The sequence below is a fragment of the Chenopodium album genome, chromosome 14 (genome assembly GCF_948465745.1).
Source record: "Chenopodium album chromosome 14, dcCheAlbu1.1, whole genome shotgun sequence".
NCBI lineage: Eukaryota > Viridiplantae > Streptophyta > Magnoliopsida > Caryophyllales > Amaranthaceae > Chenopodium > Chenopodium album.
This window is the reverse complement of record NC_137847.1, coordinates 14,925,334-14,997,422: the sequence shown is the minus strand read 5'-3', so window position 1 is coordinate 14,997,422 and position 72,089 is coordinate 14,925,334. Positions and strand designations below refer to the sequence as shown.

General features: G+C 35.6%; 1 protein-coding gene and 1 pseudogene across 2 annotated transcripts; both read left to right on the top strand.

Annotated features, from left to right (window-relative positions):
* Positions 1 to 35,236: 35,236 nt before the first annotated feature.
* LOC145580092 (dynamin-like protein ARC5) lies at positions 35,237 to 59,592 on the top strand (annotated as a pseudogene). Its single transcript, XR_014099280.1, has 18 exons — positions 35,237 to 35,681; positions 36,906 to 37,070; positions 37,145 to 37,267; positions 37,487 to 37,708; positions 38,706 to 38,839; positions 38,923 to 39,015; positions 45,560 to 45,623; positions 47,211 to 47,259; positions 47,369 to 47,451; positions 47,792 to 47,949; positions 51,596 to 51,656; positions 54,649 to 54,711; positions 54,847 to 54,947; positions 56,514 to 56,570; positions 57,430 to 57,499; positions 57,612 to 57,853; positions 59,003 to 59,164; positions 59,254 to 59,592. The product of XR_014099280.1 is annotated as a dynamin-like protein ARC5 (transcript).
* A 9,581-nt stretch (positions 59,593 to 69,173) lies between these two features.
* LOC145578990 (NAC domain-containing protein 104-like) lies at positions 69,174 to 71,787 on the top strand. The gene is made up of 3 exons (XM_081636281.1): positions 69,174 to 69,592; positions 70,898 to 71,175; positions 71,427 to 71,787. The coding sequence occupies exons 1-3, from the start codon at positions 69,424 to 69,426 to the stop codon at positions 71,565 to 71,567; spliced, it is 588 nt and encodes a 195-aa protein (XP_081492407.1). The 5' UTR covers positions 69,174 to 69,423; the 3' UTR covers positions 71,568 to 71,787.
* Positions 71,788 to 72,089: the final 302 nt, after the last annotated feature.

Here is a 72,089-nt window from a genome sequence, read left to right as displayed (position 1 = left end):
CATATTCTGCGGCGTTGTTGGTAACGTCAAAATCTAACTTTATGGAGATTGATACATGTTCCTCTTTAGGTGACACTAATAATACTTATACACCACAACCCTTTTGGTTTGATGCTCCGTCGAAGTATAATGTCCAAGTATCATCTTCTGTAAGCATTAAGTCTTTGTCTGGAAACTCGTTTTAATGTATAGGCGTCGAATTTTCTATTGGGTAATCCGCTAAGAAATTCAAGACCACTGATCCTTTGATAGCCTTTTGAGGCATAAATCTTACATCAAATTGGGCTAGATTGACTATCCATCTTGATATTCACCCATTAAGTGTAGATTTCTCGAAGAGATATTTTAGTGGATCCATCCGAGATACCACATAAATTGTATGAACGAGTATGTAGTGTCTTAACTTGGTTGTGGCCCACACTAATGCGAGGCACAATTTCTCAAGTGGTGTGTAGCATACTTCATACTCAAGCATCTTTTTACTTAAGTAGTAGATGGCGTTTTCTTTTCCTTCTACTTCTTGTGCGAGCATGGCCCCCATTGTCTCTTTAGTGACTGTTAAATACAACCTAAGAGGGATTCCCGGGAGCGCTGGTGCTAATACGGGAGGATTAGCGAGATAGGATTTGATCTTTTCAAAGGCTTTTTGACACTCATCGTCCCATATTACTGGCACATTCTTTTTTAGTTTTTTGAATATTGGTTCACATATTGTGGTTAACTTGGATATGAACCTACTTATGTATTGCAATCAGCCAATAAATCCTCGAATCTGTTTCTCGGTTTTGGGCGGCGGCATTGACATGATTGCTTTAATCTTGGTTGGGTCTATCTCTATTCCTCTAGTGCTAATGACATATCCCAAGAGTTTTCCTGAGGTGACTCCAAAAGCACACTTAGATGGATTTAACCTCATGTTGTATTTCCTCAGCCTTTCAAAGAACTTTCTTAAGGCTACTAGATGTCCTGGATGATCTTTTGATTTTACGATCATATCATCCACGTAGACTTCAACTTCTTTGTGCATCATGTCATGTAGTAAGGTAGTCGCTTCTCTTTGGTAAGTGGCACCTGCGTTTTTCAACCCCAATGGCATTACTGTGTAACAGTAAGTGCCCCATGGCGTTATGAATGTAGTATTTTCCATGTCTTCCTCGGTCATGAGAATTTGGTTGTACCCTGCGTACCCATCCATGAATGAGAGAAGCGCATGATTCGCTGTATTATCTACCAAAATGTCGATGTGTGGTAAAGGGAAGTCGTCCTTTGGACTTGCCTTATTTAGATCTCTATAGTCGACATACATTCTTACCCTTCCATCTTTCTTTGGTACTGGCACCACATTTGCAACCCATTCGGGGTATTTAGATACCTTGATAGAACCTGCAGTTATTTGTTTTTGAACTTCCTCTTTTATTTTAAGAGCTAGGTCAGGTTTCATTCGACGTAACTTTTGTTTTATAGGTTTCACTCCTGGAATTAGTGGTATTGTGTGTTGAGCTATTTCTCTATTTATTCCTGGCATATCTTCATATGACCAAGCGAATACATTGATGAATTCTTTTAGTAGATTAATTAAACCGGTTCTTTCTTCTTTATTAAGAGTTAGCCCGATCTTAACTTCTCTTTTAATGTTTGGATCTTTTGAAATATCCATTGTTTTAGTATCTTCAATTACTGGTGTTTTATTCTTAAGTGTTTCCATTGCTTTAATTATTTCTTTGTCACTTTCATTGTTAGTTAAGCAATGTTCGTTATCTTGGGTTAAAGAATGACACGAGGAGTAAGGGAAAGAAGACATATTATTGAATTCAGAAACCATTACATCAAATAAGGAAATGTCCGTCGGGACTTGACTACTAACTATCCTAGGAGTAGGTGCTAAAGTAGAAGAGCTAGGGAGAGGTACTATAGTTAAAGACTTTGAAGACTCGATAGGGGAAGACTCAGATTCAGACTCTGACTCGGACGACTCTTCAAACATGGGTCCTTGTCTTATTGTTATGGAGATCTTCCTTCCACTTGGTGTAGTCACCTTCACAGTCTTTCGCCATCCTTGGACTAATCCCTCTGCTGGAGTGATAAGCTTTGAGGGGTCAAAACTTTCACTTTGTAGTGCTGTTTGAATGAGCTCGGAGTTATCTCCAACATATTTTGGCTCATTCTTCTCGTGCACGAAAAGGAGTCCCATGACATTAAAGTCAAAGCATGGAGGTACTTTCTCCTTATGGATAGGAATTGGGATGTCATCTAAGAAGTTGCAATCCAGAAAGATTTCGAACCCAGGTTGTCTTATCCGATTTTTGACAAAGGGCTCGGGAAATTCATAACATGGATAATCTTCACCCTCTCTTATGAATTGTCCATTAGAGTGAGAGGATATTGATCCATTGGGATTGCTTTCTTTTGGGTACGAGCGTTTCTCCGCGCATTAGCCTTTTCCCGAGCTTGCTCATAGTCTTTCGGAGTCGGTTCAAAACCAAGCCCAAAAGTATCTAATTTAGGAAGGCCAGGCGATTTATTTTGCATTGCGACTCCTTTCTTCTTTCCTAGAGTCATTCTAAGAAAGTGCCCCTGTTTTCGGAGTATACCATTTACTATCATATTTGAATGGAGGTCGTAGCAAAGAGGAGTCCTTTCATCTTCCTCGATTAAGGAGACATCTTCTACGTTAAAGCCCGATAAGTCTTCATCGTTGTCATCATGCTCCACTATAGGTGTCGTTTGAAGTGCGCCTACGTTAAGCATATCGTGAATATGCTTGGCACTCATAGGAAGTGGGAATTGACATTACGATTAGGGACAAAGCAAAGTAGGGAGCCGCCAACAAGTTTTTAAGGAACTTGTAAACCGTTCACGGATCATAAAAGGCAACCACCATAAAGGGACAACGAAAGGCAACAACGATTGACCCGTGAAGGTTACACCCCATTCATAATCCATGAGATTACTAACTCCATATGGTGTGGAACCACGAAAGGAGGATCGTGGATGATGGTACGAAGTGAGTCATGGAGTCACATTCGCCCGTATTGGCCTCTACTCGATTCTTATAGCGAAAAGTAATCCTGCGATCTCAAAGGCATACAAACAAATATTTAATTCGCTCCAAGCTATTATTAAGCTAAATTGATTGAATTAATGCAACACACATAATTCTAAAATATCGTGATCACTTGATTAAACAATAAGATTAAAAAGGAACCTAAACCGGTCGTCCAAATTATCTTATTAGGCGTGATTTTCAATTACATATTCCCTTTAAACATGCAATATGGTGATCAATAAATATATAATAGAATAAACATTAATATTGGAAGCAATTTAACAATAGTAGCGTTAGTCAAATCGAAAAATAAATTAACCTAATCATGATACTAGCAATATTAAAATAAAATAAGTAATTAAATTAATTAATTACTCACATTACGCGCGTTCCTTAAAATTGCTACATCATGAATAAATTGTTAATAACTTCAATAAAAGTATTAATCAAATAAGGATTGTCAGTTGGTTTAAACCTAGGGATGTCATTGGCATTGAACTTCTGCGGAAGAAGCTCCTTGTCCACTGAGACCCCTTGTGAGCTAATGCCCTGGAACTTATAGTCATTGGAGAGCTTGCTCAAGCTTTCCTCCATTCGCTCCATCTGTTGCTGTTTCACAGGGTCATTAACTTGAAGGGCCATAGCCTTCATCATTTCAGTTAAATTGGCCAGGTTTTGCCTAAGTTCATTGACTTCTTCTTGAGTTGCCATTATCTTCTTAGCTTTTCTCTTTTGACAAATTGGTTTATCAAAAAATAAGACTTGAACGAAAGCGTTGTCCTTGATTAGCCGCCCTTCTCTTCTTAACCAAGTACTATAAATTAAACCATTTATTTTTAATGACTTGACTCGAATTGACTTTGACTTTAAGCAAAAATAAGGTGCATATTTTTGGGAATCAAGTATAGGGTTCAAATAAGTAAAGTTTAATTGGAGGATTAATATCCGACTTACCCCCTTAAAAAATGATGGAAAACACGCGCACACAAGACTCTCTAGACATGGTCGAGGTGAAACATACATATAAAGTGTGTGCTTAATAGTGAGTGAAGTGACATGCTTTGACACTTATGTAAGACCATGAGACTATGTGCTTAGACTCAATTAAGGACTGAATGTAGCTTCTACCGTTAATAAACTGATTAATTACACTCAACATGAGGACTCGAGCAAAAAAACTAGACCGTCGCTTAAGCAACGGAACTGTCGCCAAACGCCAGGACCAGCGCGATGCGACAATGCTGTCACATAACGCTGGACACTAGCGAGTCACGCCACAGGCCAAACTCTTGCGCCATTACTGAAACATTAGTCTGGGTCTGTTTCCAGTGTTTTACTCTAAGAGGACAAGCCTATAGTCGTACTAAGTCAAGTTTAGTCAAATTATTCAGACTTTAATTACTCGTATTAATTTATTAATTAATTAAGCAAAGTCCTATAGTCATTAATTAGTTTATTTAGACTCATTCACAAGTCAAACAAACAGTTAGTGTAAACACACATAAGTTATGCACAAACAAAGAATGCACAAGTAGTCAAGTAAGCACAATATAATGCAATAAGTTTGCAACCTAACCATGGCTCTAGTTCTCTAAAGTTCAAGGATAAGGGTTAGTCAAAGAGGGTCCATGGTTATGAGTCTAGATGCACCATGCGGAAGCCTTACCTTTGGAAGGGTTGGCGCGTGTGGATGGGACCCCGCGAGTTAAACTCGCTTCCACGGTTTGGTGAATTCACAAACTCGGATGTACCCTTCCTTGCCATGAGCGTTCGATTGGGTAGATGGAGCGTGAATTCTCAGAGGGTTATGACCATAACACATATGGGTTTAAAAAAGTGAGAAAAACTCAATCAGGAAGTAGAATCGAGCAAACAGTACTAGAACTGGTCGAAACAAAGAAGGTAGATTTCTGGCTCGGTATTGGAAGAACATGGCGCGAGACAATAGGGCCTGTCGCCAGACGATTACCCTGTCGCCAAACGACAATTCTGTCGCACGGTGATAGAGCCATCGCATGGCGCTGGCACTGTTTTCTCGGCGCCGGTTCCTACATGCCTCAACAGCTTTCTGTTCTTTGAATTTTCTAGTTTTTCACAGCGTTTTTTTCAATTCTAGTTGTGAAAGATATTTCCCAAATTTCCTACGTGTAAAAAATCCTATGTTTTGACGCATTACGGATGGTCTATCCGATGCGGACCTTTTTATGCATTTGTCAATAATGTCAATCAAGATTATTAATTGACATTATTGACATTATTATTGTACCCTTGTCATGGATCAAACTAAATTGGACTGGCTATTTTCATAAAATAGAGTACATTTTCAAAAACAGAAAGAATTATTTTTATTAAAACAACCGCATCACTAGACTTTCACACTTTTACTTCGTTCGATATTTAAATGACGTGAAAGGTACTCATCACTAGGTTTGGTTTTTAGGGAGACACAATTGGGCATCTACAAGAACTTTGCCTGGTTTTATGGTTTGGAGTTGATGAGGAATTGCGGGACCTCTCCATGTTGAAAACGATCGTTGTTGACATGGAGGAAATTAAGACGCTCAGATTTAGCTCTTCAACTAGCCTGACTTGCCTTCCTTGGCTTTGTACTAGTAATTTTGTGCTAGATCTGGATAAATATGAGGTAGAATTTAGTGATATACTTTCGACCACCACCTTGGTTGGCGACGGGTTAAGCTTATCCTTTGTTCTCTCACTTGCTTGTCCATAACGGGCCTCATCCCTCTAGGTGGCCGGCCATATAGAGGATTATGGAAGGCTTTGGGCTTCGTAACCTAGTCTAATTATAATAGGATTATAAGTAGACTAGTTGCTTAGGGTTGAACATAACATTCAGTGATTAGGAAGATCAAACTTAAGTTAGCAATCACAAAACCAAGCCCCTCAAATCTCTCTCTCACGCGGCTCTCTCTCTTCTCCCTTGCGTTGGTTGTGTGTTCGTGGTGGTGGTGGTTCATGCGGTGGTCGGTTGTCCATTAAAGGTGGTGATCGTGGTTTTCCCCTTCTCTCGACCAATCTAGTATTGGTGGACGGGGGTCGTGCGGTGGTCGGTTGTCCATTAAAGGTGGTGATCGTGGTTTTCCCCTTCTCTCGACCAATCTAGTATTGGTGGACGGCTCGTTCGAATCTCATGGACTAAGTAGAGGAGCAACACTTGGGGCTATATTCTCTCCCTGATTTTCCAATTAAATAGCTTCGTGGAGATCACGCTTCAAAAGTATGATTATGTGTCTTGTGTGTTATGCATGCGGTCTTAGTTTAGGTGCTTATGAATATGATTCATGAATTTGCGCTTATAGTACCTATAAACTCCTATAGAACCCTTTTAATCTACCTCGGTGTCAAAGATACCTTAAACGCATCATGCGCCACAAATCCTATCCCTCGGTGTTGAAAACACCTTAAGTGCACTTAGGCACCAAAATGTAATTTAATCCTCGTGTCCTTAACACTTAAATAGTTTTTTCCTCATGCTTATAGCATCAATAAAAATTATATGAGCCACAATAAAATTCTCTTTTAATATTCCAAATCAAATTAAACATTTAGTTTATTAAAACACGCTCTCAATCATGTCAATAATAAAAGTGTGGTTCACATCCAACATGCCAACATAATTAATTCCAATCATCAATTCACCACAAATAATCCATACTTTGCAATTCAATCACCAATATTAAACCAATCAACAATTCCAATTAATACCTATCATGATACTACTTGGAATTAATAAATCAAAGCTTAGCATGCTTCTACATATTCAAATAATTGCTAAGTACGCGAACATACCTTGAATATGATCTCAAAATCGCCACGACTATACAAAATCACTCACTTGGAAATCTCCTACAATCCAAAATTATAAAGAAGCATTAATATCTATTCCACACAAATTTCCAGCAATATATACACTTCTTAAATCACTCATAAATCCTTTAAAATAAGTAGAAATTTTATTTAAAACCCTCACTTTTATTCCCAATTAATGGATAGTTAAAAATCATTTCAAGAAAGTTAATTATGGCTTAAATACAAAAATTCCAGCATTATTAAATCATCTAAAATTGCTGAAATTATGTTTTAAAACACCTATTTCAATAATTTAAATTACCCATAATCAATTTCCATCAATATTCATAAACTTAGAAATCTAGGGTTTGTAATTTGGGGCTTTTTAATTGAAAACAAAATCTAAAAATTTACATACATCATACTTATAATCAAACATCTTAAAATCATCACAACCCAAAAATAATAATTAGATTAAGGATTAAAAACAAAAAGAATAATTTTTTTTTCTTTTTTCGAACACCACCGACGCACAACCACCAAGGTCGGCTGCTGTTGCGCCTGCCTGGTGGCTGCTGCTGCCGGCAAGTGTTGGTGGTGGTGGCCACCGGCCGATGGGCTACCATGGTGGTGGCCGGCGATGGTGGTGTGTGTTGTGGTGGAATAAAAATCAAAATAAAATAAAGGGGAATGGGAAAAATAAGAGAGAGAAAGAGAAAATAAGATGAGAGAGAGAGAGTTACCTTTGGGTATTCTCCACTTTGGGAATAGTTTGATTTTGCTCATATGATGGGTATTTATACCCTCTCTCAACAACCCTCCTATTTAAAATTCCTTTCCTACCCGTAATGATCCATTTCCTACTCCAACTACGTAACTATTTTGCCTTTCCTTTAAATACCATTGACTTTAAAATTACCTTGTTTTAAAATTATATGCCCCAACATTTTTAAATTATAAAATAAAGTATTTTCAAAATTATTCAATAAATAAATTGGATCTTTAATAAAACTCTTTAAATTAATACTTTTTCATAAATAATTAATTTCAACCTATTTAAATACTTCAAGAATACTTATTTGAATTAAAATATATATGTATAAAAATACAGGGTATTACATACTGTCTAACCCGTAAAATACCTATCAACTTCCCTTCAATCATGATCCAACACCTTAATCACTGTGTTCCAAAAGGATGGAAGGTTGGATATGCAAACCAACTCACCTATGTGTTTGAAAGCTTCTACATTTCCTTCACTAAATCTGAGCCTTTACCTCTAAAAACATCGAATACATACAACCCATATTCCTTGAAAACCATAAACTGAAGGTTGTGGATGGATGTTTTGAAGTTGTGCAAGAAGAAAAAGAAAAAAGGCCAAAAGAAGTGAGTGCTTTAACTGAGGAGGAAGTAAAGGAAGGAAAGGCCGTAGGGCTGATTGACAGGGCCATAGCAAGGCCAGGGCAGTTGGGGCGACCGCCCTGGGCCCCTAGACCCAAAGCCCAACTTTAGTATAATATTAGGCCCCAAATTATACATTTTTTTAAAAAAAAAAAAGAAAAAAAAAGAAGCGTATACAGTACAACAGGTCAACAATACAGTTGAATGCTAAAATATCAAACGCCATTTTCAACCTCTTTCCTCCCTAAATTTTCTCCGAAAATTCACTTTCCAAAGTAAATTTGTTTAACCCAAAAAAAGTTGTCATTAATTATACGTAGTATAAACCTCTTTGCATATTACTTTAGTTTATCAACATATCTTCTTTCTATTACTTTTTCCTTGATCTGTATAATTACTTTCAGTCAAGACAATCAAGAATTATTAGATTGGGGAAAAAAATCTAATTGATTGGTTGGCTACTTGGCTTGAATCGGTCATTTGATGTAATATTCTAGTTGCTCCAGTTACGAGAATTGCTTGTTTGCTACTTTTCATCAAAATGCTACTGCCTACTTTCATTCAAGACTTACAATAAAATTTATTTTTTACTTTTCATTCATAATTCATAATGTAATTATGCAATTTTATTTTTATATGGTTAATTTTACTAAAAAAATTTGTTTCAACTATTTCGTATTTTTTCAGATTTGATTATTTTAAGTGTAATAAAATACTCTATACGTTTTTTTTTCGTATATTCAATTTTTATCGTATGGTTTTATTTTGGTATATTCAATTTTTATTTTATTTTATTTTATAATCCGTGATACTATATGTGAATTAGGATTTTAGGGCCCCAATTTATGTCTTCGCTAAAGGTGGGCACGGGCCGTGCCGGCACGCGGGCGGCACGGGCTCGGCACGGCGACCCACCAGTGGGCCGTGAGCCGTGTCGTGAACACAAATTTCGGATTTGGCACGGGCACGGCACGGGGCACGGCGGGCGGCACGTGGGCCGGCACGCCGGCACGGAACGGCACGGCACGAGGGCCCAGCATGGCACGGCACGGCCCGTGCCAACTAGCCGTTGGAAGTAGCCGTTTTCCAACAGCTCTAAAACGGCTATAAAACGACCATTTTTCCCACCCAAAATCCCTATAAATACCTCATTTCTTCCTCCAAAATTTTCACAATTCATCAACTCATCTCTTCTCTCTTATTCTCTAATTTTCTTATTCTCTAATTCCTACAATTTTACTCTCTTTCTCTTTTGTGCAAAGAAAAAAAAAATTCCTACTCTCTTATAAATTTTACATTTTTACTTTTATTAGTCTACTACCAAAATTAAAAATAAAAAAAAATAAAAAAAAAAAAATCTTATATTTACACTCGAAAAATTATAAATTCGGGAAATTGTAAGTTCGGGAAATTATAAATTTGGGAAAGCAATTGAAGCGTCATTGTAAGATCTAACTCAACTTTATTTTAATTTGTTATTGTTATTGTTATTGTTATTGTTATTACTCATTATTATTATTATTATTGTTGTTGTTGTTGTTGTTGTTGTTGTTATTATTGTTGTTATTGTTTTCTTGGAAGTTGGAACAACTTAATTATATAAAAACTACTTTCTATTTTTATTGTGGATAATTTAGATTGTTAGTGAAATCTGTCTAAGGCGGGACTTGGCTCAGGACAACGTCGTTCCTAACCTCTCCTACCTTGGATCTCATTGACCTAAGTAATCTACTATTATTATAATTATTTTTGAAAACTTGATTTATATAAAAACTACTTACTAATTCTTATTGATATCGTTATTATTATTGTTGTCAATTGTTATTATTATTGTTATTGTTAATTTGTTATTTGTATTATTATTGTTGTTGTTATTATTATTAAATATCATGGCATCAAACCCGAACACTTCCTCCTCCTCTAGAAAAACCAAGTCCAAACGTAGGGAATCACCAAACCCAAACACTTCAATGCCCCCCCTAACACCTTTCCCTCCCTTAACATGCCCTTTTCACTCCCCTAACATGCCCTTACCAAACACTTCCTCCCCTTTCTTTCATCCCCAAACCACGGGAGGGCACGAACAAATGGATAATATGGCTCCTTGGACTATGCCTAGTTCGGGATTTCAACAAACCCAATTCTCACCTCATTTATACGGATCACAACATGAATTTTGTATTCCTAGTAACCACGGTAGCCAAACACAAGCCTCCGGGTCTAGTGAACAATCCACCCAAATGCCTAACACCCAAAATCTTAACATATTAGAGTGGTGTACCGAAGAGGAATTTGCTCAAACCAACCGAAAGAGTGAAGTTTGGGCACATTATCAATTGAGTAAAAATGGAACCAAAGCCCGGTGTTGGACTTGTAGTAAAATTTTCTCGGCTGATACCAAAGGAGGGACGGGGCACCTTAGTAGACATTCAAAAAGATGTGGTGGACCATCTAATGATCCAACCCAACCTAAAATTTCTCAATTCCATCCACAAGGCTTCATTTACAGTTATGAGAGAGATAGGGATGAACTTGGGAATTTGATTGTACATGCCGAACAACCTTTTCTTTTCGCCGAAAATGATGCCTTTAACAACTACATTAACCGAGCACTACAACCCAAACACAAAAAAAATCTCCCGAAAAATCGTTCTATCTGCTGCCATGAAGAATTATCAAGAGTATAAATTGAAATTAGTAAATGAATTGGCTAATCTTCTTAGTAGAGTTTCTTTAACCGCCGATGCATGGGATAGTGGATACGGACTTCACTATTTATGTGTTACTTGTCATTGGTTGGATAATGATTGGTTGTTACAAAAACGCATCATTCATTTTAAAATGCTTGAATACCCTCATACCGGTCTTAACATTTCTCATCATTTAATGGAATCCATTGATGCATATAGTCTTAGGAATAAAATCACGTCTATGACTTTCGATAATGCAACTTCTATGACATATAGTGCGAATTTGGTTAAACCCCAATTGACCGATTTAGTATTAGATGGAGAAGCACTTCATATTAGATGCATTTTTCATGTTCTTAACTTGTGTGTGAAGGATGGAACACAAGCAATTGGTCCATTTTATCACAAAATAAGGAATGCTATTATGTCTATTAATAGCTCTAACTTGAGATATCAAGAATGAAAAGGTTTTTGCAGGCAACAAAGGATAAAGACTATAAAAATAGCACCGAATTGTCCAACTAGGTGGGACTCCACCTATGAAATGTTGAGTCGGGCAATCGAGTACAAGGTTCATTTAACACTTTTTTATAATATGAAATTTCCACAATGTGCTTTACTAGAAGATGATTGGGCTAATTGTGAAAAATATATGCAGTTTTTACAATTACTATATAGTATGACACATTGTTTTTCTTCTGTATATAATCCTTGTTCCCATTCTTTTCTTAGCAGTGCATGTTTACTTGCACAACTTTTTGCCAAACACCGATCACAACATGATTATCATGGATATCTTCCAGCTATGGAGGAAAAATGGCGTAAATATTAAACTAATATTTCTATTATTTATATTTTAGCTTCTATTTTAGATCCTAGGCAAAAATATGATGGCACTTTTTTATTAATTGATATTTATTATAGTAACATGAATTTTGAAGATGATGTTGAAACTTTTAAAAATAAGGTGACTAATGAGTTTTTCTCTTTATATAGAGTTTATGAAAGTAAATATGGAACCGTGTCTCGATTTTCCCCTTCTCAAACATCCAAAAACGTAAGTATACGGGCCAAAGGTTTATTTGCACAAGCTGCTAACATGATGTCCAAGTTTTCAGGTACGGAATCATCATCAACTAGGAGAACACAAAGCGATGTTTCGGAGTTGCAAATGTACCTAAGTTACGACTTCATGAAAGGCATGGACGATGAAGAGAAGTTTGGCCTCGACATCCTTGATTGGTGGAAATCACAAACCATGAAACATCCAATTTTGTCGGCAATGGCTCGTGATATTTTTGCTATCCAAGTCTCCTTCGTTGTCTCCGAAAGAGCTTTTAGTGCATCGGGACGGGTTTTAGACGATACAAGAACAAGACTAAAACCCGAAACACTTGAAATGTGTGTTTGCTTCAAGGATTGGTTGGATGCCGAAACTCGTTCTCAAGATCGTACTTATGCACAAAACGACGACGATGAAGAAACGTCGACTTCTTTTAGATCTCATACTTCTCAATCAACTCAATTGACCAATGAACTTGAACCACAAGAAGACGAAGACGAAGACGAAAACGAAGACGGAGACGAACAATAATAATTACATTATTACATATTTACATTATACACTATTGTACAATTTTTGTATTATCGAACTTCGTATTCCGTATAATAAATGAAGTTATTCACCAAATATTGTACGATTTTTAATTATCATTAATTATTTGTATTATCGATTTATCGTATCGGCTACCGGTATATAATAAAATAAGTTATTCTTCAAGTTTTTGTGTTTTCGGATTATCGCACTCATAATTTTTTTTATTATTCTATGCATTGTTGTTTTTTGCTAAATTAATAAGATTGTTTTTATTTGTTTATATAAACTTAAAGATAATTAGATAAATAATTTATATAACCTTAATTAAAATAAAGTTGTTCAAAACAAAATATATTAACATTAACATAAACATAAATTAATCACATTATTTATATAAAATTAAGTTGTACTAAAAAATATATATATCGTTTTTTATTTACATTTATTATTAAAAAAAATATGTGGCACGGTTTGGCCCGCGGCCCGGCACAGCACGGCCCGCCAGGCACGTGGGCCGTGCCGTGCCGTGGGCTGGGGTGTGCCAAAATTAGGCACGGCACGCCCCCCACGGCCCGGGGCGGCACGGCACGGCCCGTTGCCCATGTTTAGTCTTCGCCCTAGGCCACCGAAATCTCATAAACGGGGCTGCTGATTGAGAGTGTGGTACAGGATATACAGGATACTATTAAGGGAGATTAGGGAAAAGGATAAATAGGGGGTAGAGGAAGTGATTGAAACAGGGGGAAAAAAAAAGAGAAAAGCTTGAGGCTGTTGAAAAAGAAGGAGAACCCAACGCAAATCTGCATTGATCTTTCTGGTGCCCAAGAGGAACTACAAAAAATCCCTAGTTTTCCTACTTCTAGCAAGATTACATCTGCAGGTACAGGAGTCACAGCTGAGGAGAGTATGAAGGAGATAAAGGAATTTCTCCAGAAGGTTTTCAAGAAGCAGGAGAAGTCCCAAATGAAGATGGAGGAACTGAAGAAGAGTGTTATCACTCTGGGTGGGGACTTGAAGAAGTTGGTCACAAGCACTAAGAAGGGGAGATTGTCCACTGTCAAGGACATTGTGTCCCAAACCAGCAAGAAGCTAGAGGATCTTGCTGTTGATGAGGACCAGAGCACTGCTTCTTAGTCTTATCTTAATTTGCTGCCTCTTTATTCTGATAAAACTTTATTTATATTTTCTTTTTGGGAACAATTTATTTTGGATTGAAACTATTGGGTACTTTTGTCTCTTTTGCTAAACTTGTGAATTAGGTACATTTGGCCGATGTTTTATATCGATTTTGGATGATTAGTATTTATCTTTAATCTACCTATATGTTTTGTGAATATTTGTTCTCTATGCATGCTTCCTAGTTTAACACCAAACTACTTAGATTGGTGTTGTGTTATGGTATACTATTACTTGTGTGTTAGTTTTTGATAATGCCAAAAGGGGAAAAGGTGCAAACTATCTAGGAAACTTAATCATTCAATGGTCTATGTTCGAAGTCTTCATAGCCTGCCTATTTCTCTACAAGCAGGTATATGCAAATACAAGTTTTCAAGTTTTTTTTGTTAGTTATGTTTTTCTTTCTTAATATTAGTTCCCTCTCTGCATTTTGTTCTTGCATTTTTTTTTCTTTTTTCTAGTTTAAGTTGGATTATCTTTGTTTCCTTGTAAATAAGTTTGGTTTGTTTGTCATCATAAAAAGAGGGAATATTGTTGACCTTATGATCTTGATTAGGGGAGAGCATAGCAGGGTACCTAGTAAAAATCTCAAGACCCAGAACCGGAACCTATTGCAAGAGGTTCCTAAAAATAGGATCCGGAACCTGTTCAACAGGATTCCAAAAAAATTGGGAACCGGAACCTGTAGACACCTGATAGTGTCTCCCCAAAAACCAAACCCAGTGATGAGTATCTTTCACGCCATTGAATATCGAACAAAGTGAAATGTTCAAGAGTCTCGTGAATTCTTCTGTTTTCTAAAATGTTTTAATAAAAATAATTCAATTTTGTTTTCTAAAAATCATTCATTTCGTATCCTATTTATGAAAAACTTCCAATATAGTTTAGTTTGGTCCATGTTATTGGTCCAATAATTGTATAGTTGGATGGGGTTTGAAAAGACCTTTCCAAAGATATATTATAAGCCCAATTCTGAGTTATAACGAGGAAGTTATGCCCAAAATACTAAACTGGATCCTAAATGAGTTTTATGTGCGACCTAATGATTATGTGGAGGGTCCATTAATATTAATTGTATTCCTAAAGTCATTAGGATTTATCTTAGTCTTCTAAAATCTTATAAAAGGTTATTTTGAGTTCTAATGGGATTAGGATTATTAATTATAATTATATTTGATTTTGAAAAGATAAAGAATTCTAATTGGAATAAAACAAGTGTTTTAAAAATAAAATCCGGTTTAATTAAAGATACGGACTTCAAGTAACCTAATTTCATTAGGAGAAGGATTCGTACGGAAATCTTATCATGCAGCAATCATCGCGACGCGATGGCGCTATCACGTCGCGATATTCTTGTCACGTCGCGATGGAGCCAGTTTTACTCCGAGTCTCATTCTAACTCTTTTCTATCGCTTACGGTCGATTTTTCTCTGTAAATAGGGTCGTTTTCCTCCATTTTCAATCATCAACAATCATCTATTCTTTCTCTCTCTAAGCTAGAAGCTTATTCTTTCTCTCTCTCTTTCTAAGCCTTTCTACACCCTTTTTCAAAATACACCATTCCTCATTCACTAGATTCGAATACACCTAGCCAAGCTCGAAATTTCCTTAAACCTAGACGTAAAAGGTTGAAAGTTCTAAGGGTTTGGTCCCAAATCTAATATCAATTTTTATTATTGTTGTTTAATTTAATATTTTCCTTGAAGTTACTAACGTGTGTATTGTTTTGATAGAAAAAGGTACAAGGCTACTATAACACCCTAGAAATTCCTTTCTTTTAAAATACCTGTTTTGCCCTGTTTAAAACTTTAAATAGGAATATCTAAGATATTACCGCCACCGTGAAGACGGCTGAGGCAACTATCAAAGACACACAGCGGAAGACTAATTTCAAAACCATTCAAAACAAGTCAACTTGAAAAGTCAATCAACGAAAGTAAAGTCAGACCAAAGTCAAACAAAGTAAAATAAAATCAACCTACAACTTGGAACCATTATAGGCCCTTATTAAAACCAAACCCAATTCAAAACCTTTACGTTAGTCATGCATAAAAATAATATCATAAATAATCAAACTAATAAACACATCATATACTTATAGAAACTAGCATGATTCGCTCTTCACTCCTGCCCATTCATGAATATGCTTCATCACCTGAAAAGCTTCTCTCTACTTGTTTCCACTACTCTTCATTAAAAATGGGTCATCATAAAGACAAGGCCAACAAACACACAAAACACACAATCACAAAGCTGAGTACATAAGCATAATTAACACACTAACATACAATTCCCTATCAACACACAACTTACCTCGTTGTACCTGTTTTTCAAGCATACAACAATCAATGAAAGTTCTCACTAGACACTACATAATTTATTTAATGTTTACTACGCATCAAACGGGTTTCCCCAATAACCTCCCCCAATAAATTGAGGTTACTGACACGGGAGCTAACCGTGCCAGCATCAATAACCACTCGTAAGTGACGGAATTCCTGCGCATAATAATAATAAAAGGAATGTACATCGTCCTGTACTCCATTAGAAGTTATGGTTAAATATGAAACCCTATAACTCCCCCCATATGTTCATACTCAAGGTATATACGTTCCAAGAGTTTTGGTGCGTAATCTCTTTCACTTTACGTTATTTACAGATTATTAAACCTGGTGATGACTCTCAAACCATAATCATTCAGTCAACAATAATTATTCAAACAATCAAACATACCAATTTAATTCTTGAATAATTAGTGACCACATAATATTTAATGTTGAACCCTTTTTTATTCTACCTCGATGCCAATGACACCTTAAACGCATAAAGCGCCACAAATCCTATCCTTCGGTGTTAAAAACACCTTAAGTGCACTAAGGCACCAACATACAATTTATTCCTCGTGTACATAGATACTTATATAGCTCATTCCTCATGGTTATAGCATCAATAAAAATTATATGAACCGTAATAAAATTCCTTTCCAATATTCCAAACCAAGTTAAACATTTAGTTTAATTAAACATGCTTTCTAACATGCCACAAATAAATATGTGGTTCATAAACAATACTCCAAACTATAATTTTCCAACAAATAATCCATCACAAATAAATCATGCCTTATTATTCAATCACCAACAACAACCAATTCATAAGTTCCATTCCAAATCTAGCATGTTACTACTTGTAATCAATCAAACACATTTAGCATGCTATTACATCAACATAATTATGCTAAGTACGCGAACGTACCTTGTATACGATCTTAAAATCGCCACGACTAATAGAAATCACTCACTTCGAAGTCTCCTACAATTTAAAATCATAGAAGAGTATTAAAATCCTCTCTACACAAATTTCCAGCAATATATACTATTATAAAACCCCTCATAATTTAATTAAAATAAGCTGAAATTATATTTAAAACATCATACATTAATCCCAACTAATGGGTAATTAAAATTCCTTAAAGAAACTTGATTTTCAATGCACTACCAAAATTTCCAGCATTATATTTTAATGAAAACTCGCTGTAATTAAGCCTTAAAACATTTTAATCAAAGGTTTAGACCATTATACATCATAACCCTTCAATAATTCATAATTCAAGAACCTATGGTTTCAAAAATTGGGGCTTTTCAATTAAAAATATAATCTGAAAATTAATTAACATAATACTCATAATCAAACATCAAAAATCAAAAATCGAATCACAAAACTCTTAATTAATAATTAGATCTAGGATTAAATTGATTTTTAAAAGAAAGTTTTAAATTTTTTTTTTCGAAAGAAGAGGTGGCAGCGGCAGCCACCACGACAGCTGCCTGCTGCCGACGGCTGACGCTGCTGGCGGCCGGCGGCCACATGCTGCTGGTTGTCGGTGGTGAGGGAGGGTGGTGCCGAGAAGGGGAAGGGGAAAAGGAGAAAGAAAAAGAAAAATAAAGAGAAAAAGGAGAGAAATTTACCTTGGATTTTCTCCACTCTGGACAAAGTTTGATTTGCCTTAAGTGTTGAATATTTATACCCCTTCTCTAGAAACCCTTCTCCCTAAACTTTCCTCTTTTAATTTTCCTAATCCCTTCCATAATAAAACTTTACTAAAATTAAACTTTCCTAAAATTAAACCCAACTTAAATAAAATAATTAATTAAATAAACTTTCCTTTTATAAAATATTCCCAAACTTATTTAAAATAAATAATTAAAATACTTTAAATAAAACAATTCAATTTAATTAAATACTTCTCAAAATACTTATTTCAATTAAAATACGTATAAAAATATGAGGTATTACAGCTACAAAGTGGGTAATTTAATTACTTAATTGTTAAATTTCCTTAGAAATCATGCTTGAATTATTTTATTGATTCCTAGTATCATGTTAGGATGTTTTTATTGCTTTCTAGTATCATGTTAGGGATAAAGCTTTGATCTTTATTGTTTAGTGACATGTTAGGATTTGTCATTAATCTTGTTAGTATCATGTCTAGGATCTTGCTAATATTGTTATTATTCTTTGAGATTATGATGATGATGATTTGTTGTATCAATATTATTATGTTGCTTGATATTATTGCTATTGCTTGATCACGCCCTCTCTTGCAGGTTTAAAGGGAATTTGTACTTGAAATCACGCTTAATAAGATAATTAATAATTTTATTTAGGCTAATATGATTTTAATTCAAGTGATCGCCAATAATAGATTTGTTTGTGCATTAATAATCAACCAACATAGATTAAACAGGTTTAGGATTAATATATTGATTGTATGTTAATTGAAGCATACATGAATATGAAAAGAACAAAGTAAAGGCCTATTTAGGGCAGGTTCAATCTCTTTTAGGTTGGATTTGTACCTTCATCCCCGAATATCCAGCCATGTTTCAGGACCACTTTGGAGTTAGCGATCTCTGTGATCGTGAATGGTTTACAAGTTCCTAAAACTTATTGGCGACTCTTTTGCTCTAGCTTCCTTCCCTTTGGACGCCACCATAATTAAGTGTATGATCACAGTGGGGCTCAAGTGCGGGATGTTTGAAATATTGCCTATAGTTTTTGGCGACTCCATTGGGGAGATTTCTATTTTAATTCCTAAAATTTATTTTGGCAATAATTTAGAATGAGTGGATGAGACTTGAAACGTTCTATATATTCATGTGCGTAATTTTGATTAACATTAATTGGATAAGCATGAAAAGGTACACATTGAAAAGACCATCCGTAATGCGTTAAAAACATAGGATTTTACATGTAGGAAATTTGGGAAATATCTTTCACAACTAGAATCGAAAAAACGCTACAAAAAATCGAAAATCCCGAGAACATAGAAAGCTGCCGAGGCATGTAGGAATTTTCGCGAGATGACGGCATCCATCGTAGTGCGATGACCTTATCGCGACGCCATACTCTTATCGCAGCGCGATAAGACCATCTCCTCGCGATGGATCCTGTTTTCTTGCGCCGAGTTCCTCCAATATTGAGCCAGTAATCTGCCTTGTTTTACCGATTTGAGTACTGTTTGATCGATTTTACTTCCTGATTGAATTTTTCCTTCTTTTCCGAAAACCATATGTGTTCTACATGTGGCTTTAGCCCTCGAAAATTCATGCTCCATCTACCCAATTGAACGCTCTGTGCAACGAAGGATACATCACCAAAACCATGGAAACAAGTTTAACTTGTTGGGTCCTATCCATACGCGCCAACCCTTCCAAAGGTAAGGCTTCCGCGCGATGCATCCGGACTCATAACCATGGACACTCTTTGACTACCATAATTCTTGAACTTTAGAGAACTAGAGCCATGGTTAGGTTGCAAACTCATTGGATCATATTGTGACTACTTGAGTATTTGTGCATTTCTTACTCATGCATAGCCTATGTGTGATTAAGTTAACCGTTTGTTTGACTTGTGTTTAATAATAAGTTTAAATAAACTGATTAATGGCTAAAAGGACTTTTCTTAATTAGTTAATTAATTTGGATTATTAAAGTCTAAAAATACTTGACTTGGCTAAAAGGACTTTAGGTTCACCCTTTTCCAGCAGAATATCGGAAACAAGTTCAAACTGACATTTTGACGCTGAAGTTTGGGTTGTGGCGCGAACCGTCAGGGTTCATCGCAACGCGGAGCAATATCGCGCCGCGATGGCTTTGTCACGACGCGACAGTTCCATAAGTTACGCGATGGTCCAACGTTTTTCTCAGATCTTCGCGTCAAGTCTAATTGATTAATTAATCACATAATTGAGTCATAATTTGGTCTTTAATCGAGTCTAAGCACATAGTCTCATGGTCTTGCACAAGTGTCAAGCATATCACTTTTACTCACTAATTAATATCATACACTTTGTATATGAGTTTCACCATGACCATGTCTAAGAGTCTTGTGTGCGCGTTTTCCGTCGTTTTTAGGGGGGTAAGTTGGATATTATATCCTCCCAATAAAACTATGTTGTTTTAAACCATAGCTTAATTTGTAACTTGATTTCCAAAATATGCACCCATTTTTTGCTTTTTTTTTGTCTTTTAACCCATAAAAGTCAAAGTCAATTTGAGTCAAGTCATTAAGTCAATGGTTTAATATTACAGCGCTTGGTCAAGAAGAAAAGGGCGATCAATCAAGGATAACACTTTCGTCCAAGTTCTACTCTTCGATAAACCCATCAGATACAGAAAAAGTTCATAATAATGGCCTCCCAACAAGAAGTTGATGAATTGGAGCAAAACATGAATAGCTTGACTGAGATGATGAAGACTCTTGCTCTTCAAGTCAACGATCCCGTCAAGCAAAAACAACTTGAGCGCATGGAAGAAAGCCTTAGCAAAATTTCCAACGACTACAAGTTTCAGGGAATTAGCTCACAAGGGGTCTTAATGGACAAAGAACTTCTTCCGCAGAAGTTCAATGCTAATGACATCCCTAAGTTCAAACCAACTAACAACCCTTATTTTCATTTAAGATATTTTGAGACTATAATGAATATTAAGGAAATCGACAAAAAGGTCTTCCCCTCATTGTTCTCACTATTTCTTGAAACCGTTTGTCAACAATGTTTTTTCTCTCTAGACAAGGAGAAGGTTTCTTCTTGGGAAACTATTACAAACGCTTTCATTGATAGGTACAAGTGCAATATTCAAGTTGAAACCGACCATAGAAGACTTGAGATGTTGAAATAAAAGGAAAACGAAGGATTCACTTCTTTCTTCAACAAGTGGAGAGAAACTTCTGCTAAGATGGTAGAGGTTCCTACCGAAAAAGAGTCTGTGAGGATGTTCATCAAGAATCTCCAAGAGAAGTATTCAAAACACTTGAAATACCAAAGCAATTTGAATACTTTTAAGGCTGTCTATGACACAGATATCTATATTGAGGACGGTCTAACAAAGAAAAAAGCTGCTAATAACAACAACAGTGGTTGGAAAGGAAAGAAGAACGACAATCCTTCTTCTTCCAAAACCACCCACTCAAACAACATTAGCACCTTTAACTTGAATGAGGTCCTCGCCTTGAATAATCAAGGACAAAAGAAGCCAATTAGGAAAAATTTCACACCTATTGGCATGAGTAATGACACGGCATTCGATCGCCTTCACGCTAAAGGACTCATAACTCCTATTGGACCATTTGAAGATCCACCAGTCGAAAGGAGAAAGGCTGTAATACCCCGTATTTTAATACGTATTTTAAGTATTTTGTGAAGTATTTAAATAATTTGAAATGTTTTATTTATAGTATTTTAATTATTTATTTTAATAAGTTTGGAAATATTTTATAAAAGGAAAGTTTGTTTAATTAATTATTTTATTTAAGTTGGGGATTAATTTAAGAAAGTTTTATTTTAGTAAAATTTTATTAGGAAAGGGATTAGGAAAAATTAAAAAGGGTAAGTTTAGGAAGAAGGGTTTCTAGAGAAGGGGTATAAATATTCAACACTTGCGGCAAATCAAACTTTGCCCAGAGTGGAGAAAACCCAAGGTAAATTTTCTCTCCCTTCTCCTTTATTTTTCTTTTCTTTTTCTTTCTTTTTCCTCTTCCCCTTTTTTGGCCTCACCACCGCCGGCCGCCGGCCACGAGCAGTACCAGTCGGCAACAGCGACAGCCATCGGCGCTGGCAGTGGTGCCGACCTGCTATCTGGCTGCCCTTCTTCATTCGAAAAAAAAAATTTAATCTTTGTTTTAAATTTTGATTTAGTCCTAAATCTAATTATTAAATATGAGTTTTGTGATTAATGTTATGATGATTGATTATAAGTAGTATGTAATTTAATTTTCAGATTTTAATTCTAATTAAAAAGCCCCAATTTTGAAACCCTAGATTCATAAATTATTAATTATTGAAGGATTATGATATAGGATGGTTTAAACCTTTGATTTAAGTACTTTAAAGCCTAATTACAGCAAGTTTTCATTAAAATATAATGATGGAATTTTTGGTAGTGCATTAAAAATCAAGTTTCTTTAAGGAATTTTAATTACCCATTAATTGGAATTAAAGTATGATGTTTTAAATATAATTTCAGCTTATTTTATTTAAATTATGAGGAGTTTAGTAATGGTATATATTGCTGGAAATTTGTGTAGAGAGGATTTTAATACTCTTCTATGATTTTAAATTGTAGGAGACTTCGAAGTGAGTGATTTCTATTAGTCGTGGCGATATTAAGATCGTATTCAAGGTACGTTCGCGTACTTAGCATAATTTTATTGATGTAGTAGCATGCTAAATATGTTTAATTGATTACAAGTAATATCATGCTAGATTTGGAACGGAAATTATGATTTGGTTGTTATTGGTGATTGAATTAAGAAGCATGATTTATTTATGATGGATTAATGGTTGGAAAATAATAGTTTGGAATGTTGAATATGAACCACACTCTTATTTATGGCATGATAGAAAGCATGTTTAATTAAACTAAATGTTTAATTTGGTTTGGAATATTAAAAGAGAATTTTATTATGGTTCATGTAATTTCTATTGATGCTATACGCATAAGAAACGAGCTATGTAAGTGTCTATGTACACGAAAAATAAATTGTATGTTGGTGCCTTAGTGCACTTAAGGTGTTTTTAACACCGAGGGATAGGATTTTTGGCACAATAGGCGTTTAAGGTGTCTTTGACATCGAGGTAGATTTAAAAAGGGTTCAACATTAAATATTATGTGGTCACTAATTATTCAAGAATTAAATTGGTATGTTTGATTGTTTGAATAATTATTGTTGACTGAATGATTATGGTTTGAGAGTCATCACCAAGTTTAATTATCTATAAATAACGTAAAGTGAAAGAGATTACACACCAAAACTCTTGGAACGTATATACCTTGAGTATGAACATATGGGGGGAGTTATGCGACTTTATATTTGACCATAACTTCTACTGGATTACAGGACTCTGTACATTCCTTTTATCATTATGCGTAGGAATTCGGCCACTTACGAGTGGTTCTTTTATACTGGCACAGTTAGATCCCGTGTTAGTACCCCTTTATTGGGGCAGGTTAGGGGGGAAACCCGTTCGATGCGTAATCAAAACTAAATAAATTATTTAGTTACTTAGTTGAGAAGTTTTGTTGAATGTTGTATGCTTGAAAAAGAGGTGCAACAAGGTAAGTTGTGTGTTGATAGGTAAAAGCATGTTAGCGTGTTTAATTACTCTTATGTGCTCAGCTTTGCTGATTGTGTGTTTGTTGGCATTGTCTTTACCTTGGCCCTATGATGACCCATTTTTAATGGAGAGTAGTGGAAACAAGTAGAGAGAAGCTTTTCAGGTGATGAACATATTCATGATGGACATGAGTGAAGAGCGAATCATGCTAGTTTCCACAAGTAATCGATGTGTTATTGCTTTTATTTATTTTATGATATTTCTATTGCGAGACTAACGTGAAGGTTCTTAAATTGGATTGTTTTGTTAAGGGCCTACAATGGTTCCAAGTTGTAGGTTTGACTTTGTTTTACTTTGGTTTGACTTTATTTTCGCGAGTTGACTTTTAAGTTGATTTGTTTTAAAATATTTTAAAAGAGAGTCTTCCGCTGTATGTCTTTGATAGTTGCCTTAGCCGTTTTCACGGAGGCGGTAATATCTTAGATGTTCCTATTTAAAGTTTTAAACAGGGCAAAACAGGTATTTTAAAAGAAATGAATTTCTAGGGTGTTACAAAGTGGTATTTGTGAGCTTTGGTTGAGATTTTATTACCATTAAAGCCAAAAACGTGTTTTAAAGTGTGTTAATTTTAAAATTGGCCAAGTACTTATTTATTGGTGAAAATTTTTAAGAGAATTATTTTATTTTATTTTATTTTGAGAAGATCAAATATTTTATTTGATTAAATTAAAACCCGAAAAAAAATTTAAAAGGGGAATCCGAAATTTTTTTTTTTTAATGTCCGAAATTTTTTTTTTTATTTTAATAAAGGTTCGAATTAGCTAATTTCCTCACTAGTGATCTTCCTAGTCCCATCAACTTGATCACCTTTTCTGACAAGGACTACCTCCTGAAGGTGACACGCATAACAAGGCCTTGAACCTCACAGTTATTTGCAAAAGAATGAACGTTCCAATGACTGTAGATAATGTGTCAGCGATTAATGTTTGCCCACTCTGAACTGCAAGAATGTTGGGAATAAAAGATGAGGACTTGTCTCCATCAACACAAGGCATAAGAGCTTACTATAACACTAGTTGTCAAGCTCTTGGGACTATCACTATGAATGTCACGGCAGGAGTTATTATATTGAACACGCTACTACTTTTCAAGTGGTAGATATTAAAGCTTCATTCAACCTATTATTGGGACGCCGTTGGCTTCATGACCTTAAGGCCGTCCCTTCATCCCTCCATCAACAAGTCAAGGCTATAGTTAAAGGAATTCATGTCACAATCGATGCTTCCCCCATGAGAATCAAAGCGGTAGATAAACCGATTATAAATGTGGAGTACGATGAAAACGATGAAGACTTATGGGGCTTTAATGCTGAAGAGGTCGCTTCAATCGAGGAAGATGAAAAGACCCCTCTTCGCTACGAGCCTACGACCTCCATTAGAACATAACAGGCAATGCTATTCTTAGGAAATAAGGACACTTTCGTAGAATGACTCTGGGAAATAAGAAGGGAATAGCAAAATAAATGGGACTACCTGGCCTCCCAAAATTAGACACTTTTGGACTTGGTTTCGAACCAACTCTAGAGGATCTTAAGCGAGCCCTGGAAAAGTTCAACGCACGGAGAACAGCTCGTACCAAGAAAAGGGTAATCCCAATGGATCACTATCCTCTCACCCTAAATGGACAATTTATAAAAGAGGGTGAAGATTATCCATGCCACGAATTCCATGAACCTTTTGTCAAAGATGGGATAAGACAACCAGGGTTCAAAATATTCTTGGATTGTAATTTCTTAGATGAGATCCCAACTCTCATCCACAAGGAGCAAGCACCCCCTTGCTTCGACTTCAATGTTATGGGACTCCTCTTTGGATACGAGAAAAATGAGCCTAAGTGTGTCGATGACAACTCCGTGCTTATCCAAACGGTGTTGCAAAGTGAAATTTTTGACCCCTCAAAGCTCATTACTCCGACAGAAGGATTAGTTCAAGGATGGCGAAAGATCGTGAAGGTGACTACACTAAGTGGAAGAAGAATCTCCATCCCCACAGGATAAGGACCAATGTTCGATGAGTCTGAGTCATCTGAGTCCGAATCCGAGTCTGAATTTGAGTCTTCTGTTATCAAGTCTTCTAAATCTCCCATAGTTGCATCCCCTTCTATTCCTCCTAATTTAGAACCTACTCCTAGGATAGTCAGTAGTCAAGTCTCAACGGACGTGTCTCTTTTTGATGTAATGGTTTCATAATTCAATAATTTGTCTTCTTTAGCTTACTCCTCGTGTCATTCTCTTACCCAATATGACGAGCATTGCTTTGCTAACAACGAAAATGACAAAGAAATAATTATAGCAGTGGAAACACTTGAAAATAAAACACCGATAATTGAGGATAACGAAACGGTTAATATCTCAAAAGATTTAACTGTTAAAAGAGAAGTTAAAATTAGTTTAACTCTTAATAAAGAAGAAAGAACCGATTTAATTGATCTGCTAAAAGAATATATCGATGTTTTTGCCTGGTCATATGAAGATATGCCAAGAATAAATAGAGAAATTGCTCAACACACTATACCATTAATCCCAGGAATGAAACCTGTAAAACAAAAGTTACGTCGAATGAAACCCGACGTAACTCTTAAAATAAAAGAAGAAGTTCAAAAACAAATTACTGCAGGTTTTATCAAGGTATCCAAATACCCCGAATGGGTTGCTAAAGTGGTACCGGTTCCTAAGAAAGATGGTAGGGTAAGAATGTGTGTCGACTATAGAGATCTAAATAAGGCAAGTCCAAAGGACGATTTCCCTTTACCACACATTGATATTCTGGTAGATAATACGGCTAATCACGTGCTTCTCTCATTTATAGATGGGTACGCAGGTTATAACCAGATCCTCATGGCTGAAGAAGATATGAAAAAAAACACTTTTATAACACCTTAGGGCACTTACTGTTACATGATGATGACATTCGGGTTGAAAAACGCGGGTGCCACTTACCAAAGAGCAGCGATTGCTTTACTCCATGACATGATGCATAAAGAGGTTAAAGTATATGTGGACGATATGATTGTAAAATCAAAAGATCGTCCAGGACACCAAGTAGCCTTGAGAAAATTCTTCGAAAGGTTAAGAAAATACAACATGAGGCTAAACCCAGCCAAGTATGCTTTCGGAGTCACCTCAGGAAAACTCTTAAACTATGTCATTAGCTATAGAGGAATAGAAATAGACCCAACCAAGATCAAGGCAATCATGTCAATGCCACCACTCAAAACCGAGAAACAGATTCGAGGATTTATTGGCCGATTGCAATACATAAGTAGGCTCATATCCAAACTCACCACGATATGTGAACCAATATTCAAGAAGCTCAAAAAGAACTTTCTAGTAATATGGGATGAAGAATGTCAAAAAGCCTTTGATAAGATTAAAGCCCACCTCGCTAATCCTCCTGTATTAGCACCTGCACTCCCAAGAATCCTTCTTCGCCTATACCTCACAGTTACCAAAGAAACAATGGGAGCCATGCTCGCATAAGAAGTCGAAGGCAAGGAGAACGCCATCTACTACCTGAGTAAGAAGATGCTCGAGTATGAAGTACGCTACACACCTCTCGAAAAGTTGTGCCTCACACTTGTGTGGGCCACGACCAAGCTAAGGCACTACATGCTTGTCCATACGGTGTATGTAATATCACGAATGGATCCCCTTAAGTACCTTTTTGAGAAATCCACACTCAACGGGCGAATATCTAGATGGATAATCAACCTAGCCCACTTTGATGTAAGGATTATGCCTCAAAAAGCCATTAAAGGATCGGTGGTTTCAGATTTCTCAGCAGATTTTCCGATCGAAGACTCAACACCAATGCATGAAAAGAACTTCCCGGATGAAGACTTAATGCTCACAGAAGATGATACTTGGACATTATACTTCGATGGGGCATCTAACCAGAAAGGATGTGGTGTAGGTGTCTTATTATTATCACCCAAAGAGGACACATGTCCCAATCTTAATCAAGTTAGACTTCGACGTTACCAATAATGTTGCGGAATTTGAAGCATGTGTGGTAGGCCACGAAACTGCTTTGGCATTGGGAGTAAAGAAACTTCGAATATTTTGGAGATTCTTCCTTTATCATTAACCAAATCTCCAAAAGATGGAAAGTAAGAAGTGAAAGCTTGGCTCCTTACCAAATATATCTAGAAACTTTTATTGATCAACTCGAGAAAGTAGAGTACACCTACTTACCGAGAGAAGAGAATCAGTTCGCTGATGCCTTGGCAAGACTAGCCTCAATGGTTAGAATTCCTAAGGAAATTGAACAAATGCCTTTGACAATAGAGAAAAGGCATAAACCAGCTCATATTCAAGCTATCAAAGATGAGGAAGTAGTCCAAGAAGAGGAAGAGGAAGAACCTTGGTATACCGACATCCTCAATTATGTCACAAAAGGGGAATACCCACCTCATGCTGGAAAAAGAGCTAAACGCGCTCTAAGGCTTTTGGCTTCCCAATTAGTGCTCATAAATGACAAGTTGCATAAAAGGGTACCTAAAGGCAAAGCTCTCCTATGCGTAGGGAAGAAAGAAGCCCAAAGGGAAATGAGGATAATCCATGAAGGAGTATGTGGAACTCATATGAATGGCAAAATGTTAGTCCAAAAGATAATGCGACAAGGATATTATTGGACTACCATGAATAGGGACTGTCACCAATATGTGAAAAGGTGTCCCAAATGCCAAATATACGCTAACTTACAACATGTTCCACCATCCTTACTTTACACCTACACATCTCCATGGCCATTCTCAATATGGGGAATAGATATCATTGGAAAAATAACCCCTCATGGAACAGGAGGCCATGAGTACATCCTTGTTGCAATAGACTACTTTACAAAATGGGTCGAAGCAGCCTCATATGCGAAACTTACTGCCTAACATGTAGCACTCTTTATCGAAAGAAACATCATATGTCGATATGGAGTCCCACATGAGATGATAAGTGACCATGGAACTCACTTTCAAGCTAAATGCGAGGAATTGCTTCAAAAGTATGGCATTCAACACCATCACTCTTCCCCATAAAGACCTCAAGCAAATGGTGCAGTAGAAGCAGCTAATAAAAACTTAAAAGTTATCATTGAAAAGATGACTGAAAACTACAAGGTGGCCTGACAAACTCCACTTTGCTCTTTGGGGTTATCGCACGTCAATCCGATCATCCACAAGAAATACGCCATTTTCCTTGGTTTATGGAATGGATGTCGTACAACCTGTAGAATTGGAAATACCTTCCTTATGCATTGAATTGGAAAGTAAACTCGATGAGGTTGAATGGACAAGGGCATGATATGAAGAGTTAATTCTACTCGATGAAAAACGACTGGAAGCTCTACATCATACTCATGCTACCAAACCCGCATGGCTAGACACTTTAATAAGAAGGTCAAGACAAGAAACATTAAAGTAGGAGACTTGGTGTTAAAAGCATTAAGGAAAAATGTTCTAGACCCAAGAGGCAAATTTAGGCCTAATTGGTCTGGACCATACATTGTAAAAATTATCCTACCAGGAGGTGCCACAAAACAAACTGATATGGATGGTAATGAATTCTCAAATATGAAAAATCTTGACCAACTTAAGAAATTCTACCCATGATTACTTGAGTTCTATACTCAAAAGAGCTACGTTCGGCCTGAAACCTTAACAAGGATACGTAGGCAACCCTTTACGGGGCACGACCGCTTAAAATTTTGTAAACATCGCACTCCCGCATCAACACGCTGAGTTAGCGTCAACGTCGCATCAAAAACGAGACCAACCGCCGCGTTAGTCCTATCGCGCCGCGTTGAGATCAAATTTTCAGTGACGAATTACTGCTATTAATCTGGGCAAATTTCGGTCAATTTTGGGATATTTCGACTTTTGTACTCGAATCGTTTTTTGAAATTGTTCAAATTGTTTTCATTGCTTTAATAAAACAAAGAACTTAAAATAAAGTTGATTTAATTAAAAAGCTTAAAATTGCATTAATAAATAAAAATTACATTATTGATGGAAATAAATAAAGCTTAAAAATAAAATTGACTTAAAATTAAAATTACAATTGTCTAATAAGTGTAAAGCAATGCAATGCTCTACTCTGCCTTCTCCTTTCTAGCCCTTTTCCAATTCTTCTCTGCTTCTTCCTTACCATCTAAATCTTTCATCAACAGGGACCCTTTAGAGGATCTAACTGCTACTTTGGTAGAAATAGTCTCCCCTGGCACAAACACCCCAACTTTCTTTTCAATCCACACCTTTTTGTTGGTAAAGTCAGTCTTTCTTTTCTCCTTGCCCTTAGCAATACTCTTTTTCTTAGGCATAACAGGAGTCTTGAATTCAACTTTTAAACCCAGACGGTCTTTGGCAGGGATTATCTTGTCACCTAGATGGTCTTTAATATGTGTCTTCTCTGCACTTGCACTTTGAGCTTTACCTTTGTCCTTCTGGGATCTGCCAAGCAACCATTGTTTCATTTCTCTAGACAAAGGAGGAATCACTCGATTAAAGACAACTTCCCAAAAGGGACGAGCATACCAATAATCATAAAAACGCTCAATGTCATGCGACACAGGATGCTCGTAGGGTCTACGAAGATCCCCAGAAGGGATAGTTTGTGCAAGACCATATTGTCTTTTTACCCTGCAAGGGAAATAAAAGGTCATCTTTGACAAGCTCGGGATACGGCAGGCAGGTTGAGCATTGGTCCCAACCATCTTCTCAATTTTCCACCAAGGGATGACCCACTTGACAGAGAAGTCGCGAGCCTCAAAGATTTTACTCCACTCCCGGCGACCTATCTTACAAGGCAATTAGGAGTGTATTTTTCAATATTGTTAGGAGGACTTATTAACCCAAGTCTCTCCATTAGCCAAACTTGCATAAATAATATAGAATTATTATTATTGCTACAAAATTGTATTTTTAATTTATATAATTAAAAGTATTAATTTTCTACCTGTAATAAAATTGGAGATCCTCGAAGCGTAGCTTTGGGGTCTTTTTTCAATTCATCCAAGCTAAGCATTGTTTCACCAACAATTAATGGCATGGGATTCCTCCCGGCATCTATTTGCTCCATGACACATGCTAAGATAGCTTGACCCATATGCGTACTACCATTGGTGAGCAAATATTGGCTAATCATACAGAAAAGGAAGGCTCTTCTCTTATAAACATGGAAAGACTCCGACTTTGGTCTTTTAAAATAAAAAGATGCAAAAATTTTAAGATCAACCTCGGTGCCATCAACTATGACTTTTAAATCATTGCCTTTAAGGTTGAAAAATCGCTCAAAATCCTTATAGTAGTACTCACATATTGTGGGAATCACTGCTAAATCTAAAGAAGGGAAACCAAGAATCGCACCAAATTCCTCCAGCACAGGGCTAATCTCATCATTGACAAATCTAAAAGAATGGGTATTGGAAATCCCAATGTTCTATGGCAGCATGGATAAAGTCAATATCAAGATCTACCCCTTTTATGCCAAATAAACACCCCCATGTGGAAAAAGTCAAGCTCTTTTCTCTCCTTAGTTGTTAAAGACCGACACCACTCATGGGTTGTTTCACAAAAATTCCTAGTCATTACCACTTGATTGGGAACTCAAAAATCTAAATTGCTATTTGCTCGAAATTATGTTGGAACCGGCGTATTTGGGGGCTTTTTATAGATAGATCGACGCAAAACCGAATTCTACACGAATTCGAAGAAATCAAGACCATCGCGCCGCGACAGGCGTATCGTGCTGCGATAAAATTCTAGGGCCAATGCTGCAACGCGTTATTTGGAGCATGTTAATTCAACTTTGACTCGGATTTGTACTTTGATTTTTCGGGGAAAATTTAAATTTTGAAAATTTATCCAACTCTATTTTGTAAATACAAATCCTCAAACAATTATGATTTGGAAAAAAAAATTTATATTAAGTTTAAATTATTTTAAGCTTATTTTAATTAACTCCATTTTATTTTTTTCATTTTTTCTTTTTGGAGGAGAAAGTCGGATACCCTCCAATGATAATAAAAATGACGGAAATTTTGCGCAAATTTGTCACAAATTTCACACACTAACATGCACATAATAAAATGTAAAAATAAAATTTACATAGTAAGTCTAGTGTATATATATACATCACGTCTAACTAAGCAAAGTCCTATATAGCCAAAAATACATAAATAAAAATGCACAGGTACAAAGTTATGGCGCCGGAGGATAGATACTGTAGACACCTAAAAATGTCTCCCCAAAACCAAACCCGATGATGAACAACCATTCACCGCCATTATTGGTGAGGTCAAGTATTTAATCTTTGGAGTGCTTAAATCTATATTCAATCCCAATAAATTTCATAAACCAACTCAATTCTTAGCCCATTTTACTAAACCATAACTTACTTTCCACTTTTCGTGTCCACATCACAAAACCGAGAGAAACTGATTTTATGGCCCTATAATTTTGATCCAATTATTATTTAGTTGGATAGGCCTTAAAATAAGCTTTTCAACGGCATAATATAAGCCCAATTTCGATTTAAAACGAAGAAGATATGAGCAAAACACTAAACTCGGCCCAAAACCGACACCCTTTCACTAAAACGGCCATATATTAAAATATACAAATGATTTTGACCTGATTACAATTGGGTTGGAAAGTAGACTTAATAATCTTTCCATCTATATATTGTACGCCTTATTTCGAGTTACGGATCAAAAGTTATCATAGTTTTCAAAACGCGTAAAAAATTGGAATTACCACGCAACAGCTTAAGCACCGCGTCACGGTACAAGATGACGTGTCACGGTGCCTTGTACCATGACACGATACTCTTCACCGTGTCATGGTGCTTTCCCGTGTCTATTCTGCGTTTTTTCTCACGCGTTAAAATGAATTTGGACGCATTTTTGGCAGAAATGTACACCGCGACATGGTGTGCTATACCGTGCCACAGTGGACAACATCGTGTCGCGGTGCCCAATTAGGGTTTTTCTGCCGCTCTTATTTCTTCTAGGGTTTCGTGGAATCCCCTGTTCATTTCCTGTATAAATACCCTCCTCATTTCTGCAGTTTGGGGCACCAAATCATTCTCTCTTCCTCTCTTATACATCAAAACCTTCTCTCTTCTAGCCTTCCTTTTTCTTCCACCATACATCCCTTAAGCACTTCAAGGAGTTCATACTTGACCCGAGGTTTCGTCCTTAAACCAAGGCGTGAAAGGTATAATTAACTGAGTGTTTGAACCAAATCAACTCTACTTTTAATTTAATTTAATTTCAATTTTATTTATATTTTTATTGAAGTTACTAACAATTTATTCATGATATAGCAATTTAAAGGAGCGCGCAAAATATAAGTAATTAAAATTTAATTACTTATTTTATTTTAATATTGCTAATATCATGATTAGGTTTATTATCATTTGATTTGACTAATGATATTATGGTTAAGTTGCTTCCAATATTAATGTTTATTCTATTGTTATTATGATCACCATATTGCATGTTAAAGGGAATATGTAATTGAAAATCACGCCTAATAAGAAAATTTGGACAACCGGTTTAGGTTTTTTTTTTAGTCTTGTTGTTTAATCAAGTGATCACAAATATTTTAGAATTAGGTGTTGCATTAATATTCAACCAATTTAGCCTAATAATAGTTTGGAACGGATTGAATATTTTGTTTGTATGCCTTTGAGATCGCAGGAATACTTTTCACAATAAGAATCGAGTATAGGCCAATACGGGCGAAAATGACTCCATGACTCACTTCGTATCATCATCCCCAATCCTCCTTTTGTGGTTCTGAACCATATGGAGTTAGTAATCTCATGGATTATGAATGGGGTGTAACCTTCACGGGTCAATCGTTGTTGCCTTTCGTTATCCGATCCCTTTATCGTGGAGAAAGAGAAGTGAGAAAGAGAAGAGTAACAAGTTGGGTGACTTGTTGCTTGGGGCTTTGGGTTTGTTGAGGAACTCAAAGTTAGAGCCTTTAGTTTGTAATAGGCCTTTTGGCCCTATTCTAGTGAAGATTCTTTTCCTAAAATCCCAAATGGTCGTGGTTTTTCTCCTTGTTTAGGGCCAAGGAGTTATCCACGTAAAATCTCTTTTGCACTTTCAGTTCCTTTAGCTTACTTGTTTTCATTTCTGGAAAAAGTTTGACGAATCTGTCATACTACAATTCAACCATCCCTTCTTGTAGTATTCATTGAAACAACATCCTCTCTCATTGTTCCATCTTGCTTAGGGTTTTTTACTCAAACTTTCTGATTTTGAGCATTTGAATTATACCAACTCAATTAATTATTTGGAATTATTCTTGCTAATCTGTTTTTAACATTCGTGATACCGTTTAGGTGGTTTCGAGAAGGTGGTGATGAGAATGGTAGTGGAGGCGGTGATGGTGGGAAATGTTACAGTCGTGCGCACATGGCGAGATTCCACATAAGGGATTGAGAATGAGGTTATTATCGAGGAATTCGGAGTTTGATGTCGACGAGTAGCTCTGTAAGTGTGGATTTTGATGCCGGAGACATGCCACCGGCAATTTATTATGATTTTTGCTGTGGTGAAAGTGTCGCCGATGGAGAGGGTAACAATATTGCGGCAAAAAGTTTGGGGGGGGGGGAGAGGCTGACTTGGGTGGAGGGTTTGAGTGTTTTTTTTTTCTTTTTTTTTTAACTTTATTTTGTTAATTTAAAAAGGAAAATTTAAGGAAAATAAAAAAAGTGACCGGTGTTCAGTTCATAGGTCAGCTTGGTTTAATATGAGAAAAAAAAAATAATACAAACCTGTGTTTATTTTGGAAAGATTTAAAGGTTGGTCTATTTTGGGAGAAGGATGACACATGACAATACCATGTTACCCATTGAGTTTTAATAATATTATAGATAGGGGTGTTCAGAAATCGGTCTGGACCGGAAAAAATGGACCAGACTGACCTCGGACCGGATCAAATTTAATTCGGTCCGGTCTTCGGATTGAGAAATTCATTTTTTCGGTCTTCGGTCTGATCCAATCCAAAACCCTATAAAAACCGATTTTGGACTAGACCGATTTTTTACTTTAAAATATGCATAAAACCTTCAATAATGATCAAAATTAAATTATCTTTAATATGCCTAGAAAAAAAAATTAATTTTATGAGCTTTTTATACTAATAATGCATAAAAAGACGTTATAATATTGTTTTTCCTATATTTTTTTTTAGTTTTTCATAAAAAAAAAAAATTAGTTTTCCATAAAAAAAAATTAGATTTTTTCTTAATAAATCCTAAAAGCGGTCCGGTCCGGGTTTTGGACCGATTTTTTCGGTCTGTTTCGGGTTCGGCCCGAGCTTAATCGGTCCGATTTTTAGTTCTTGAAATTCTAATTTTCGGTTTTCGGTCTGGTCCGAATCGGTCCGGTCTTGGACCAATGAACAACCCTAATAAGATTACAGATTATCTCTATCTCTCTCCTATCACAAGCTCCTTTTTTATTTTTTCTATCTATCTATCTATCTCTACTCCAAAAATTGCTTATGGGTCTGCAATTACAAAAGTGATGCAATTTAATAAAGGAAAATGATAAACATAGCCCTAAGGGCTATGTATAATGAGCTAAAAAAGGAAATATTAAGGTTAAATTTACATTAATCACATTGATTTACGCGTAATTTTGTCATAAATTTTTAACTTAATTCCATTTTGAAAAGTATACTTAATGCTTATATATAATCTTAAGGGCTATATATATCATTACCCTTAAATAAAAACGGAGGAGGTATTTAAAACAACACATTACCACACGTTTACACGTGATACCTCCTTTTCCTAAATGAAGTCCTTTCCGGCTTTCCCTCAAAACAGGTTAAAAAAAACAAAATCCAACACTTCGTATTCCTGCTACTCTGCTATCACACACAAATTACTTTCACACACAAAATTACAACCAAGCTTTTTGCGCAACAATGGAGGAAAAAGCAGCAGCACCAGGAGTTAAAGAGAGAGAAAAAATGGAGGAACAATGGAGATTATATGAAGCATTCAACGAACTTCATGGTTTAGCACAAGAATTCTCAACCCCATTTGAAGCTCCTGCAATTCTTGTTGTGGGTCATCAAACTGATGGAAAGAGTGCTTTGGTTGAAGCTTTAATGGGGTTTCAATTTAATCATGTTGGTGGTGGGACCAAAACTCGAAGACCCATTACTCTTCACATGAAGTATAACCCTGATTGTGAATCCCCTCTTTGTTTTCTTGTCAATGATTCTGATTCTGCTGTTGTTGATCAGAAGTCTCTTGAAGCGATTCAGGTTTATTTTGGTTGTTCATTGATTTATAATTTTGTAATGTGTTGGAATTTTGAACGGAGGTGTTTTATTGTTTATATTTTGATGAGGGTTTGTTTGTGATTTGATTTTAGTGGTGGCAATTTGGGTAAGTGGGTCGTGATTGTGTTTGGTTTCGTGTCGTTTTCGGGTTGTTTAATGAATTATATCATAATTTTGAACATGGAACTGGGTGTTTGCATTTTTTAGGAGGGTTTGTGGATGGATGAGTTTAGTGCATGTGTTACTCATTTGGGTTTTTATTGCCTTTTGTAATGCAGTGAATTTTATGTTGTCATATTTTCAGGTAGTTATAATGTCCTAACTGATTCTTATTTGTGATTGTATATGAGTTGCTTTAGTTTGGGGAGCATAATGAGAAGTTGCTTTGCCTGAAGGCTTGTTGTGTAATGCCAAACTTTTCTGATAGTACGAATCGCTATGCTGTTGACATATGTGTGGAAGTGTTTTCTAAAAGATATTAGTTTTTTTTTGGCTTAAATATGAACAAATGCTAGTGCTGTTTGTTTTTTTTTTTTATTTTTTATTTTTTTTATTTTTTTTATTTTGAGATTTCAATCTTAGTAAATGCAATATAGTTTTTGTCAAAATTTATTTTGCTTGCTACCTGAAAGCTGCATTAACTTTTCTTCATTTGTTTTGTATTTCTTTCATGAAACAATTTACGGAGTATTTTTTTTTGTAATATTTTGTCCTTCTGAAGAGTTTATAATTGTTTACCATGTTGTTTTCATTTCATATGTGAGCTAGTGAAGAATATATCTGGCTTTGACACATGTCAATCTTCACTCATGCGAGACACACCATTACCCATTTCAGTTCATGCTTCATGATAGATTTTGGGGGGAATGGTATCGTGCTAATTGAAAGTATTGATATTGTTACAATGACGGGGATTAACTACTCTTGGTTGCTGTATCCTGCTTGTATATGATTGGGTTAAATCAACAGGACCCGGTTTAAGTTGTCTGTTTTCCAAAAGAAGCTGTGGGATTGTGCGACTGTAAGAGTCACTGCGAAATTGAATTGCTGTTTCTATGATTTATTTTAGTTGTTACATACTTATATATGGCTGGCGACTGCCGACTAGAGTAGCAATTGTTGCCCTGCATCTCAGACTGTAGGATCCTGGTTTGAGGTTTTGACATGTTGGTGATATGAGTAGTTCAATTATTTTTACTTTTGCAGGCATTCATTGAAGCGGAGAACATGAGGCTGGAGAGTGAGCCATGCCAGTTCTCATCTAAGGAAATAATCATTAAAGTAGAATATAAGTACTGTCCGAACCTCACCATTATAGATACTCCAGGTCTCATTGCTCCAGCTCCAGCTCGAAAGATTCATTTGTTGCAGGTCCATCATCTGGCCAATAAGAGTTAGATCTCTGTATTTTCTTCAAATTGACTGGTGATGATGATCTTTGACAGGCTCAAGCTGCAGCTGTTGAGTCACTGGTTCGGGCTAAAATGCAGCACAAGGAGTACATAATATTATGCCTCGAAGACTGTAGTGATTGGAGCATTGCGACTACGAGAAGGGTAGTAATGCAAGTATGTATTAGAGGTGTTTTTTTTTTCTTGATAACTATTATTCATTTCTTAGCAAGATCTTGCTAATAGATATCTTTCTACCTTCGAGTCTTGAAGAATATTAGTGCAATGTTAAACTGCTTGTGCACTGATAGGGTTTTACATCATCTATGCGAAGTACTTTACCATAATTATTGATTCTGTACTGAATAATATTCTTTGATGATTAAATGCATACAGGTTGATTCAGAGCTTTCAAGGACTGTAATTGTATCAACAAAGCTTGATACAAAAATACCACAATTTGCACGTGCTTCTGATGTTGAAGTTTTCCTCTCTCCACCAGCTTGTACCCTAGATGGTTTCATATTGGGTGACTCTCCATTTTTCACATCAGTACCTTCTGGGAGAGTGGGTTCATCCCCTGATTCTGTTTACAGATCAAATGATGAGTTTAAAAAGGTTATTATTATTATATTGTTATTTTTATTGTTCCTATTACTGTTTGTTATTGTTATTATATTATTATTAATATTATTGTCTTTTTTTTTTTTTTTTTTTTTTTTTTTTTTTTTTTTTTTTAATTTTTTGTAAAACTTTTTCAGAATGTCTGCAAATAATTTGATTTTTCTATCATTGCCTGTTGTGATATGTACAACTAAAAATGATTTTTCCCCATCCAATGATCCTGCCCTGGCACTTCTAAAGTTCTCACCTGCCAACATATAATGTTTTGTCCTCACATCAGTGATCACTTCTCAAGCTGGTTTGATTTGGAGTTTCATATTTAGTAGTGTGCTGTTTAAGTAGGTCCAGAAAATTGTTTCATGTACATTAAATATTTTTATTTATTAAATCTATTTACATAAAAATCTGGTTTTTAATAGTTGACATTTAATTCTATACTTGTAAGAGCAACTCCAATGGTTATAGGTAGAGACTTGCTTGCAATTTCCAAAAGTCTCTAGCTATTAGCTTGACCATTGGAGCTAAAAAATACAATTAGGTTGGTCAAGCAAATTAGCTTTGCCAAGCTAATTTGCTTGAGAAAAAAGTTTCTAAAATTTTAGAGATTAATATACTAATATAATTAAACTTTTAAAGATAATTGAGAAAGTTAAGCTCATTTAAATAGCAAGTCATTAGCTAACCATTGGGGCACAAAATAGCTACACAAAAAATTAGCTTAAAATCCTATGTGGCATGGCAAGCTTATTTGAGAATTAGCTTACCATTGGAGATGCTCTAAGTGTTTTGTATGAGCTATCCTTTATTAGGTTCCTAATTTGCCATTCATATTTTGAATGGTCCATGTGCCTGGCCATGTTCTTGAACCAGCCAGGGTGCTTAACAAATTTCTTAGATTGTTCCACTGATTATGGAGTGCCGGAGTGGCGATGCATTCTTTTTAATAGCTCTGCTCACCTAATTTCAATGATTTTCTTACTAAACTGCACAGGCTATTAGCTTGAGAGAGGTGGAAGATATTTCTTGTTTGGAGGAGAAACTAGGAAGGACACTGTCAAAGCAAGAAAGGAGCAGAATAGGCATAAGTAGCTTGAGACTGTTTTTAGAAGAGTTGCTACAGAAGAGGTTAGTGATTTTATTGTTTAAACTCTAATCATATTATAACTTTTAATCTTATCATCTGGTGTCTGACATTAATCTGTATACAGGTACATAAATAGTGTTCCGTTGATTATTCCACTTCTTGAGAAAGAGCATCGAAATGCAACACGGCATTTGAATGAAATTGATGAAGAATTCAGGTTAGCAGTCAATACACGTCTTGTCATTACTTGTGCCTTGAGCAGTGATCTTAGGAAATTCATTTACTGGAAATCAGGAGTTGTTGTGCCTTCTATTGGTGTTTAACCATCTTCAAGTGGTATAAAACTTCTGCTATTATTAAATTTTAAATTCCACTACAGCTCCCTTAACTAGTTTGATTTTTCTGAAGTTGCAACAAATTGTGTATCTGATTGGATAAATGTTTGTTTGTTATGTAATAGTGTTTTATTTTCCAATCTAATACATGTGCAAAGCTGTGACATGACCACACGTCAACTATAGTAGACCCCCTTTGGCATAATAGCTACACCTTTCTCCTTTTTCCATAAAGTGAAGGGAAGAGTGCAGTATGATAATTTACTAAGCATGGTCCATTAGCAATTTCCTAGTGCCTCAAGTTTCATATGAGGCTCCTGTGGAGGACAAGGTGAGAAGTATGTCTTAAAGTCATCATTGCTGTGTTATTGTTATCTAACCACATTTAAACTTAGAGTTTGGATGAGACCTGTGCTGGTGGAATTGTTTGTCTTTTCCTCACAGGAAAGATCCACCAGAGTCTTAAATTCTCAGAGTCTCAGCTATTTGTCATGAACCTAATACATAATACAGAGTACTGCTATTTTGTGTTGTTTTGATGAACTACTATATGAATATAGCCTTTTAGGTGGGAAGACTGACAAAGTGGTAGGTTATTGATGGCTGCATGATGCACCCTTCCTCTTATTTCTGAGCTTGGAGGACTGACAGTTCTCTGCATAGGGGCAGCTCGAGGCTAGACTTGAGCACACCTACAGAGCCCATAAAATGTAACGGAAACAATGCTCAACAAGGGCCGTGGTTTGATTACTTATGCAAGAAGGAGGAAGCGAGGTCAGCAAATGGGAATGGGAATGACAGAGAATGAGACAAGAGGGCAGCCACCAAATCAGTGAGCAGCCCCTCTCCTCATGACAGCTGCCATAATATTTTGTCTTCTTTCTCTTTCAAGGGTGATCATGTATATATAACAAAGGGAGGGTAGGAATGTGCTAGCTAGGCAGATATTAGTAATCACTAGAGCTAGAGATTAGTGCCCTAAAGGTACTAGGTTGGAGAGTAGTGGCCTCAAGCCACCCTTGTGTTCATTTCTTCAATTTCCATTAATCAAAAGCTGCCTATTTTCCTCAAAGGTCTCAACTTTATTGGTCCTGCGCCTGCCGGTACCGGAAACCACCACTCCGTACTCTGCTTTCAAAAAAAAAAAAAAAAGAGAAAACATGGTGACCTCTGCAACTCAGAGATGTGATAATTTGGATGCGCAAATGGCCGATGGCCGGAGTACAGGCTCGGCTGGAGGCAATGGAAGCGGCGATGAAAACACAAGAAGAAACACTCAAGAAGTCCTTGGGTGAGGCCAGTCAAAAGCTCGATAATCAGTTCGAGCTGCTACGACAACAACAAGAAGCTCAGACGGCGGCTAACGCCACTAATCAAGCCCAGTTCTTCGAAGAGCTGCGGAACTTGGTTAACCAGAGGAACACTGAACAAGGGCCAGGCGCCAGGAAACCGCAACGGAAACGATCAGAACGGCGGGTATGACTACCGTTGGAAGCCGAGGAAGCTAGATATGCCCCTGTTCGAAGGAACGAACCCTGATGGATGGATACTCAAGGGAGAGAAGTATTTCCTCCATTACCACCTCACGGAGGAACAATAGCTTCAAGCGGCGGTCTCCAATGGGAGAATAGGAGGAGACCGATTCCTAACTGGGAAAGCATGAAAGTTCGAATCTTGCGACAATTCCGACCAACCCACGCCGGAAGCCTTCATGAGCAGTGGCTGGCCGTTAGCCAGGAAACCACCGTACTCGAATATCGCAAGAAATTTATCGAGTTCTCAGCACCATTGGAGGATGTCCCTGAAACCATTATGATGGGCCATTTTATAAATGGGCTCAAGGCTGACGTGAGGCTCATGAACCCGTTCAACCTAGAACAGGCCATGGAAATCGCGGGTCGGGTCGAAGAAAGAAATCGGGTCGGCGGGTTAAGAAAACCACCCGGATATTACGGGTCGGGTAAATCTCTTGCCAGCACATCCGGATCATCTGGATCCAAGGCCTCAGTCGGGTCGAGTCTTATTAACACATTTGGGACTCCAAATCAACAGGCCACGACATTCAAGGGGTGGCCAAAAGCACCTGGAACCACCATCGAGTCGCAGGCCTCCGTCAACTTTTCCAGATCTACCATTAGCTCGACGGCGAAACCCGGTGAGCCACGACGGCTGACCGACTTTGAACACCAAGAGCGCAAAGCGAAAGGGCTTTGCTTCCGGTGCGACGAGCAATGGAGTGTGGGTCACCGCTGCCAGAGGGTTGAGTGTGCTGCTGCTAGGAGGAGAAGAGGATCCCGGAGATGGGCCGTCCAAACCGCCGCCGCTCGATTCCACTGACGAGGATGTGGCGGTTGAGGCGTCGTTTTGTTCAGTGGTGGGGTTATCTAACCCACGAACAATGAAATTGGAGGGGAAAGTAGGGCCGAAACCAGTGGTGATTTTGGTAGACCCCGGGGCTACCCATTATTTTATATCCGACGTCCTAGTGGCAGAGGTGGGTGTTCCGGTGGACAGCGACCGGAAATTTGGGGTATCGCTGGGAAACGGTGACGTGATTTGGGGTAAGGGAAGATGTAAGGGAGTGAGAGTGTTTTTAGGTGGATTTGTGGTGGTAGATAATTTTCTACCACTGAAATTGGGCAGTGCTGATCTTATCTTGGGTATTGAGTGGTTGGAGAAGCTCGGGTCAGTCACGCACAATTGGAAAACGCACTTAATGAGTTTTATGGTGGGAGATCGGAGGGTAACCTTGGTGGGGAACCTGGAACGCTCAAAAGTGTCGCTCTAAGGCCATGATGAGAACCCTGAGACACGAGGGAGGAGGTTTATGGGTGGAAATAAACCAAATAGTGTTGAATGTAAGTGAGGGAAAGGGGGAAATTCTAGTGGTAGATCTACTTGGAGGACATTATGGGGGAATTTCGTGAAGTGTTCGCTGACCCTAAGGGGCTGCCACCCAAGAGGGGTCATGAACATGCGATTATGTTGAAAGAGGGGAGTAACCCGGTGAGCGTTAGACCTTACCGGTACCCCCAATTTCAAAAGGACGAAATTGAACGGATGATTAGGGAGATGTTGGCGGCCGGAATCATCAAGCCATCGGTGAGCCCTTTTTCAAGCCCGGTTTTGTTGGTTAGGAAGGACGGTTCATGGCGTTTTTGCGTGGATTACCGTGCCTTGAACCGAGAAACAATCCCCGATAAGTATCCCATTCCCATCATAGATGAGCTCTTAGATGAGCTTCATGGGGCGGCCATCTTCTCTAAGCTTGACCTCAAATCGGGTTACCACCAAATTCTAGTGAGGGAGGAGGACACACACAAAACGACCTTCCGAACCCATGAGGGTCACTACGAATTTTTAGTATTGCCCTTTGGGCTCACCAACGCACCCACCACCTTTCAAGCCTTGATGAATGAAGTATTTAGACCCTACTTGAGAAAGTTTGTGTTAGTCTTCTTCGATGACATCTTGATGTATAGCCCCAACAAGGAGAGTCACCGGGAGCACATGAGAATAGTGTTGGTGTTGCTCAAGGAGCATAGTTTGGTGGTGAATTTTTAGAAGTGTGAGTTTGGGCAGCCGCAAGTGGCTTATTTGGGTCACGTGGTGTCCCAAAGTGGGGTAGCCGTGGACATGGAAAAAGTCAAGGCTATGGTAGAGTGGCCTACTCCTTAAAATTTGAAGGAGTTGCGAGGTTTCTTGGGGCTAACCGGGTACTACCGCAAGTTCATCAAAGGGTATGCCCAATTAGCTAGACCCTTGACCGATCAATTGAAAAGGGATAAATTTGGGTGGACAACCGAGGCCACCACGGCATTGGAGCAGCTCAAGGCTGCCATGGTGGGCGCTCCGGTGTTGGTAATGCCGGATTTCAGCAAGATATTCGTAGTAGAGGCCGATGCTTCGGGCTATGGATTAGGGGCGGTGTTGATGCAAGATTCAAGGCCTATAGCATTTTATAGCAAGCTCTTGGGGCCAAAATCGCAAGCAAAGGCTACTTATGAGAAGGAATTAATGGCGATTTGCCTCGCCATAGTCAAGTGGCGCCACTACTTGTTAGGCCGCCATTTTGTGGTGAGAACGGACCAACAAAGTTTGAAGTATTTGATGGAGCAAAGAGAGGTGGGAGGTGATTACCAAAAATGGTTGCGCAAGTTGTTGGGATTTGACTTTGAAATCCAATTCAAACCGGGGGCTAGTAATAGAGTAGCGGATGCACTCTCTAGGAGGGGTGGTTCGGAGTATGAATTGGCAGCCATGATCTCCATCCAAGGGATCAAGTGGGATGAGGTGGATAGAGAAGTTGGGGTGGATAACCTCTTGGGTAAAATAGCAGCAGCATTGAGGCAAGGGGAGGGGGATTATGTGGGGTACACAATTGAAGAAGGGAGGCTATTGTTCAAGGGAAGAGTGGCAATACCCAAGTCATCTACCTTAATTCCCAAACTCTTGAGGGAGTACCATGATAGTCCAATTGGAGGACACCAAGGAGAGACCAAAACTTACTTGAGAATTGCTTCGGAATGGTATTGGATGGGGATGAAGAAGGACATCAGAGAGCATGTGCAACGCTGCCCCACCTGCCAGCAAGCTAAACATTCCCAAATGCAACCCGCGGGCCTACTACAACCCCTACCCATTCCCGAAGCCATTTGGGAGGACATCTCAATGGACTTCATTGAAGGTCTTCCAAACTCTATGGGGATGAATTCTATCTTGGTCGTGGTTGATAGACTCTCCAAGTATGCACATTTTGTGGGTTTAAAACACCCCTATAGTGCTGCTACGGTGGCTGCCACTTTTGTTAAAGAAGTGGTCAAGCTTCATGGGTTCCCTAGCTCTATAGTTTCGGATCGAGATCGCATATTCATGAGTATTTTTTGGCGTGAGTTGTTTAAGCTACAAGGCACGTAACTTAAAAGAAGCACCGCATACCACCCCCAAACCGATGGCGAATCTGAAATTGTCAACAAGACCTAGAAACCTATCTAAGGTGCTTCGTGAATGGCCAGCCCAAGTCTTGGGGAAAATGGTTACATTGGGCTGAATATGCTTACAATACCGCCCACCATGAATCGATTGGGTTCACCCCTTTTCGGGTGGTCTATGGGAGGGACCCTCCGAAGTTAATTAAGGTGGGTAAAGGTCAAACACCGGTGGATAGCTTGGAGGTGTGGTTGCAAGAGAGAGATTGGGTGCTCGAAGATTTGAATATGAATTTGCTCCGTGCCCAGCAAAGGATGAAAGCCAATGCCGACTTAAAGAGAAGAGAAGAGGAGTTTCAAGTGGGGGATTATGTCTATTTAAAGCTCCAGCCTTATAGACAAAAATCTCTTGCGAAGAGGCCTAATGAGAAGCTTTCTCCGCGGTTTTATGGGCCCTTCTTGGTGGTGCAACGCGTGGGAAAGGTGGCCTACCAGTTGGACCTGCCAGATTCGTGTCGAGTGCACCCTGTCTTCCATGTTTCACAGCTGAAACGTGCACTAGGCAGCCAGGTGGTCAGCCCCACCATACCCACCCAGTTGACAGAAGAACTGGAGTTGCAAGCAGAACCTGAGCAAGTGCTTGATGTCAGGAAATCCAGCAGCTCTCCCACGGAATTGGAGGTGCTGATCAAATGGGAGGGCTTACCCACACTTGAGGCCACATGGGAAGAAGCTTCACTCATCAACGAGCGTTTTCCTTCTTTTCACCTTGAGGACAAGGTGAGTCTTCTAGGGGGAGGGAATGTAACGGACACAATGCTCAACAAGGGCCGTGGTTTGATTACTTATGCAAGAAGGAGGAAGCGAGGTCAGCAAATGGGAATGACAGAGAACGAGACAAGAGGGCAGCCACCAAATCAGTGAGCAGCCCCTCTCCTCATGACAGCTGCCATAATATTTTGTCTTCTTTCTCTTTCAAGGGTGATCATGTATATATAACAAAGGGAGGGTAGGAATGTGCTAGCTAGGCAGATATTAGTAATCACTAGAGCTAGAGATTAGTGCCCTAAAGGTACTAGGTTGGAGAGTAGTGGCCTCAAGCCACCCTTGTGTTCATTTCTTCAATTTCCATTAATCAAAAGCTGCCTATTTTCCTCAAAGGTCTCAACTTTATTGCTTACTAATCCATATTACAAGTTCAACTTAACAAAAGTGTTACATAAAACTTGAACTAGAATGCGAGAAAACATAGAGCTTTGAGGGTGATGCAGCTCTATTATGCTCAGTGCTCCTCTACAGCACCCTAATCTGCTATTAATGACATCCCTTTGCTCATCCTAGGAGGCTGGGACCTTCTGTTTTACTGTTCCTGTCATATTTCAATATAAATATGTGATTCTGTGCTATTTATATTCGTTTATGTACTGTAGCTGATCCAACATCTCATATTTGTTAATTCCTAATTTGATTTATTTTTTGGCAATTTGCTTGTGTGCAGTATGTTGAATGAAGTAAATTTAAAGGAGAAAGGAAGACACTTTCATGATCAGTTCCTTACTAAGGTTTTATGTTTATGCTGTTACTTAAATCTTCCCTAATTGGTTCATTATATGTATGAATACATTAACTACTCTGATCTGGACTTCTTGATTTGCAGGAGAAATGTGTAATTATGATAATTGTGTGATTAATTTTTAGTGTTATCATCATCAGTTTAAGACAAAATATTTTGTATTAATAACAATGAGCAGTATTCCATTTCCTTCCTTGTTATCAGCCTTTACCATCCTTACCTTTAGTGTTCTCAGTAATTGTTTTATTCAGGCCTTTTAGAGGTAGAATAGTAAGAAATATTGAAAGAGGAAAATTACGAAGCTCATGAATGGTGGAGGAAAGTAATGATGAAGAGTTCGTTGTTTTTAGACATTTCTCTCGGATAGTGAATAGCCCCCTTTACTGCCTGCTGGTGTATTAGATGTTGGTTCATACTTGTTGCATGTCATATATTTAACCTTATGGCTTTTAGATACAGTAAGCTTCCAGAGTCATGCTTATACAGTTCTGCCCTGCTCGAGTCATGATCTTTCCATCATTTTTTATTTGAGGCATATTTGTTGAAGCTTAAAATTAACTTGCAAATTTCAATGCTATACTTTTTCATGGTCTTGTTGCCTAATCTATTTTCACTCTTGATACCAAGTAAGTAATTCATTCCTCCTAGAGCTGTGATTTCAAACTCGATTTATCCTCTTTCTCTTGAATGTTGTAATTATATCTGGTATCTTTTAGGAATATTGTGGTCAGCGTCAGCCACATAAGAGGATGAATAATAAACTTAAGTCCTTGACATATGACATAGATTCACTAGGACTCCTCCTAAATCATTGCTGCTAATATTATTCATCAATTTTGACTATACCATTCTTTAGAGCCTGATCATATTCATGTAAAGCTATTTTTTTTACGACTATTTCTTCTTTTTCTTTGACCCAACTTCTGGGGTTTTTTTGACATGAATGTCTTCTTTACGATTTTTATCGAGGAAAGAAAATTTTGCATCTAGTTTATAAATTTTCCACTCTGCAACAATAGTGAGTATGCAGTATCTTGGCTTAATGCACGAGCAATATTTTTTTTCATTTATTTTATTAACTACTAATATTTGTGAATATTTTCTAGTTGCTGTCTGTTTTTGTGCTTTTGAAACTATTTGGGTCGAGCTTTGTCTTAAATTTTTTTAAGCCATTGTCATTCTTTCGTGTTGCTTGTCTTGTACAACCTAGATGATCCTTTCAATTATACATATTTCTTTCTCCATGCTATCTCTCTATTATTCTTCATGCTGGGAGGGTTGTTTGCAGCAACTTGTTTCATAAGTAGCATGATAGCAAATCGTCATTGCTCTAGATTGATATCAGGATCTTGAAGTAGTGCTATATATTTCTGGCAACCTTGAGCCTTACAAGGCGGTGAATATGAACCGTTGTACACATGAGAGTGTAATTATCAAAGATGCTATCAGTACAATCTTAAGAATGTAGATCAGAATGATCAACTGGAGTTGGTGAAAGTGATTCTTGTTGAAAACATGAAATGATTTAGTTGTCACATATCATCCAGTTTGATTGTTTTACATGTATGTTTTGCAGTTATCATTGCTATTGAAAGGATCCATTGTAGCCCCACCAGATAAGTTTGGTAAGTGATGTCTAAATATTATTCTTAAAGGAAAACTTATAAACCCAACAGCGACCTGTGCAAGGCATCATCTGAAGCTGCTGATTTGGTCATATTGTGCTGCTTTTAGGGGAGACACTCCAAGATGAAAGAGTGAATGGAGGTGCATTCACTGGTCCTGATGGTCTTCAATTTCCGCCAAAGTTAATACCTGTAAGTTAAAAGAAATTGCATGCCTATGATTTGGATTTGACTTTTTCATAGCTTTGCACGTTCCATGGAATTTCGAATAGTGTCACGGTTTCTGTAGATATGGTAGTTATCTGATAGTTAGAAGGCTGGAGAAAATAATAGAACTTAGTATTATTTCTTGCTGGATTGTTTTAGCTTCTAGCCTTCTATTTGCAGCTCAAGCAGCGTACTGAGGTCTGTTATTAGGTCTATTGGCAACCTTTTGCAGAGAAATGAGCTTAGGATCTGTGCGATTCATTTTAGCTTCTTCTTTGTGTTGATTGCCTTCATCCAGCTAATAAATAATTGAAGGTTTACATAGAATGCAGGAATGCGTCTCTATGGAGGTGCACAATATCATCGTGCTATGGCTGAGTTCCGATTTGTGGTAGGAGGAACTAAATGTCCCCAAATCACACGTGAAGAAATTGTTAATGCCTGTGGGGTCGAAGATATTCATGATGGAACAAACTATTCAAGGTATTTATATTTTTCTTAAATTGCAAAACTGTATTATTTAAATGCAATGTTAACTTTAATTTTGACCACTTACCTCTATTTTCTCAAACTATTTACGTTATTTACTTTCCTCCTTTAATAGAACAATCATGCCGGGAGTGCATTTCTATGATTTTATTTAAAATTGAAGTCTATGTATCTCCTCCGGTTTAAACTATGATGTTTTTCTTGGTTGTCATTTTTTTTTTTTTTTTTTTTTTGTTTTCTTCCGACGCAGGCTATGTTTAGTTCACCTTATTTTTACTTAATTTATATCACATCAGAAAAAAATTAGATCAGATCAGTAAATTAAGTTTTTACATACTTAATCAGTTTATGTGCAATTTTATATCACTAGATATTTTTAAGTTTATAAAAAAAAATTATGAAAATTTATATTAATTAAATACTCATTATTACAAACTTAACAAGACCTCACTTGATGTATTTTTTCCTAATACATTAGCGTACATTATAAGGTTAAAATTTAGTTAAATAAGACAATTAGATCAGATTAACAAAAATAAGGTGAACTAAATAGGCCCTTAGTTTGTATACTTTGTGAAGGAGCTTAGGATTGATTCATTCTTATTTAAGCAATATTTACTTTTCTTTAAATATCATACTAGATCAAAGTTAATTTTTTTGGCAAAATTTATCAAAAAGAACCTTTGTGACCTGATTTCAAATATAAATTGCAGAAAAGGACCTTTTAAAAGCCATGAACGACCAATCTCGGATTATTTTATGGAATTCTTGAGACATTATTATTGAAATATGAAATCCTTAAAGAATTTTTGTTTCGTAATTATGCAAATCAAGACAATTTGGATGATTTTAAAAAACAAAAAAGGTCCAAAAATCGCGAAAACTAGTGCAGAATTAAGGCAAGTTGTACGTGACATGCCACTACGTATCGCACCGCGGTACAAAACACCGTGTCACAATACAAGTATCGTGACACGGTACAAAGTACTGTACAACGGTATAATACACCATGGCACGACACTTATTTCCAACTCCAAAACTCAATCTTCCCTTTTTTTTTGGATTTCTTTTCCTCAAAAATTTTCGTTTCTTTCCTTTCTTCCTTTTTTCATATTTGGGGTAGTTTTTAAACTTTCCTCCCTAATTTCTTTTATTTTTGGAGGATTTAAAATTTTCCTTATTTAAATTTCTTTTTGGGGAATTTTCAATTTAACACTTTCTTCATTTTAATTCTATTTAAGGAAGCTTTAAAACTTGCTCCATTTTTTATTTCTTTTTTTCTCTTTGGGGAAGTTTTAAAACTTGCTCCATTTTTTTTCCTTTTCAGGAATATTTCAAAACCGCCCATACAATTTTATTCCATTTTTAGTGTATTTTCTTTTTCACAATTTATTCCATTTTTGGTTTATTTTCTTTTTCGGAAGAAAGTCGGTACCTTTCACTTAGGATAAAAAATTACGGAATAATTATTTGCATTGACTATACTATACAGAATTACACACAAACAATCACAGTTGCATACACTAATGCATACGATAAATGAGCTATAAATAAATAAACGTACATAATGTGAATCGAGTCAATAAAATACTTCTTCCGTTCTATTAATATTGCAACAATGGACTTTTTGCACTATTCATCACTCTTGTTTGACCATAGAATATGATTTATACGTTAAGCAAAATATAGTCATGTGGGATCTTGTTGGATTCGTCTCATAAAATAATTTCACAATATCAACTTTTTATAATTTTTACTCTTACACAATTATAGATATTTAGCATATAAAATGTGCTTTGGGATGCGTAATTTCATCCTTGTTGCAATATTAATAGAACGGAGGAAGTATACAAGTAGTCATAGTCATAATCATAGTCAAGTGTCAAGTCATCACAGTAGAAAGTGAAATCCCTCTGTAAAAAAAAAAATTGAGAATGACTCCCACGAGTTAGCAGTTATGAAATATGAGTATAAGTAATACCTCTCGGACGTTGTCTGGCTATTACGACATATCATCTGACGCTGCAACTTGACGAGATTGTACTTGCAAGCGCCAATGATGTTCTGTAGCTTCATCACGTCCTCACGAGGAAGCTATGAACAAAAATATCAAGTCGGTAACATACAACGGTAAGTAAAACAAACAGAACATCACTCGAAAAACTTACCAGATCCATAATCTTTGGATAGGAATCCTAGGCGTGTCTATGGCCCTCTAGAGCCTCCAAAAGATGCTCTTCAATCTACGTTGGGTCAAAGTTCGTCGTGGATTCCAGTGCATCAAACGATGCCTCAGCCACGGTGCATAATCCTTGGTAACTGTTGTCTCAGCAGTTTGGAGTTGATGATACACAGTTTGCAGGTTGGTTAGAGCCGACCATTGCAGTGCCTACTGCTGGAGGTGTAGAGTTGGGCATGGACGCGACTCTACGCAATCGGATGATGTAGGGGATCTCTGGTGTGTCACTTCCTCGTCTGAGTTAGGCGAACTCGGATTTCATAGCTGTTAACTCGTCGAAGTCATTATGAGATTTTTTATCAAGGGATTTCATTTTTGTACTGTGATGGCTTGGCACATGACTATGATTACTTGTACATTTTATTGACTCGATTCACATTATGTACGTTCATTAATTTATTGTTCATTTATCGCATGCATTAGTGTTTGCAAGTGTGACTATTTGTGTGTGATTGTGTATAGTCAACGCAAAAAATTTCCGTATGTTTTATCATAAGTGGAGGGTTTTGACTTTCTCCCGAAGAAGAAAAAACATAAAAAAAAAAAAAAAAAATGGAATAAAATTGTATGGACAGTTTTGAAATTTCCCTTAAAGGAAAAACAAAAAAATGGAGCAAGTTTTGAAAATTCCCCAAAGAGAAAAAAAGAAACAAAAAGTGGAGCAAGTTCTGAAACGTCCCCAAAAAGAAATAAAAATGAGGAAAGTGCTAAATTGAAAATTCCCCGGAAAGAAAAAAAAAAAAAATTAAAAGAAGGAAATTTAAAAATTCCTCATAAATAAAAGGAGGAAAGTTTAAAAACTTCCCTAAAAATTTAAAAACAGGAAGAAAGAAAAGAAATGAATTTTTTTGAGAAAAAGAAATACGAAAAAAAAAGGGAAGATTGAGTTTTTGAGTCAGAAAGAAGTGTTGTGGTGTATTGTACCGTTGTACGGTACTTTGGCAGGACCTTTTGGTAGATTCCAAGCATTAACTTCATCTTTATTATATTTACTAGTACGCGTCCTGCCTTGGTTATAAAAAGCACACCCAAAACGACTGTAGGCCTTGGGCGAAACTAGGCGGCAAGAGAAATACCTCTGAAGAGCTAAGTGAAGTGAGCTACAACATGCACAAAGAGGCATGCACGTTCAGCTGCCTTTGTCACAATAGTGCATGGTAGAATACCTTCTGCGGCCTCGAATAAGGTGAAAGATATTAGGGCCTAAAAGTTGGTATTGGGTGGTCTATATTTGTATTGGAATCTTTACAAGTGTATGCTCTACTTCTTTGATAATTATTACAAGTATGCATAAAAATAGCACATATATAGCATAAATATTAACAGCTGCACATGGTGTTGCATGTAACAGAATGAGGTTGTGTGTTCATCACGGTTTGTTTATGCTTAACCCCTTTACAGGACAGCTTGCGTGATAGCTGTTTCCAAGGCTCGTGACACTTTTGAACCTTTTCTTCATCAGGTAAATGCTAATTATGACTTAGAATGTTTCCAGTGCTGTGATGTAAAAGTTCATTTTGCCTCAAGGGAGGAGATAACTGGCAAAGCATCTGGTGTGGCTTCTTTATAAAAAAAAAAAAAAAAAAAAAAAAAAAAAAAAAGAGGGGGGGGGGGGGGGGGTGGGGGGGCTGCTTTGCATTTAAGATTTTTCCCTTTGTCCTTTAAATTTTATAAAATATTCTTATGTTAGCTAGCAATTCCAACAAATTTCTAGCAAACGATTAGTCAAATAGAGGATTAGAAAATTAAAATCTACCAAATCTATAATTCCTCAATCCAAGTAAATCTATTTCTATAATAGTATTCAATCCAGATAAGAGCGGAAATTTTCGAAGTAATGATTTATGATTAATAGGGCCCCCTTTATTTTTGTTTCTAGTAATACAGTACAATGAATTTGAGGGACTGATGCGCGAGTGAAAAGTGGAGTTAGAAAATAAGTAATGAGACTAAAAGTTGCATAAGAAAATGTTCTATATAGTTCAATAACAAGTAATGTGCCCGTCAAAAAAAAAAAAAAAATAAATAAATAAATAAATAACAGGTAATGTGTAATGGATTGATGTGTATTGTGGTGGCAGTGTGACACCTAGACACATATCAGAGTCCCCAGCATGATTTGCCGGGTTTCTATTTATTCATGTGGATCTTTTGCTTATTTTTAAAAATTTTGATTTTTTTTTTATTTATTCCTCGTTCTATCTATTGTAAACGTGTTAAAATTGATTTAGGTTTTGAGGAAAAGAGATGTCTTGATTGTTTTATGTTTATTTGATAAGAAAATAATTTTCATTGAATACCAAAAAAAAAAAAAAAAAAAAAAAAAAAAAAACAGGAAAACAAGTACACAAACTTGAGCAGTAGAACTTAACCACAAATAGAAGCAAAATGAAAACTGAACTTAGCTCACAAAACAACAGAATTGAACACCACTACCCAATGAGAGACTACATTTACCAATTATTCCCATGAGAAGTAACCAAAAAAAGGCTCCTTAGTCCTTACCATGGAAAATCATTTTATGCTTGTCAATTTTAAAGCACCACCATAATGGGGAAATGAAAAAAAAAATGTGCCACAAATCTGTATGCCATTTTGCATTATTAACTCCATAGTCCATATAATATAAATAGGATTAATCCAGTGTATCCCAACCAAATCAAATAGCCTATTCATTGCAAACAATGTAAATACAATTAGTTCCCTATCCGTGGTCTTGGTGCCCCATACATTCTGTACCCAAATAAAATCTATCACCTACTTTGGGATCTTAGCTATTGAAGAATTGAGAATATTGCGTTTCTTGATGGTGATGAAAGACAAGTAGAAGATCCTGTAAAATCAGCCATCCATAGTCTCATATCTTATCTATATGTGTCTGTTAAAGAAATAGATTAAAAATTCATAACAAGATATTAAGCTTCCCCTACACCAAATTTTGGATATTCTAGGAAACTTCATCACTCTTTCTTACCCAAAAGAAAGATTTAGGCATCTGATGTCTAGTGGACAATCTGCAAAGGGAATGCAAAAGGATATGAATCTCCGTCCTTGCAAATAATGCTTCTAATGAACAATGAGCTAAATCACTCATCTCGTGTTATTTAAATGACCACTTAGGATTTTAAGTTCGACTCCTTATGATTATAGGGAAACTATCTATTACAAGCTAACGACTCAAATCTCAAGTTCCTTAATGTGAGAACCCCAACTCTACTTGACCTACTACGCTTCCAATTCTCTCTTTCAATATAAAGCTTGCTCAAAGCCTATTAAGAGTTCACTCAAACTTTCAACCCCAAAATACAACTTTTTAGAAAGATAATTTATGTATGATAAAAAACAAATAAGATTAAGACTTATGTGGAACTGACACATAAATACTTAGATTTAAAAAGTTTTATAGGAGTAAAACAAGTCATAAACAACATTGTAGGTTGAGGAGAATTCTAGATTTTGTTTTACACAACACAAAATGTCTTTAGCCAATTCTAAATGGCCCAAGATTAATATAACGCAATGCATATTTATAGTGTAGAAGATTCCCATCTCAACAATCATAAAATAATGGAACGACCTAACATAGGAAGTATGTCTTAAATAGATAACTAGCTGTTCTATTATGAAGAAATTTTGAATTACCTTGATGTTTTAATTGACATGTCACCCCTTTGTTGTAAATTGAACTTTTAATGTCTCAACTAATAAGATGGCAAGATCAATTTGTTGTAAATTGAAACATTGTCTTGTAGGCATGAGTCCTTAAGTGGTAGCAATACATAGATATTCATAGGAGCATAAATGGGCTATTGTAAAAAATTTTATAAGACAAAATTTGGTGATTGAGCGTAAGAGTATTGATATCACAATCATATCATGTTTTATTATCAAATGATCATGGTTGATTTGCTATAGCTAATGTTATAAGGGTATGGATTGCATTATGAGCCTTTTCAACAACAACATTTAAGGGTCAAACTGCATGATGTATTGTTCATTTTTTATATTGCTAGATTAATTGTTGATTTGTTGTTGATAATTTTGTGGAGATTGTCTCATTTTTTTTTTATCGGTCATCTATATATTCGTTGTATCCTACTCCCTCCGTATTTTATTACTTGCTCCATTTTTCTTTTGCGGTCGTATTTTACTACTTGCGTCATTTCCTTTTTTGGAAACCTTTCACAATATTTTATTAATTTTTTCTTTTTTAATGGACCCCCCAACTATCATACTTTAATGTTTCCATATTCTTTCTCCTCCCAACTATCATACTTTATTCTTCCTTCATATTTTATTACTTTCTACTATTTCTCCTAAACTCCGCACATTGAGAAATGGAGTAAGTGATAAAATATGGAGGGAATATTACACTAGCATTGCTAGACTTTGTTTTTAAATAAGATTAGTTTTTGATCTCTTAGATCTCAAGGAAATTAATTTTTTTCTTGCAGTTGGGCCATAGGCTCTTGCACATTCTCAAGAGACTGCTTCCTATATGTATCTACCTTCTACAGGTATCGTCTCTTTGATGTAATTATGTAATGGTTTATGATGCTCTAGCAATTTTGTCTTGATGAGTCGTGGTTTTTTTTTTTTTTTTTTTTTTTCATTTGTAGCACCAATAGAATTAATGGAACTTCACTTTGCAGAAAGATGGTGAATATTTAAGCCGCAATGATGTATTTCTGGGTCGTGTTGATTCAGCCTTCAACAATTTTGCAGAATCAACTGAAAGATCATGCCGAGAAAAGTAAGCATCCATTTGTGTCTTAAACCCAATAATACAATATTAATGGCTAATTCTTTTTCTCTCATTTGAGATCTTTAAGACAATGGTCTAATATATTGTTTCAGACTTTCAGACATACCTTTTGTCCTCTGTTTCTTCTTCCTACTTATGCTTATCCCCTAGTTGGTAGGGCCACACTGGTTTTTTGTTTTTGTTGTTTAGTAAATTGAATTACAAAGGGAATAGATGTTGCGAAGTATATCAAGGCTGAGAACTGTGAATTAGGCGTCAATGGATATGTTTTTCTTATGTCACCTCTAGTCCTGGGAGAAAGTGTTGACACTTGATTAGGAGATTGCAACTTCGTTGCTGTTGTTCTGAGCAAAAATTAAAGAGTATCCCTGTCATTGTAGTTAGAAGAAATATAATTTCACTATGATGTCATCGTAGTTGCATGTTTATTCAACTAAAGAGGTGTGGTGTTATGTTTTTCTCTCTGAATCTAGCCTCTAGTTAGGACTACATAATTTTAATGTTAAAGATATTGTGTGTATTGGCCTTGACTTTGCAATACCTGCAAGGCTCCAAAATAATGGTTACTCCCTCTGTTTTTTTTAAGTGCCCCACTTCCCAAAAGTGGCCATTTTTTTAAGTGCCCTATTTTCAAATTTAGAAACCCTACTCACATTATATATTATTTCTCTCTCTTTCTTTTGACCCCGCTATCATTTTATAATATATCTCTCTCACATTACCCAGTGGTCCCCCATTCATATTTTTTCTCTTACTTTGCAAAATGATTTATTCCTAAACACACTTAAAATTATATATTACTTTACTCTTTTTTGTCTAAAACTCCGCACACACCACAATGGAGCACTTAAAAAAACAGGAGTAATATCTATCAATTATTTAAAATTTGGCTTTTTGGTGGGCAATTCTTGGGTTTTTGAAGATCTGCATAGAAATTTCTTCATCTTTACTTAGTTGAGAAACCACTTTTAATGTTCTTGTGTGTCTTTTCATTTGATTGATGACATACTTCCTCTGATTTTTCATACATGCATTGTTTTGATATTTCGCTTGCCAACGCGCAAATTTGACCCTTGGTAACTAAATTGAGATTAATCAAACAGTAACTAAATTGAAAATGTGGTCAAATTAAGTATATGAATAGCTTATAAAGTCAATTGGATGCATGAAGGAGTAGGTATGCATTAACATTCAAGGCATCATAGTTAGTTTCTCAATCTGCTATAGTAATTAGCATGATGAAGTTCGTGTTGCCTCAATCAAGAAATTGACTTGACACTCATGCTGAGTTTTCACCAATATACCCCCCTTTTTTGGAAATCTATTTAAATTAAAATTGTTTTGAGGGCCAATGTACTAGCATCTATGCTTCTGAGCTGTTAAATTGATTGGAGAAATGTGAAATTTATGGTCATCTCCTGTCAAATTTGATGATGATATAACTCTCCTAAGAATAACATGTGTGCTCATGTGCATGTTAGTTGTTTAATGCTAGTGCATTGAAAACCAATGTCACTGATGTCTTATTTTTGCTTAATTTTCTGTTGTCAATAGATGTATGGAAGATCTGGTGAGCACAACCCGCTATGTTCTTGGTCTCTTCATAACAAGGTAATATGATCATGAACTAGTATTTTTGTGTTCTGCAGAAAAGACTCCAATTTTAATAGTTGTTGAATTAAATTAATCTAAATGCTTCAGATGGAGTAGACATCTTCTCAGCTGAGATTACACTATGAAAGGAACAAGTGTTGAGGTTTGTAGTGTAAATGAGCACAACCCGCTATGTTTCTTGGTCTCTTCATAACAAGGTAATATGATCATGAACTAGTATTTTTGTGTTCTGCAGAAAAGACTCCAATTTTAATAGTTGTTGAATTAAATTAATCTAAATGCTTCAGATGGAGTAGACATCTTCTCAGCTGAGATTACACTATGAAAGGAACAAGTGTTGAGGTTTGTAGTGTAAATGAGGTGGAATGATAAATGAAATTGTGCTTTATATTGACAGGCTGAACACAGTCAAATTGTTGAAATGTGTCACAGGATTGATTGTTACAAAGAACTTTGATAATAAACGTGTAGTGTGTGGTTATAGATTATTACAAAGTTCAGATAGAAACTTTTGGTCTGACTTGTTTTAGTGTTGAAGAATTAATTTATTGATTTTATTCTTTATAATGTGGTGTTTTTATTGCTGCATTAGGTTCATAGTTTCACATATATGATGCCATACTCGTAAGCATTGTCTCTTACTTCTGTCATCCCATTACTTGAGAGAACATATCCAATGTAATGAAAGGAGTAGATCAAGTTAAATACCAAGTCTTCCAATGAATTTATCTAGTGTACAGAGTTCTTCAAGTTCATTGATTAGTGTTGAAGGATATTTTTTTTCTTTTTTTTCACAAGCTGCTCCTAGGTTTTATTGTCAATTCATGAGATTTTTAAATCTTGGCATAATCTGCAGAATCGGGCTGGTTTACGTCATTTTCTGGATTCTTTTGGTGCAAGTGCGACAGATGCTTCCGTTCTTGGTGGTAATTAGTGTAATCCTGGTTTTAAGTTTCCAGGAATTTTGGCTCTCCTACCGGTGATTCATTTTAGGTTTGACTCCCTTATTAAAGACTTATTCTCTTAATTTTTCTCTAGATTCAACACCAAAAGAAAAGCCAGAGAACTCGCCCAAAATGGCAGCAAAATCAAGTCACTTGTCCTCAGGTATGGACTCCAATGGGTCTGCGCAGCTTACAGAAACAAGATTGGCTGACCCTCTGGATAACACCCTCTGGAACCGGAGACTTGCTCCTTCATCTGAGAGAATAGTTTATGCTCTAGTACAGCAAATATTTCACGGGATAAAAGAGTACTTTTTGGCATCTGCAGAGTTAAAGGTTTGTGTCCTTTTTCAACATTCTCATATCGTCTTATTGCACCTTTTTAATTTTCTCTCTTTTTCTATTTTGGAGCCTTGCAGGTATTGCAAAGTCAAGGCCAATACACACAATATCTTTAACATTAAAATTATGTAGTCCTAACTAGAGGCTAGATTCAGAGAGAAAAACATAACACCACACCTCTTTAGTTGAATAAACATTTCACTACGATGACATCATAGTGAAATTATATTTCTTCTAACTACAATGACAGGGTACTCTTTAATTTTTGCTCAGAACAACAGCAACGAAGTTGCAATCTCCTAATCAAGTGTCAACACTTTCTCCCAGGACTAGAGGTGACGTAAGAAAAACATATCCATTGACGCCTAATTCACAGTTCTCAGCCTTGATATACTTCGCAACATCTATTCCCTTTGTAATTCAATTTACTAAACAACGAAAACAAAAAACCAGTGTGGCCCTACCAACTAGGGGATAAGCATAAGTAGGAAGAAGAAACAGAGTACTTTTTAATTTTCTCTCTTTTTCAACATTCTCATATCAACAGATAAGAGTCTCATGACTATTATGGTTTTATAGTATTAAGCATTTTACCAATAAGGTACCCTATAATTATTGATTATATGAATTTCATTGGAAACAAATTTCACATGAAAATGCTAAACTGTTGTATTTGGGCCTATTTTCACTTGATTTTTACTTGATGAAGTTTATTTTTACTGTTTATAGATAAAAACTGATATTTGTCATTTTTCTAAAGACTGAAAACTAATGTTTGCTGATTAGAAAACCTTTTACTGAAGACTAGTATTGCAAAAAAGAAAAACAGAGCCTTGCCTTAAAATCTTTAATTGCCCATATAGATGAACATGTGTAATAATAATTTCTTAACTTTGGACTCAAATTAGGTTGACAGAAATTTGATTCTGTATTTGAAATGATCATAAAGAGGGAATATGATATTTGTGTTTGAAATGATTCTATAACTCTTCTAATGATTTATACTGATAGGCGTTCATGGTGCAGTATAACCTTAACACAACTGCAAATTTATGGCTTGGCATTCTCCCAAACGAACCTCACTTTAATTTAAACCAAACTGCACCAATCTGAATATACTGACAAGCTGCTCTGCATTTGTAGTTCAACTGCTTTTTGTTAATGCCAATAGTAGACAAGCTACCTGAACGTTTGCGTGAAGACCTGTCTAAGTTTGAAGATAATGTTGATAGCATGTTTGACGTTGCTAGTTTGAGAAGCTCTTTGGACCAGTGCAAACGAGACATGGAGATTGAACTGAAACGAGTAACACCTGAAGCTTTTTTGTGATTATTCTGGTCTTGCCATTTGGATTTTTGGATAAGCTGATGAAGTTGTTCTGTTTTGTGATGCAGATTCAGAAGCTCAAAGACAAATTTAAACAACTTCACACGCAGCTGTACCGCGAAACATAGTCTGAGTCGTAGATTTCTCTTGATGCAATTATTCTTTGGTGCTGAAATGCAGATGCACGGCCTTTAAAGTTGTACTGAAATGCCATGGTAGTGACCATAGTGTTCTGATTCCTTGCTCGATTGAAAAGAGTGACTAAATGATCGTTGTTGTATAAATAAAAACATACAAAATCTTCTTAACTGGAGTGATGCATCCTCTTTTTTGGTAATGAAATTTTATGTTGTCAAAATCCAAAGTGTAGTAGAACACAACAGTGAAATCAACGAAAAAACTTAGTATGTCCTGAGATAATCAAATTTTATAACATATGGTCCTAACTTGACCTTATTTGACCCTTTGGTTAGACACTATTGTTTTTTCAAGGCTACAAAATAATAGCAACCAACAAAGCCTTGTTTCAGTTATTTTTTTGGGTGTTTAGAGAGCCACAAGGGTGGAGGTGAGAGTCGATCTTATGATCTATCCACTTGAGTTATCCCTTACTCTCCTTATTTCAGTTTGCATCTTTTTCTTGGGTTGTTCTACACATTACCCATGAGGTATTGGCTTTTCTCAGCAGTACCCCTTTGAATTTGGACTTCCGCATGGTACTCTCCTAGTTCAAATAGAAACCGCGTAGTATCCTCAGTCTTAATTAATAACAAATAGAGGTGGTTTAAGAAGGTGATAGTGGTGGTTCATATCTGGTGATTATGGCGGTTAGTTGGTTAGGGTTGCTTTACACGAAAACTAATCGGTTAGCGTCTAGATAACAACAAGAGTACCACATAGTTCCTAATTGTATCTTAGGGATACCACAATGAATTCCAAGTTTGAAGGGGTGCAACATAGAAAAAATCAATAACCCCGGATATTGTATAGAAAAACCCTTTTCTCTTTAATATAGAAATGGTCATCATTACATTGAGAGTTTTAGTTTAAAGAGCACGATAATCGGAGTTCAAATACTAATGCTTCTATTAAATAAATTTTGATATTATCTCTTAAATAAATATGACATTAATAATTAACAGATTTCGTGTCTACTACTATAACAAACAAATTTATTTTTTAACCTAGGCAACTCTTCCTCAATTCCATTCCTCATCGTCAATTAAGTTTTTGCGTTGTAATATTTATGATGAACATATCCAATGTGTATAGCTGATTGTTTATTTATATAATTTTGTTCTAAAAATTTAAAAGTGTGAATCTAATATTATATTTATAAAAGGGAGTTTTTTCCCGAGTTTTTAGAGAGCCACGTAGGATTTAATTTTTTCAGCGCGTCATGTAGGATAATAAATTTTAGTGGTAGCCAATTAAATACGAGATTATTAATTTCTTTTAGTATTAAAAAATTTAAATGACACGTAAGCAAAATTGGCGAATGAGATTTCCCAGTTTAAATTAATTAAATATAAAATATTATCATTTGATATCAGGAATTTTATCTAAAGATATAACAAATTTTAGCATATATATATATATATAAATATAAATTATTGTAAAAAATTCAAACAAACCGTGCATCGCACGGGATTCATCTAGTCTATGTTTAAATTAAAGTATTTGTGTTTGGGAGTTTATTATCTTTTTTTTTTAAAGGAATGGGAGTTTATTCTTGTTTGACTATTGTAATGTATTGGTAATGGAGAGAAAGTACTAATTTTTAAATGTAATAGGATGTTTTCACCCAAGTAAGGATTTTTCCTCTAAAAGTAGTTGGTATTGAAACCAAATTTCAAGGATAGAAGGTATAATGTGATTGAGTGAGTTTAACCTGGTAAAGCGAGGCTTCTAATTGGTTTGATTGCAAATTTGACCTTCGACATACATGCATTACATTTGTTCTAAGTAAAAGAAAGAACATTATTAATCATTTCATGTTAAGATGTATAAAAAAACCTTAGAATCCAGCTTAGAAGAACTTTGATTGGAGAATTTTAGAAGTTAAAAGCCAAATGAAATGATTAGAAACAAACAAACAACTTGGACGCTTCCTTTAGGAGTTAAGTAGTAACGGCGACATGAAAGCTTGATTGTTGTATTGCTTCATGATTTTGGCATTTTCCTTGTACGAAATATGAAATATTCAATTAATATAAGGTAATAAGAGGATTGAGATCTAAATAAACTTAAGTACGCTTTATAATTCGATCTTATAAATTGTTTGTTCAATGGAAAGTTATGAGAATGATTGTTAAAGAAGTGTGGTAGTCCTGATTTGATGTACTTGTTTATATAGAGGTTTGAGAATTTTAGAATATTGTTTGAGAGACACTATCATATTGTTTAACAATGAAGGGATTTCTCCATTGGTTAAGTAGCATTAAATAAAAGTAAATTTTTTTGAAAAAAAAATTCACTAGATCTGGCATCAAGTTGTGTCGTATTTGTGTTTGATCTCGTGTTCATTTCTTATTGCTCACAAAATTTATCAGAAAAGTGAGTAAAAATGTAAGATAATTAAATAATTTGACTAATTTATCCAAGTGGCTCATGTTCAAATTGATTTCGAGTTGCATCTTATCAATTTTGTAATGGTTTCAGACTTTCAATCGTATAGTTGTGTGCTATTGGCAATTGCAAAGTTTATTTTTGACACGTATGACCCCTTCAATCCTCTCACATAATTAGTTCTTCTAATTCAAGAATCCCTCCACTCTAGAGTGATCACTCTCAAGTCACAAGTCAATACTAACCATAAAAAAACCCTTCATGAATTGTGTTTATCTCCCCCCTAATTAATTAGATTTCTATCAACTTTCTATGCCCCTCATTAAAACATTCCCCTTCTTTTGTTTTTTTTCTTCATCATACCGTGACCTTAATTATAAACTATGATTGTCTAATTTGCACATATTTCTTGTCGTCACCAATAACATTATGCGAGTCATTGCGGCAATAAGGATTCGCCGCCACTCAAGATTTCCCAAGCATTAGCAAACTAGCATGTTCAATTTTCGCTTCTTCATGATTAAGTTACCACATGATTGGTTCTCAATTTATATTTAACACAATTTTAATGTGTCTTCCAACCACCACCCTCTTGCCTTTCTTTGAACACAATATTACTTGGAATTCAAGATAAATCATGTGCAAGTGTGCATCCGGACACGTTTATGTTTTCTTGATATAATCAATTAACATTAAAAGTGACTTATTATATTAGTGAGAAGTAAATTATTAAACAGTTCACAAGAATAATATAAAATTCATTTTTTTTAACACCAATGTGTTTTATTTTGTTAGGATGAGTTGTTCTTGTATATATAAATCAGTTGCATCTGATATCAACATTTTTGAAATCTGTCATAACCTAACACATATAAATCACTTTCAAGACTTTAAAATGTTGTATGAGTACAACAACATAATCCCTCTCTAACAAACTAGTATCTCTTATCTGAAAATAAATTACACACCTATCCTCAATATTTGATTATTCTAATAGTGACGAGTCAAAATATCCCGAAAAAAACACACCCTCAAACCCACAATTATTATATGAGAACTTTCCATACCACATGACCTAAAGACCGTCAAAAATTGGGGATTTTGGCATTGACAAATTGGATGAGTTTGAACTTTCATTTTCACAAAGATGGTGATACATATTATTAACTTTGGATAAGATCTAAATGGGTTAACTTTAAACTATTGGGTAGATAGATTTGGCAAACCATTTTCTTGTGTTCATGTGGCTGCGATGATGTAGGGTCAACACCAATTACATGGATTTTTTGTGGTGAAAAATTTCATGGATGTTATCATAAGTATAAAAGCGGCGCTTCTTCTAAAAGGTTAGTTCTAAGTTTACTCAAAAACACATGCCTTGTAAAGGCGCATTTATCACAATGTTGTCGTCATTTTTAACTATTGTTAGCCGGCACTTGTTCATAAAAATCTCATTGCTTAGGGAATTAATAATTAATTAGGAATTTTGGATTAACATCAACTTGTTTGATGCGTATAATTAACACTTCTTGATGTTTGGCGCTTTCTCATCTCTATAGTAAGGAATAATGTCACTTAGGATGTGACTTGTGACTATGTGGTTTATATAGATCAAGTTTTTAATTGGAACTCTTTGGTATCATTTGAAATGGACTAGCATTAGACCATTTGGAGTCTCTTTAAGTCACTTGACGTTTCTAATTATGAGTGGTGCAGTTGTTGAGATTATGGCACCTCGACTCCTCGTTTGTTTTAGTAGATAATCAATGTGTGACACCCTCGCTTATGAATTTAATGTACTACTCATTTTAACAAGGTGCATCTTTATTTTGAGATACTCATCATATACTAAGATATTCTACAATTAAACGCATTGAGACTTAAATGGTCTTGAAATAGGTGGCAGGCTAGTTGTTGATACGCATTTGGTAGCTATTTATAGTGGTCATCACGGTCAAAATTCAGGCTCAATAGTCAATAAACTACTCGTAATTTAATTTTTACTACTAGACCAAACTAATTAACTTATTTGATAGATATTGTAGTTAGTACTCTTTATTTTATTGCATCCAACCCCTCAAACACCTATTCTTTTCTCTCCTTATATGGGTTGGTATGTAAACCGCGATTTCAAGAATATTGTAGAAGCAATACATAGTCACATAAAAGAGACAATATATATGCAGATGACAAATAATAACAAAGATATTATAGGGATTAGGCCCTACAATTGACCTAAATTTAGGTACCTTGCATTATTTTCATAAATTGACAAAGATAGTTACAATTGTACACACTCAATTACTCGTGGATTGATTAACCTCTCAATCTCTTCTAGCTAATAATCGTAAATGTTTAGACCTCAAACTCACTTTATCTTAGTCCAGAATGTAACGTTAATTTTATCCATGAAAATATTAAAAACTTTAAATGGCAAAATCTGATCACAATATTGCTTCTCAATCTGATCTCCATTAATTTTTTGAGTTTTGTGGTGCCTTTGTCACACACACTCTATCTATATTGGCTTTATAGGACAAAACACTCTATCTAACTATACATTTAACCCTTGTAAAAAAACATACATTGTATAAATACTTCATAGTCGTCTCATTAACATCGATTTAAAACTCCTACATAATAATTTGATGATCGATATCTTAACAAATCAGTTGTTATGAATAAAACTTTGAACCTTCAAATTTGAATGTCATTTTTTTTTTTCTTAACTTTAACTATTCTTGTGCAAAATAGCTTTGACATATTAGTGGACTTATTCTATATATAATTTAAAATTGGCCATATTACTTAACTTTTTTTCCCCTCATTGCCATACACTTTATTTTGTCCTTGAGTTATTATTAGAAATTTAACCATTACATCTTCTAAAAACAAAACCTTGGGGCTTTGATACCAGTCTTGAAAGATTAATATCTAACTTTAATCAAATAGATCAAGTGATAGAGTGGTTAGAACTTAGAAGTGACTAACGTATCATTTAGATCATATTTGATTTATTTGAGTCATTTTGCTCTGCATTTGGTTGTATTTGGTCAATAAGTCGTTAGTTTGTTCAAGCTTTGAGCCAAGTTAAATTTTCCTAGTTCAACAATGAGGTAATTTCTCAAATTTAATGTAGTTTTAATATTTATAAAATGACAATAATATTAGAGATTAGGAATACAAATATACACTATCTGATTATCAAATACACCTTAAAGTCAAATGTTTAGATGTAGAAAGTAATTTGCTTGATTGGTATCATATTTCACAGGTCGCCGTAACTTTAAATTATAATAAACCTATATGTATTTTCATTTTTAAAGTTTCATTTCAAACATAACAATCTAAAAAGCATGTTAATCTATAGAAAAAGTAGTGATCTACTAATAAGTAATAACAAATGCAATTGTTTGTGTATGAAGATGTCAGGTGGGGGACAAATCAATTAAACATGAAAATTAAAATGAATACCTTTTCGTGAACTCCATAAATAAATGTTCCAAGCAGTGGCCATCCTTTTCACTACCATATAGTTTGTTGGGTTTATTTTTGTAATTTTGTGGTATAACATATAGTGTGACATCAAAGAAACTGCATGCTTATTACACCAAGTGGGGTGAAAAATAAAGAATAGAAGTATATAATAAGTAGCTTAATATAAACAACAATATTATGAAATTTCTTTTTGATTGCTATTTACGTACCCTATTATATTATAGCTAGGATGCTTGTATCTTATTTTTATTTTTTATTTTTTTTTAAAAAAAAAAAAAAGAAAATAGCTAGTAGTGATTACAATTGAATAATTCTTGGTGAGATCTAAAGAATAATAATCCATCCCTAAAGATTAAAGGTAGAGTAACACTGAACAAGCGAACTCTTTGGTAATAATTAGGGGAGCAATGCCCTTTTGTAGGGTAGGCATAAGCCTAACTCTTAATTTGATGATCGATTGATCTCTACTACTTACATATGGACCGTGACCAAACCCATTTCCTTGTTGGCCACGTGGATGACAGCCACTTTTGATGATATAAGCATGAAGTAGGATGATGACTTCCCTTTTGTTCTATCTTACACCCCTCGTCTCCAGGTAAAAGTCTTGTTTTTTATGATCAAGTTTAGAGTAGGTGTGCACGATAGAGAAGATTATAGTGCGGTGGTATTGTAAAATGAAATTGCATAAATAAATGTGATGGTATTAATTGATTTTAGAGGATGTTGAAATTGATTGTAACCTATTTGTGAGTGTCCCATATTAGATAAAGAGGAGAGATATGTGCGATTTTGTTAGGATTAGTTTTAGTACGTATGTAACCTTTTTTGATATTGTTTGTGGACTTAATTCTTCTTTTTAGGTTGCCCAACTCCATTTCATATTATCTCTAACTTTAACTTGGTATCAGAGCTTCACTTGTGAGTATCCCACACATGAGAAAAATGAGAAATTGTTTCCTCTTTTTAAGTTAAAAGAATTAATTCTACTATCACCAATTGATTTTAATATGAGACTTCATTTGGTCTTGATTGTAGACTGAACTCTCCTTCTCCTTTGAAAAAATAACATAATGGAGTTAGAGGAATTTGTTTAAATGTGACATAATATACCTCACCATCAACGCCACCGTACCATACAAGATCCTTGTCAATAATGCATGGTAGGCATGGGATTTTGTAGTGTGGTAGTCGTGGTATGGGACTAACCCTAACAAAATTGCATATTTGATTTCCTGCAAAACCAAGCTAATATGCGTCAATAGCAAAATAGCAACAATTAAAATGCAAAGCAAGGACAACAATTGGGGCCACAAATCAACACATGTTCTTCTAGCTAGTATATATTATGGTCTCTCTTAATTACCTTATATGAAAGAAAGGTCACTCAATTTAAGAGAACTACTTTACAAACTGTTATTTTTTTTTTTTTTTAAATTTCATTTATTTCGAATTTATTGGTTTTTACCGCCTACATTAAAAAAAAAAAAAAAAAAAATTCACCACCACCTAACGGATTCTGTCCATGAATCCGTTAGTAGGGCCCACTTTTATGACGTTTCCTCTTCATCTCCCCCGATCTTTCATGTCAACCAGCCGGCAGTGAAATCGACTCACCTCGGTTGGTCAGAGTTTCGAGTGGGGCTAGGGACGGTCGAAATTTGGTGTTGGCTAAAGAGGGGGTCGGAATTAGGTGATGGTTAGGGTTTTAGGAGTGCGAAATTTGGTGGTGGTTAGGGTTTTAGGAGTGGTCGGAATTCGGTAGGAAGGGGCTTTATGGGTGATGCGTTGTGCAGTGAGGTGGCTGTGGCTGGTGCGTTGCGGGTGCATTGGTTGTGGCTGGTGTGTTGTGGGTGCGGTGGATATGGTTGGTGCGGTGACTGTGTGTGTTGTGTAGTGCAGTGGCTGGCTGTGCGACAAGTTGGTGGTGGGGCTGGTAGCCAGTCCAGCGGTGGGGCTAGTAGCTGGTTGGTGGCTGGGTTTTTTTTTTTTTTTTTAAAAAAAAAAAAAAATTTACCCAATAATATGGTGACACATGGACATGGTAGGCCCTACTAACGAATTTATGGATAGAATCCATTAGTTGGCGGTGATTGGTGGTAAAAGCCAACTTTAATTTTTTTATGTGGTGGTAAAATAAAAACTTTTTTTTATGTAGGTGGTAAAAACAAATAAGTCGTCTTTTAAAGGTGATAAAAGTCAAAATTTTCTTAATTTTATAACAAATCTTTGACTTAACGAATTGACCTAGATCCAGCGATTTTGATCTAGCAATTCTGCTAACAATTTTAAGTGGTTGTATTAGGTGCATGGTACAATTAAGGTATTTTTCTCGGTATTAAAAAAATATATGTATTCTTATGCTCATGTAATGCGTGTTCTTTATGATGAGCATTTAAAAAAAAAAAAAAAAAAAAAAAAACTGGTTATATTTTTTTAATATGCAATCAGATTAGTTGGACAGAGAAAATTCTTAACTCTATCTCATTAAAAAAAAAAAAAAAAAGGAACTGGTTATATTTTTTAATATGCAATCAGATTAGTTGACGGAGAAAATCCTTAACTCTATCGTCTATTAGACTATTACTATTAGCTCACGTTAATATAAAATTTCATCTAAAAATAGAATAATTTAAGATCTGATTAGGGTAGGATTTTGAGTCATGTCAATTTTGGACAGTCAATTGGTTGTAACTTTATAATTTAGTTCTAACTTATAACATCAGCAAAAGCAAAGCAAAGCTGACTAATATTAATTCTTTTTCTGTTACTTTATAATTGAACATGAAATCTGACGAATCCTTAATTCAGACAAGAAAAATCTGCCAAACTGATAAAACTATGTTGATTACTAGAAAATAATTACTTAACAAATACGTTAGTTACTTAGTTGTACTAATGTAAAGTACAATAAGATGTCAATCTCAGAAATTCCAAAATAAATCCCAATCTCACCTTTACAGGTAAACATAGGAAGTCTACTGTCTAATGCCTACTCTAACTCTCTAAGACTAAAAAAAAAGCCAATTTCTTTTGTTCTTTTGTTCTTTTTTCTTTTTTTCTCAATATTTTGTGAATACCATTATTTAATAAAATGGATTTGGTCCACAATATCGTTCACCCATTCGATAATAACTTTCATAAGTTATTCTTTAACATGCCATTAAGCAATCACGTTTGAGCTATCCTCTAATTATATGTTTAAGTAACCAACATTTTAAAGTGTAACTCAAGGTAATTAAATACCAACTTTAAAAACAACAAGGCAACTTCTTCAAAGATATGTCCAACTTTTTGACTAGATTGATATAAAATTTATACTATTTACATTTCATAATCTTCAGTTATATTCTCTATTTAAACATTATTCACAAACATTACTTTAATCAATATTTATAATTAACATAAGAAAAAATATAATAAGAGTATTGTTAAACTCACACATTTTAAGAAACAAACTTTCACATTAATTTAACAAACATGAAAAAGTGAAGAGTATTATAAGACGGAGGTAATATATCAGTATATAAAGTGGTGTTAAAAACTAACTCAATCGACTTAATGTGAAACCATTCGAACAGAACTTGATTCAAATTTCCACTTGTATAGACATAATAATTTAGTATAACTCAAAATGTAAAATAGACCCGACTCAAATTGATCTAACTTATTGCGATCTAAATATATAGTTTGGTTTTGATTAATTAATTAGCAACCTAGCTTGAATTGGTGTGGCCTGGCCTCCAAATTTAAAAAACACGTACCGTTAATTGAAAGTATAGTCCAACGTTTAATTGGTTACCCGCCGCCTTGGCAGCACTCAAAAAATAAAAATAAAAAAACCTTGCAGAAAAAGCCAAGTTATGCCTACCTCTTTTGCCTAATCTAAACATTTATATTTTCATTAACATTTAACATTTAACATTCCTCAACCTCTCGTGATCACACCATCTTATTGCTGCTTCTGTTTCACGTCACTCTTCTTTCTCTCCCTTTAAATATCATCCACAACTACCTAGTGGACTCAAAACACCCTTCAATATAAATACATACGACCTTTATTTTCCTTACCATTTCTATCTAGTATTAAACGTACACTACTCACTTTATATTATCTTCTTCTTCTTCTTCTTTGTCTTTCGTCGATTTCTAATTAGTGTTGTTTTGTTGTTATGGCGGATGATAATCATGGCGATAGCTTGCCTCCGGGTTTTCGATTTTGTCCTACGGATGAGGAGCTTGTTGTTCATTTTCTTCGTCGTAGAGATGCCCTCTTACCTTACCATCCTGATGTTATTCCTGATCTTGATGTTTATCCTTACAATCCTTGGGAGTTGGAAGGTAACATATATATTTTTTTATGAAAACACGCAAGGAGTTTCTAAGCTAAGTGTTATACAATAACATATATTTATTTCATTGGTTGTTTATTTACTAGTGAATTTAATATTATGGTAGTACCACAAGATCTGATCTATCTGTAATACAAGAAATGTAAATCCTTTTTTTCTTTTGAGCAAAATATACACGAGTGTAGTAGTGTGGTGATAAAAAGTTAGGATTAGACTCATTAGAGTAAAAGTACACAAGAAGTAGTCTACTAGGCACTTCTAAACATAACTCTTTTGTGTTGTTCGTCATTCCTAGCTTATAGACACTATTAGCTAGCAAGTAGCAACAATATAATCGTATCCTTCTCAACATATATAGTCCAATTTTCTAATAAATCCAACTTAACTTATCCTTATGAGCTACTACGTATACAAATAAAGATTATGTCATTTGAATGATATACATCAAAGAATGGGATAATTAAGAAGTTTTATTTATGTAATATTTTCCCTCGATAATACAAGTATTTTTTGTTTCAAGTATGTTATAGTATATGGTATATTTTTATTTGACATTGATCGAATACATACCATAGTAGTACGTCACACGTCGCGGATATAGAATAATGAGACGTACATGCTGGTTTTCTAAGACTATATAAACTAAGTAACATACGCAGCATGCAAACTGTAATACCGTACAACTTGCTTGTTTTTGTGCATTTCTTAAATTTGAAACTAAAGAGAGCAATCATATTATTCTGTACCAGATTGATCATTTTTTGCACCAACAAAAACCACCACTTTATTATTTTCATCATCAATTAGAAGCAACTTAAAAAGTTGGAAGGTCCCATTTTCCATATACAATAACAAGATGTGGGATCATATGTTTTAAAATTCCGATTCATATATTAGCTAACGATGATGTAACTCGTCACTTTTTTTAGGTCATTACATACTCCCATGCATGCATCCTAATTAATTTCATTACTCTGTTCATTGAATCTATATATACTTATTATATCTCGGACACTAAATAATTTCCTGGCCTTCTTCTAAGTGATCGATCATTCAAGTAGTTACCACGTATAAATCAAATAAAAAGAACATAGGAACTAATTAATCACGTACATGTTGTACTGTGACTGTGTCATCGTGTTATATAATGTGTATGTATATACACAACATATCATATATAATATTTACGTATTTAATTAACCATATGAACTCTAGATAATTTATGCAATGATTATTTCTTAAGAAACCCTAATAAATTATGAAACTAGAATAATATGATTGAATCATTTTACAGGAAAAGCATTTTCGGAAGGAAGTAAATGGTACTATTATAGTAGAAAGATGCAAAACAGGGTGACTGAAAGTGGATATTGGAAACCAATGGGAATGGATGAGCCAATAATGTCGTCAAGTAGTAGTAGAAAAATAGTTGGTATGAAGAAATATTACGTGTTCCATATTGGCGAGCCGCCTGCCGATGTTTGGACCAGTTGGATAATGCATGAGTATATACTTCCTGACTCTGGGTCCACCAGTAAATCTGGCTCAAGAAAGAGAGGCCAACCTAAGCTAGTAAGTCGCCTTTTACATTATATACACTCACGATGCAGTCGATATTCAGAGTTAGCTTGAAATAGTCATGTTATTTCTATAATTTTCTTCTTATACAATTGTAAATGTGACAATCAATATCTGTTGTATATGCATTAAGTTTAGAGTAACTTTCACTTATAGTTTTTAACAATCAATGCATAAAAGGTTGAACATATATGCATTGATGGAGTAGTCGTATTTATCCTAATCTGTTAATTGAATGATTGCAGGATTATAGTAAATGTGTCGTCTGTAAGGTGTATGAGCGAAGGAATGATGATGATGATGGTGATAATGATACTGAGCTTTCGTGTTTGGACGAAGTATTCTTATCTATGGATGACCTCGATGAAATTAGTTTGCCAAATTAAGTGTAATTAATTAAAACTTTGTATTTCTAGGTCACTCATCACTAGATATGATGATGAAAAATCTAAGTTTAATAGTCATAGTTGACAAAAATGTAGAAGCAAATGTGATGACAACCACCAACATATGTAGTTGTTCATCTAATGATCATATAGCATATGGGAAGTCTTCAAGAAAATCCAACATTTTCCTCTTTTGTGGAAATTGAAGTTACAATTTTTATATCCTGGCCTTTTTGTAACTTCACGGATCTTCATCATTATTTTTTCAAAGGTTTTAAATTTCAACTTAACTAAGGAAGTAAAAAAAAAAATTATAAAAGAAGTAAGAGTGCAAATCAAGTGACATGTAACCTCTAATAAAAGGACATGTGGCACATGCTTGTTCTTCCAAAATCAAATTACAAACGGCTATTAGTTGTAATTCCGAAATTTTATGTGCATGTCGGACATGTTGACTCTATTTTGCACCATATAATCCAAAAGCGGCTAAAAAATATTCCCTATCAATGAACTAGGAAACCT

Coding starts and splice junctions, on each gene's coding strand:
- LOC145578990 (XM_081636281.1), top strand. CDS start 69,424: ATGGCGGATGATAATCATGGCGATAGCTTGCCTCCGGGTTTTCGATTT. Junction 69,593..70,897: donor CAATCCTTGGGAGTTGGAAG/GTAACATATATA, acceptor ATCATTTTACAG/GAAAAGCATTTTCGGAAGGA. Junction 71,176..71,426: donor AGAGAGGCCAACCTAAGCTA/GTAAGTCGCCTT, acceptor GAATGATTGCAG/GATTATAGTAAATGTGTCGT.